Raw genomic sequence first — 72,089 nt, 5'->3', positions numbered from 1 at the left:
AGCAATAAGGCACGAGGGGGTGTGGTATATGGCCAATAGACCACGGCTAAGGGCTGTTCTTAAGCATGACTTGATGCAGAGTGCCTGGGTATAGCCCTTGGCCATGGTACATTGGCAAATGACCACAAACCCCAGAGGTGCCTTACTGCTATTATAAACTGGTTAGCAAAGTAATTAGAGTATTACAAATACATATTTTGCCGTACCTGTGGTATGCGGTCTGATTTACCACGGCTGTCAGCCAATCAGCATTCAGGGCTCAAGCCACCCAGTTTATGAATCCTGTTATATTTAATGCATCCTCTAAGCACAACTCGCATCAATGGCTATTTCCTAGGTCTGTCATTTCTAGTGCCTGATAGAAATATTTATCCATGTTTTTGTTGAGTATTCTGTTGTTTTGGAAAGAGGTTATTCTCAGTAGGACAAAGGAGTAATGTTTTTCCCCCACCCCCTGTTGCAGTCCCTCTAGTGACCCTACTTCCTCCTTCTCAATTCTCACCTACTTCTGTCATCGTATGTCACAACATTCACATGTGTTACACTTTACCTCAATATGATGTGATAGATGCACAGCCAAAACAAACAAAAAACCTGAAAAACCCCAAAACCTCACCCCCAAATGTCACTTTCACACAAAACTGATGGCCATTCTCTTGAAGAACAAACAAGAATCAAATGAGAACTCTGCTTCAAGCTTGTAATTCCATACCCCCAAGTTTCCTGCTGGCAGCACAATGATTACCTTAAGATGCTATGAAAATGGCAGGTTAATTCAAACTCCAAGTATTTTCTTCTCTTTTCTCCTCCTCTTCCTGTCCTACACCCTTCCTCCCCACACTAGGTGAGCTCTTCAAGTCCTCCACTCACCCCTGTTCTTTTTGTTGTTGTTTTACCCTTTTACAAACTCTGTCCATCCTCAATCCGTGTGTTTTCCATAAGGTTTGGAATAGCCTTACAGGAACTTCTCTGCCCCCAGAAGGAGCCTCCTCTCTGGGATTGTCATGCTGCTCTGAAGCTCCCCAGGAACACAGCATTGTGTGTTTGCTAAAAACCATGCATAAGTGTGCCATGTGTGTGTGTACAGGGCATTGGAAATTATTCAGACCCCTTGACCTTTTCTACGTTTTGTTATGTTACAGCATAATTCTAAAATTGATTAAATAGTTTTTTCCCCTCATCAGTCTAATGACGAAGCAAAAACTGCTTTTTTTTTTTTTAAATTTCCAAATTTATTAAAAAATAAATAAAATAAAAAAAATCACATTTACATTACATTTAAGTCATTTAGCAGACGCTCTTATCCAGAGCGGCTTACAGTAGTGAATGCATACATTTCATACAATTTCATACATTTAATTTCTGTGCTGGCCCCCCGTTAGTATTCAGACCCTTTACTCGGTACTTTGTTGAAGCACCTTTGGCAGTGATTACAGCCTAGAGTGTTCTTGGGTACGACGCTACAAGATTGGCACACCTGTATTTGGGGAGTTTCTCCAATTCTTCTCTGCAGATCTTCTCAAGCGCTGTCAGGTTGGATGGGGAGTGTCGCTTCACAGCTATTTTCAGATCTCTCCAGAGATGTTCGATCGGGTTCAAGTCCGGGCTCTGGGTGGCCAACTCAAGGACATTCAGACTTGTCCCAAAGCCACTCCTGCGTTGTTTTGGCTGTGTGCTTAGGGTTGTTGTCCTGTGGGAAGCTGAACCTTCACCCCAGTCTGAGGTCCTGAGCGCTCTGGAGCAGGTTTTCATCAAGGATATCTCTGTACTTTGCTCTGTTCATCTTTCGCTTGATACTGACTAGTATCCCAGTCCCTGCCACTGAAAAACATCCCTACAGCATGATACTGTGACCACCATGCTTCACCGTAAGGATGGTGCCAAGTTTCCTCCAGACATGACGTTTGGCATTCAGGCCAAAGAGTTTGATCTTGTTTTCATCAGACCAAAGGATCTGTGTGCTGTGTTTTCCTTTCTGTTTTCCAAATAATCTTGTTTCTCATGGTCTGAGTCTTTAGGTGCCTTTTGGCAAACTCCAAGCTGGCTGTCATGTGCCTTTTACTGAAGAGTGGTTTCCATCTGGCCACTCTTCCATAAAGGCCTGATTGGTGGACTGCTGCAGAGATGGTTGCCCTGCAAGGTTCTCCCATCTCCACACGGGAACTCTAGAGCTGTGTCAGAGTTACCATCGGTTTCTTAGTCACCTCCCTGACCAAGTCCCTTCTCCCCCGATTGCTCAGTTTGGCTGGGCGGCCAGCTCTAGTCTTGGTGGTTCCAAACTTCTTCCATTTAAGAATGATGGAGGCCACTGGATTCTTGACGATCTTCAATGCTGCAGACATATTGTACCCTTCCCCAAATCTGTGCCTCAACACATTCCTGTCTCGGAGCTCTACGGACAATTCCTTCGACCTCATGGCTTGGATTTTGCTCTGACATGCACTGTCAAATGTGGGACCTTATATGGACAGTTGTGTGCCTTTCCAAATCATGTTCAATAAATTGAATTTACACAGGTGGACTCCAAGTTGTAGAAACATCTCAAGGATGATCAATGGAAACAGGATGCACTTGAGCTCAATTTCGAGTTTCATAGCAAAGGCTCAATTTGAAGTCGCAAATGAGGATACCTGATCACGTGACCATGAATGACTTATATCCACTACACTTTCACATGTTCATTTTCACATTTGTCAAGTAGGGATGTCAAATGTTTCAAATGTAATCGTGTTTATTGCAGGATTTGCTATTTTATTTATTTATTTATTTATTTATTTATTTATTTATATAACCTTTATTTAGCTAGGCAAGCCAGTTAAGAACAAATTCGTATTTACAATGATGGCCTACCCCAGCCAAACGCGGACGACGCTGGAATAATTGTGCTCTGCCCTATGAGACTCCCAATCCGGCCGGATGTGATGCAGCCTGGATGCTCATGATTAATCGCAAATTCGAATTTAGCTGTAATTTAAGATTTGATTATATCCTAGGTAATTGTTAGCAAAATCAGGTAAACTGATACACAGTTTCTTTAACCTCAAAGTGAACTTACTTTGGGGGGGATATTTAAAACATTCAATATTCTTGCAGTGAATCCGCTCAACAACTATATCACATTAGTTATCTTATAGGCTCCTATCAAGAGCGACACACAGAAGCAATCAGGGTCAACGCCCTGCTCAATGGCATGTCGACAGATCTCCCACAAGGTCAAAACCAGGGACCAGAACCAGCGATCCATCAGCCACCGGCCCCCAACTGACATGCCACCAGCCTTCCAAGATCCACCCCACAGTTCCCCAAGAGCTGCCCCTCAACCATCTGAGACCCCCCCTCCGAGAAATAACAAATGAATAAAATAATTCCATTCCCCACCCCCAAGCCCCCCCCACCCCCCTCAACACACCAACAACCAACAAAATGAACAAAAGAGAGAGACAGGAAAACAGAAAACAACAATGCAAAAAACTAAAGACATCCAGGATAACAAAAATCATAACAGCAAGGCAAACTGAATATGTTTGAGTGCATGTATGGCACTATTTACGTGTGTGTGTGTGTGTGTGTGTGTGTGTGTGTGTGTGTGTGTGTGTGTGTGTGTGTGTGTGTGTGTGTGTGTGTGTGTGTGTGTGTCATTGAATGTGCACATGTGTGCATTTGAATGATAGTGTGTGTATATGCATACTGTATGTACAAACATCTTCACGGCATCAGCCTCAGGCAAACCGGCATTAACTGTAACAACACTATGTCATTGAAACTTACTTTTTGTTATGTTTTATTTTGACTATTTTATTTTGACTTTTATCTTTGACTGTCAATCTATCCCCCACCCAGCAACTTCACTCCCACTTGTCTCCAATTCCACATCCCAACCCTCAGCTTCTCTCAGCCCATCCCACGTATCTCTGCTGGCCACCCTCTTCGGATTTCTAAACACCATATATCTTTCAACTATGTTGTGATGTTTAACATACAATTTCAATCTATCTAATCAAACAGAATCCACAGATTGCAAGTTGAAGATAAATACTTTTACTACGAGTATTAGTAATTGACTGACCCGGTCTCTCCAGATCTCCAAACAGTACTATTTCTAGGGTCAATTTTAGATCATTGTAATGCTTTTTCAGCCAATCCTGAACCTGAGACCAGAAACAGGCTGCATGAGGGCAATACCAAAGAGCTTCGATGATTTTATGCCCCAAATATTCAACATTTTGTTGGTGGGAAGAATTCTATATAATAATTTTAGCTGAAAAGCACAAAGTCTTGAATCTTGTGTCATTTTATATATCAACTCATACACCCTATACCATGGAATCAGTACATCAAAAATCTCTTCCCAACTATTTTGCAATCTGTATGTTATAGCTGTCAACATCTTGGTCCTCAAATGAAACTATTTATACTGTTTTTAGTTTTGATCCTTTATATTGGGCAGTTCCAGATAAAGTCAAATCATTTTTGCTCATATAATTTGAAAAACGAAGTAGGCAGCGCCATAAGTAAGTGAGTAAACTGAGATGTCACTAAGGAGTTAATCAGGGCAATTTCTCCATAAATAGACAGGTATTTACCTCTCCATGGTTGCAGGATTGCAAGTGTTCTATTTAAATTCATTGTGGAGAGCTCATTTTATATATTTTGTGATATGAATACCAATTATGTCTACTTCACCATCAGCCCATTTTATAGGTAAACTTCATGGTAATGTAATAGTTGTATTTTTTAAAGATCCAATACGTATTATTGTACACTTTATTAGGTTTTAGTCCAGAGAAGTTATCTAGATCATCAATGAGACATTGCAGAGATGTAGCATGCGAACTTAATATAAAACTTGAGTCATCGGCATACATGGACACCCTTGTTTTTAAGCCTTTGATTAATCGCAAATTCAAATTTAGCTGTAATTTAAGATTTGATTACATCTGCAGTAATGGTTAGCAAAATCAGGTAAACTGATACACACTTTCTTTAAACTCAAAGTAAACTTGTTTTGATATTGCATTTTTGTTTTTAGCTGTATAGATTATGTATTTTGGATGTTTTCAGTGTATTTTCATCGTTTTCAGAAAATGCTATCAAAAAGTGCACTTAAATTACAAAAAGTTAACTTGAGTTAATAACTGATGAACTATGATAGCGCTAAGTTGAACATGTTAAAGAGATACAGATCACTAGCTTCTCTGTTCTTTTCAGTGAGCTTTATCCAAAGGTCACTGACCAATGTACAAAGAAGAGTGTCTCAGAAATAATACATTATTTTTAACACACTTTAATTATTATACTCAGATAGGCTAAGTTAACCTTTTAAAGAATGGTGTGATTGAAAATGTTATGTTGGTGTTTTTCTATTTATGATTTTCTATGTTTTTGCTTTTCTATAAACCAATTTCTGTGTTCTTGCACGTGACTGATTGAATAAATCCTCATCATCAGTGTCTGCAATTTGTCAGTACGCCCAGAACCTTGTTAAGAGAAAGGAATATCTCAGATTCAAGGTCTCAGCTTAGAGAAGAAGCCTCGTGAGATATGTCACATGTATGACCCAGTATTGGGTGGTCCCAAGCATGAAGCAAACGTTAATGATTAATTAATTATTAATAAGCTAACTCATGCAAATATTACTTCTCTGCAGTATATTAGAGAACTAAACAGGACTGCCCCATTAGAGCTCCTGACAGACGTTCACTATGGTGCATCAAGTTTGTTGGAACCTCTCCAGCATGCTGATAATATACAATGATTAATTTAAGATTGACTTTGAGAAATTATGTCACCTTCCCTCATATTTAATTAGCTACACTAACCCCATTGCCTCATTGTACAACACATGACCTCTTTCTTCGTGATGTATTTCATTTTTTTCTAGAGGCAGAGGACTGCAAAATGTATTTTAATTTAATAGGGCAAAACAATGCATGTGCTTAATGTTGCCAATATTAATATCAACATTAGCATTGGATGCAAGGAACCCATAGAGTCCACAATAGAGTCAGTAGAGACTGTGTGACGTGAGTAGTTAGTCGATAACACACATCTGCTTGGGACTGTCACTGACCTCCTGTGTGTCAAGTGTGTCTTTTTCTGGGATTTTGTTCTGAATGTGTGTGTGTGTGTGTGTGTGTGTGTGTGTGTGTGTGTGTGTCAAGGGTTGGAACCGATTCAGGGAACAGAACTGAAAACTAGAAAATAACTACATTATTTGAGGAACAGAACCCGAACTGAAAACGAAAGTGATCTATACTGTTCCAGAACAGAACCATTATTTTAAAATCATGGGAACTGGTTAATAATGTTATTTTATGTTGCAAGCATTTTTTTCCAGTCCCACAAAAATCTTTAAAAAATGCATATGCAAAGACCTCACTCTGTCTCTCAGAAATTTATGCAGCATTCACATGCTAGTCAGATGTTTTTTTTACTTGCTTACTGGTTGAATGCGGCATGTGTATAGCTACAACCAGTTAGCAAGTAGAGCATTTCAGAGTTCCGACTTGCACGTGAACGCGACATTATTCCAGCGTCTGCCTGCCAGCTGGAAATCTTTGCCAGTGGGTGATGTGTGTGTAGGCTTCCTGCCCCTCCCCTCTGAAGCATAGGTTGCTGTAGCCTACCAATGACATTACAAGCATAATGCAGAGATTAGTGTAAAATGTTTAATTAGGGAAGAATGGATTGACTTTGTCAATGCTAGCAATGGTATAGTTATCACGGTTGACATTGGATTTATTAACTACAAAAAGGCAAGACGTGTTTTTAATTCTAGCGCTGCTCTGCACACCCAAGCTCTGGTCCAATGTTAAACCATATCGGTAGTTCAAAGACATTCAAAGTTCCTCCATAGAAGCCACTCCTCCGTAGGAATATTTCTGTGGGCCTAATTCAGATAATGCATGTCAAAACAAGATGCCCAGCACTTCAAGGCAAGCTTCCGTCATTCTCTCTCACTCTCTCCTCGCCCTTAAAATTTCAGTTGCATCTTGCACCCTAGACTGTGACTGGCAGCACAGTGTGTGTGTTTGTCTTTCATTATGATTAAACCATGCTGTTACGGCAAAATACAATTTGTTCTTAACAACTTTCATATACAGATTAAATCGCTTATCCACTCCACAGCAAGCTGCTCTATCTGCACTGATTGGTGAAGTAATTTAATGTCGAGCTAAATGCAAAAAAATACAGATTTTAGAGGTTTAAAAAGGAACAGAAATTAACAATATAAACCAGTACTTATTGGGGGTTCGAAACTGGTTAAAAACGTTATTTTGCTGGTCGGAACAGTAGAAAGGAAGAAAAAAGAATGTCCCCCGCCCGTGTTTATATATGTGTGTGCGCATCCCTGTGTGTTATTCTGTGTTTTGTTTCTTTTATCTCCGTGTGTGTGTTTTTGAGCGCGCATCCCTGTCCCCACGTGTTTTCCTATGTTTTGTCTCTGTATCCACCTGTGTGTGTGTTTGTGTGCGCATCCCTGTCCCCTCATGTTTTTCTGTGTTTTGTCTCAGTATCTCCCTCTGTTATGGATGTGACAGCTCCCCTCCCATCCCTCCCTGTGTTGGGCCTGGCAGATGTAGAGGTGTCACCACATTTATTAATTGTTTACACTCACCTGTCTACCTGTCTGCCATGGTCCCTCTGAGCCATGGGGACCGGGTTGAGAACGGAGGACAGGAGAGAGATGAAGGGGGCAGAAGAGAGAGGTGAGGAGATGGCTGAGGATGGGGTAGAGGGATGATATGGAGAGCAGTGAGTGAGAATATGAGATGAGAGTGAGGGGGGAACAAGAAGAGGAGACAATATAGAAGTGAGGGAGGAAGGAGAGGGGTGAGGGGGACAGGATTGAGAGACATGAGATGAGAGGGGAGGTAGCAGGCTAGCAAGGATGCCACAGGATGGGCCGCGATATCTTCAGGTGTGTGTCTGAACAACAGTGTTGTCATGTTAAAGCACAGATCACATGTAGTGGGAGTCTGTCATGCCCTGCTGCTCCCAAAGTCGCTTTACTTTGTCTGACTGCGTGTGTGTGTGTGTGTATGTGTGTAGACAGCGGGGAAAAGAGGGAGAGAGAGAGACCCTCAGATTTAGAGTATTTTTTTGCAACTTCCTGGTCCTGCTGGGTAAATTAGCATCTTAATGAGCATGTTGTTTACCCAAAAATGAGAGGGGGATCATTTCTCCTAGTCATGCGATATTTAGATGTGTAATTACATTTTGAAAACAAAACAGCCGTCAGTCAAGGATTGCATTAATGTAGCTGCTTGTGAAAGAGTTTTTGACCCGGGTGTGGTGATATTGTAGTTGCCTAGGAACATAATCAGAATACCACATGGGTAGCCTAGTAGTTCAACGGTTGGTTAGAATTAGACTCTATCCATTTTAGAAGGAAGTGAATATATGGCAATGTTTATGACATGATGATATTTATCAATAACATTTATGAGATGTACAGTGCCCTCCGTAGTTATTGGGACAGTGAAGCATTTTTTACTTTTGGCTGTAAATGCCATAAGTTTGGATTTGAAATATGAATGAGGTTAAAGTGCAGACTGTCAGCTTTAACTTGAGGGTACCGTTTATAAACTACAACACTTTTTGTACATAGTCCAGCCAAAATCATTGGGACAAATTCACTTATGTGTGTTAAAACCTGTTGGGGCTAGGGGGCAGTATTTTCACGGCCGGATAAAAAACATACCCGATTTAAACTGGTTACTACTCTTGCCCAGAAACGAGAATATGCATATAATTAGTAGATTTGGATAGAAAACTGTTTGAATGGTGTCTGTGAGTATAACAGAACTCATATGGCAGGCGAAAACCTGAGAAGATTCCATACAGGAAGTGCCCTGTCTGACAATGTTGTCCTTCTGTTGCATCTCTATCGAAAAAACAGCATCTGTGCTGTAACGTGACACTTTCTAAGGCTTCCATTGGCTCTCTAAAGCTGCCAGAAAGTGGAATGGGGTGTCTGCTGTCTCTGGGCAAAGAACAGCAGCAGAGTTTGTAAGTGGACAGCCTGGGACAGTGAGACTGAGATGCGCATTCACAAGACTTATCCATTTTTTTCTTTCAGCCTTTGAATGAATACAACGTCGCCCGGTTGGAATATTATTGCTATTTTACGAGAAAAATAGCATAACAATTGATTTTAAACAGCGTTTGACATGCTTCTAAGTACAGTAAAGAAATATTTTGAATTTTTTTGTCACGAAATGCGCTCGCGCGTTACCCTTCGGATAGTGACCTGAACGCACGAACAAAACGGCGGTATTTGGATATAACTATGGATTATTTGGAACCAAAACAACATTTGTTGTTGAAGTAGAAGTCCTGGGAGTGCATTCTGACGAAGAACAGCAAAGGTAATCCAATTTTTCGAATAGTAATTCTGAGTTTAGTGAGCACCAAACTTGGTGGGTGTCAAATTAGCTAGCCTGTGATGGCCGAGCTATGTAGTCAGAATATTGCAAAATGTGCTTTCGCCGAAAAGCTATTTTAAAATCAGACATAGCAATTGCATAAAGAAGTTCTGTATCTATAATTCTTAAAATAATTGTTATGTATTTTGTCAACGTTTATCATGAGTAATTTAGTAAATTCACCGGATGTTTTTGGTGGGTATGCTAGTTCTGAACATCACATGCTAATGTGAAAAGTTGTTTTTTGATATAAATATGAACTTGATTGAACAAAACATGCATGTATCGTATAACATAATGTCCTAGGAGTGTCATCTGATGAAGATCATCAAAGGTTAGTGCTGCATTTAGCTGTGGTTTTGGTTTTTGTGACATATATGCTTGCTTTGAAAATGTCTGTGTGATTATTTTTGGCAGGGTACTCTCCTGACATAATCTAATGTTTTGCTTTCGCTGTAAAGCCTTTTTGAAATCAGACAATGTGGTTAGATTAACGAGAGTCTTGTCTTTAAAATGGTGTAAAATAGTTATATGTTTGAGAAATTGAAGTTATAGCATTTTTGAGGAATTTGTATTTCGCACCACGCGATTCCACTGGCTGACTATTGTGGGACGCAAACGTCCCACCTAGCCCATAGAAGTTAAAGTAGCAAAAACTTAAGTATATGCTCACAAATCAGATGCCAAATTGATCGTTCTTAGGAAACTATGCAGTATTTTGTTTTATTATGAATTATTTCTTGCACTGTTACCCCAGGACATCTTAAGTCTTGTCACATACAGCCGGGAGGAACTATTGGATATAAGAGCAACATCAACTTACCAACATTACGACCAGGAATACGACTTTCCCAATGCGGATCCTCTGTTTGGACCACCACCCAGGACAATGGATCGGATCCCAGTAGGTGACCCAAAACAACGGCGCCGCAGAAGGGGCAGACGGAGCAGTCTTCTGGTCAGGCTTCGTAGACAAGCACATCGCCCACTGCTCCCAAGTATACTACTAGCCAATGTCCAGTCTCTTGACAACAAAGTAGATGAAATCCGAGGAAGGGTTGCCTTCCAGAGAGACGTCAGAGATTGTAACATGATTTAGACTGACTAGCACAAATAGAAATGTACTGACACTGATTTAGACTGTCTATCTGTGCTAGTCAGTCTAAATCAGTGTCAGTACGTTTGTATCAGTGTTAGTCAGTCTAAATCAGTGTCAGCGTGTATAAATTTGCGTTATGTTAAGTCTAAAACAGAGTCAGAAAGTTTAAATCAGTGTCAATTGGTCTCTATTTATTTATTTATTTCACCTTTATTTAACCAGGTAGACCAGTTGAGAACAAGTTCTCATTTACAACTGCGACCTGGCCAAGATAAAGCAAAGCAGTGTGACAAAAACAACAACACAGAGTTACACATAAACAAACGTACAGTCAATAACACAATAGAAAAATCTATGTACAGTGTATGCAAATGTAGAAGAATGGGGAGGTAAGGCAATAAATAGGCCATAGACATGAAATAATTACAATTTAGCATTAACACTGGAGTGATAGATGTGCAGATGATGTGCAAGTAGAGATACTGGGGTGCAATAGAGCAAGAGGATAAATAACAATATGGGGATTAGGTAGTTGGGTGTGCTATTTACAGATTGGCTGTGTACAGGTACAGTGATCGGTAAGTTGCTCTGACAATTGATGCTTAAAGTTAGAGAGGGAGATATAAGACTCCAGCTTCAGTGATTTTTGCAATTCGTTCCAGTCATTGGCAGCAGAGAACTGGAAGGAAAGGTGGCCAAAGTAAGTGTTTGCGTTGGGGGTGACCAGTGACATATACCTGCTGAAGTGTGTGTGCTACGGGTGGGTATTGCTATGGTGACCAGTGAGCTGAGATAAGGTGGGGCTTTACCTAGCAAAGACTTATAGATGACCTGGAGCCAGTGGGTTTGGCGACGAATATGTAGTGAGGGCCAGCCAACGAGAGCATACAGGTTGCAGTGGTGGGTAGTATACGTGGCTTTGGTGACAAAATGGATGGCACTGTGATAGACTACATCCAGTTTGCCGAGTAGAGGGTTGGAGGCTATTTTGTAAATGATATCGCCGAAGTCAAGGATCGGTCGGATAGTCAGTTTTACGAGGGTATGTTTGGCAGCATGAGTGAAGGAGGCTTTGTTGCGAAATAGAAAGCCAATACTAGATTTAATTTTGGATTGGAGATGCTTAATGTGAGTCTGGAAGGAGAGTTTACAGTCTAACCAGACACCTAGGTATTTGTAGTTGTCCACATATTCTAAGTCAGAACCGTCCAGAGTGGTGATGCTAGTCGGGCGGGTTGGTGCGGGCAACAATCGGTTGAAGAGCATGCATTTAGTTTTACTAGCATTTAAAATCAGTTGGAGGCCACGGAAGGAGAGTTGTATAGCATTGAAGCTCGTTTGGAGGTTTGTTAACACAGTGTCCAAAGAATAGCAAGATGTATATAGAATGGTGTCGTCTGCGTAGAGGTGGATCAGAGAATCACCAGCAGCAACAGCGACATAATTGATGTATACAGAGAAAAGAGTCAGCCCGGGAATTGAACCCTGTGGCACCCCCATAGAGACTGCCAGAGGTCCGGACAACAGGCCCTCTAATTTGACACACTGAACTCTATCTGAGAAGTAGTTGGTGAACCAGGCGAGGCAATCATTTGAGAAACCAAGGCTATTGAGTCTGCTGATAAGAATGTGGTGACTGACAGAGTCAAAAGCCTTGGCCAGGTCGATGAAGACGGCTGCACAGTACTGTCTTTTATCGATGGCGGTTATGATATCATTTAGGACCTTGAGAGTGGACCCATGACCAGCTCGGAAACTAGATTGCGTAGTGGAGAAGGTACGGTGGGATTTGAAATGGACGGTGATCTGTTTGTTAACTTGGCTTTCGAAGATTTTAGAAAGGCAGGGAAGGATGGATATAGGTCTATAACAGTTTGGGTCTAGAGTGTCTCCCCCTTTGAAGAGGGGGATGACCGTGGCAGCTTTCCAATCTTTGGGGATCTTAGATGATAAAAAAGAGAGGTTGAAAAGGCTAGTAATAGGGGTTGCAACAAAGAGAGGAAAGAAAGAGAGGGTCCAGATTGTCTAGCCCAGCTGATTTGTAGGGATGCAGATTTTGCAGCTCTTTCTCTAAATCAGTATAAGGTAGTCTAAATCAGCATCATTGAGTCTATATCAGTGTCAAACAGAGAGAGAAACATGCTGTAAAGTGTGCAATGACATTACATTTTTTTGTAACAAAGCAGCGAAGCTGCAGAGAAGCTGCGGCCTCTTGTGACATAAGTCTGCGACTCGATTTCAAAGATGGAATGAGGCTTGTAACCACGTAATAATGGACCGTCGGACATTCGAGACTTCATCATATTTCACTATTTTACTCATTGAAAGAGAAACGGTCCACTGAATCATGAACAAGACTGTATCAAATTAAGTTTGAATGGCCTTTGATTTAGTCAATTTTATCCATTGCCTACTTATTCATCAGCAGCTAGGCTCTTTTTTTTCTCCCAGTCTTTCAAATCAATATTACGGAGTGTGGTTGTGGAGTGTGGGTTGGGTTTTTTCTTCAAAGTGGTGATTCTGGAGTGTTCAGCCATCTGCTCTCTCGCTCTCTCTCTCTCTCTCAGCAGTGCCCGTTCATTAAACACACCCTTAGTAACAAGCCGCAAAGTGCCAATCTGTGCCGGGATACGGCCAATCCCTGTCAACTGGGAAGGGAACATCATTTCAACTATTCTGTGTTGCCATGGAAATAGAGACCTCAATAAGTTCATCTTTGCATGTGTGTGTTTTTTTCAGGGCTTGGCAGTTGATTGGTTTGTTGGTGATTGTAGAACTGTGTGAGCTCTTGCCTCCCTGCACCAATAGTGTGTGTGTGTGCGCGTGTGTGTCTCTTTGCCGCCGTGTGTGCTTGCTTGGATGTGGGTGTGGGTGTTTTAGGGCCTGCCAGTTGGTTGGTTAGTTGGTGGTTATGTGAGCTGTTGCCTCCCTGCACCAGTGTGTGTCCAGTGAGTGTATTCTCTACAGGCTACTCATACATTTCACAAAATGCAATCTCTGGCAAGCAGAGAGAGGATGAGAAGAAAGAGGGATAACAAGAGGAGTGAGTGGATGAGTGGAGAGAGGGGATTAGAGAAGAGAGGGAATGAGTGGAGAGAGAGAATAAGAAGAGTACAAAGGGACGAGAAGGGATGAGCAGTGGGCTAGATGCAGAAAGACAATGACTGACTAGTGACTTCTAATCTGTTTTAGGCAATGAATGGCTGTGAAATGGGTCAGTGGACTACGTGTGATGCAATGTTTGAACCAAATTAGATCTGTTTGAAAATGTTGTAATACATTGCATACGAGTTCAGTAGGTTATGTGATGTCTTTCTTCCCTGTATTTGACATTGAGTGTTCAGTGTGTTAGCTGCCGTCACGGTCTCCTTTGATATTTTGGTAGTAGTAGTACGTAGTAGTGGTGGAAAAGGTCCCTTTGAAGAAAACCATTTTCCCCAGAAACACTGGGAGGATACCAATGTACAGGCGTGTGAGAGGGGACCTCAGGTGTGTGTGTGCGCTTATCTGCCTGGGTGTGTGGCTTGTTACAGTGGAGTGTGATGCAGCTTGATCAGATGGTTTCTAGGAACTTGTCCCTTTGATGATAATGTTATTAGTGAAAACTCTGCGAGGTAGTTGGCGCCCGCCCCCCCCACCACACCTTTCCTAGAGGAAACGTAAGCGATGTCTCAGTTATCTTAATGCTATGCCTCCCTAACTCGCAGAAACATCACCAAATATTCCCCCCCCTCCCTCCCCAATCCACCGTTACACTCCCGATGAAATTGATTGAAGGAGGAGTTGCAGATGCAGGGTGGGAGGAACCATCAAAAGCCATGTAATCACCCAGTAAAAATATGGAGAGGCGTGTGAGAGGGGACCTCAGGTGTGTGTGTGCGCTTATCTGCCTGGGTGTGTGGCTTGTTACAGTGGAGTGTGATGCAGCTTGATCAGATGGTTTCTAGGAACTTGTCCCTTTGATGATAATGTTATTAGTGAAAACTCTGCGAGGTAGTTGGCGCCCGCCCCCCCCCACCACACCTTTCCTAGAGGAAACGTAAGCGATGTCTCAGTTATCTTAATGCTATGCCTCCCTAACTCGCAGAAACATCACCAAATATTCCCCCCCCTCCCTCCCCAATCCACCGTTACACTCCCGATGAAATTGATTGAAGGAGGAGTTGCAGATGCAGGGTGGGAGGAACCATCAAAAGCCATGTAATCACCCAGTAAAAATATGGAGAAGAAAAACAGTGTTGTGATACGTTCAGATCTGTGGTTTAATAACGCTGGTGTATTTATTGCTTTCTAATTATGTGTATGGGAGTGTAAGTGTCAAATCAGTCAAATCCAATTTTACTTGTCACATGCTTCGTAAACAACAGGTGTAGACTAACAATGAAATGCTTGCTCACGGGACATTCCCAACAATACAGAGAGAAAATAGAAAAAGTAGATAAAGATAATGACTCGAGGAATAAATACACAATGAGTAATGATACCCAGTCTATATAGCCAAGTTATCAGTACCAAGTCGATGTGCAGGTGAACAAGGTCATTTATGTAGATATGTACATACAGTGCCTTCGGAAAGTATTCAGACCCCTTGACTTTTTCCACAATTTGTTCAGTGGGGAAATGACTGCCTAAATATGATCCCCAATCAGAGACAACGAAAAAACAGCTGCCTCTGATTGGGAACCATACCAGGCCAACATAGAAATAAACAACCTAGATTACCCACCCTAGTCACACCCTGACCTAACCAAAATAGAGAATAAAAAGGCTCTCTATGGTCAGGGTGTGACATACAGCCTTATTCTAAAATGTATCCTCATCAATCTACACACAATACCCCATAATGACGAAGCAAAAAATAAAAAACAAACTGAAATATTACATTTACATAAGTATTCAGACCCTCTACTCAGTACTTTGTTGAAGCACCTTTTGGCAGCGATAACAGCATCAATTCTTCTTGGGTATGAGGCTATAAGCTTTGCACAACTGTTTTTTTTGAGTTTCTCCCATTCTTCTCTGCAGATCCTCTCAGGCTCTCCAGAGATGTTTGATAGGGTTCAAGTCCGGGCTCTGGTTGGGCCACTTAAGGACATTCAGAGACTTGCCCGAAGCCACTCCTGCATTGTTTTGGCTGTGTGCTTAAGGTTGTTGTCCTGTTGGAAAGTGAACCTTCGTGCCAGTCTGAGCGCCCTGGAGCAGGTTTTCATCAAGGATCTCTCTGTACTCTGCTTTGTTTTTCTTTCCCTCGATCCTGACTAGTCTTCCAGTCCCTGCCGCTGAAAAACATCACCACGGCATGATGCTCCCACCACAATGCTTCACAATAGGGATGATGCCAGGTTTTCTCTAGACGTGACGCTCGGCATTCATGCCAAAGAGTTCAATATTGGTTTCATCAGACCAGAGAATCTTGTTTCTCATTCTCAAACTTCAAGAGGGCTGTCAAGTGCCTTTTGCTGAGGAATGTATTCCGTCTGGCCACTCTACCATAAAGGCCTGATTGGTGGGGTACTGAAGAGATGGTTGTCCTTCTGGAAGGTTCCCCCATATCCACAGAGGAACTCTAGAGCTCTGTCAGAAAGACCATTGGGTTCTTGGTCACCTCTCTGACCAAGGCCCTTCTCCCCCGATTGCTCAGTTTGGCTGGATGGCCAGCTCTAGGAAGAGTCTTAGTGTTTTCAAACTTCTTCCATTTAAGAATGATGGACGCCACTGTGTTCTTGGGGACCTTCAATGGTGCAAAATTTTTTTGGTACCCTTCCCTAGATCTGTGTCTCGACACAATCCTGTCTTGGAGCTCTACAGACAATTCCTTCAACCTCATGGCTTGGTTTTTGCTCTGGCATGCACTGTCAACGGTGGGACCTTATATAGACAGGTGTGTGCCTTTACAAATCATGTCCAATCAATTCAATTTACCACAGGTGGAGTCCAATCAAGTTGTAGAAACATGTCAAATATGATCAATGGAAACAGGATGCACCTGAGCAAAATGTCTAATCTCATAGCAAAGGATCTGAATACTTATGTTTTTTTATTTTGAAAACATTTGCAAACATTTCTAAAAAACTGTTTTTTCTTGGTCATTATTGGGTATTGTGTGTAGATTAATGAGGAAACATTTTTATTTAATCTCTTTTAGAATAAGGCTGTAACATAACAAAATGTGGAAAAGTGAATGGGTGTGACAAGCATGTGTTTAGAGGTAGGTGAAGGAGTCAAGCGCAGGAGAGCAGAGATGTTCGAGATGCGTTATTTAATAGGCAAGTCCACAAACGTACAGGTCAGGTACAATACCAAAATGAACGCCCTTGACAACAGAGAAACCAGTACTCACGGAAGGAGGGGAAAAAAACGACGCTCCTAAACTTATACACACTTGGTATAATACGTGAAAACAAATAAGGCACAACCTTAACGAGCAACATCACATGATTAATCCTGCACAAATCTAAGCAGGCAACAGGGGTAATTATACACACAGAAATTAAGGCAAATGAAACCAGGTGTGAAAGAACCACAGACAAAACAAACAGAAAAGGAAAAAAGGATCGGTGATGGCTAGTAGGCCGGCGACGCCAACCACCGAGCGCGGCCCGAACAGGGAGAGGAACCACCTTCGGTGGAAGTCGTGACAATGGGTCTGTCGACGTTAGCTAGCTAGGCTACATAACGTTACATACCATTCAGACACATCGCAAGGCAGGCGTGGTTGAACTTAGTTTTCTGAACTCATATCTTCTTCGTAGCTAGAAGTTAAGGCTCAAACATATTAGGTTGGATCTGTTGGAATTCTTTCTCAGGAATTTCTAAGGGAAGCAAATCTCCCTCGGGATGTAGTCAGACACAAAGCTGCTCTCGCTGTCAGAGACGTCTGTGTAGCCCATTGTTCCACCGGTGAAGTGTGTGTGTTGTTGACGGAACTAGTAGCGCATGTACACTCCCACTTTTGCAATGTAATGCTTGTCGTTTGACCTTACGCCTGCTCACATGTTAAAGTAAATCACATGATAAATGAGCTGAAAAGGAGGCTGGAAGCCGTCTTCAAGGTGCCGCCAGCCGCCTCTGGTGTGTGTGTGTGTGTGTGTGTGTGTGTGTGTGTGTGTGTGTGTGTGTGTGTGTGTGTGTGTGTGTGTGTGATTTAATGGTTCAAACACACTGTTGTGTGCAGGCCCTCTTTAATGGCTGCCATATGGTGTGTTTGTGTGTGCCTGTGCACATGTTTTGTGTGTAGGTGGGCAGGATGGCTTACCGCACTGTGTTGTGTTTGTGGTAGCAGAGTGAGCGTGTTTAATGTTTTTGTTGGCACTTATAAAAACATGTAAGGATTTAAATCCACAATCCAGACAATGTAATTACTTAATGCCATTAAGATTAAAATCTTATCTGGGATGGTACCAGAGATACAATTTGTTCCGTTCCATTTTATATTCAGATCATTTTCATTTCAAATATCAGGTCCAATTTAATTTAGTACATTCATGCGTATGGAATTTAAATAAAACTGACACCATCTATTCAGGTGAACCATAACCCCCAAGACCTCCTGGCCAAGTCTTTCCAGCCATAGTGCTCTGTTCCTGATGTCATTTCTATAGTGAGGGGGGTCAAGAGTGGGAGTCACTAGGGTTAAAGTAAGGGTTGTTGACCTGTGTGTGTTCTATCTTATCTGCATGTAATCAGGAGACCACTTACATTTCCAAAGCCATCAGGCGGGTCTGAAAGTGCATCTTTGTCATGCAGGAAAAAGGGAATTATAGAGGAGAGAAGGAAAGAAAATGAGTGTAAAGAGAGGGAGGAGAGCGAGGTGAATCTCCAATGGTTCGATTGCTTGACCTGCAGAAGCGAGGGAAAATGGAAAGTCTAAGAGAGAGAAAAAATAGAAAATAAGGCATGCACTCCTAAAAATAAGTGTGCTTTGCGATTCTATATAGAACCTTTTGAAGTCCAGAATGATAAAAGCCATTGAACCGTATTTAGGTCTATATATCACATTTCTTCTAGCAGTTTACAGAGAGAAAGAACAAGAGAGAGGGATGTAGAGAGAGAGAGAGAATTAATGAATAAACAAACAAATGATTGAAGAAATAAATGAATGAATGAACATATTTTGAATACATATAGGGTTGAGAGAGAGAGGAAGAGACATGGAATGAGGGAGAGCGAGAGAGAGCAAAGGAACAAGAGAGAAGGAATAAGAGATAGTGAATGCGAGTGAGAGGAGAAAAGTAGGGTGGCGTACCATGAATGTCGGATGGGTTAGCTAACCCCCCTTTCTGTCCTCCTCTGGAAATGGAAATGGCCCTACTAGAATGAGGAATCCCTGAATGCTGCTGTAGCCTGGCAGTGTAAGACAGAATGGAGCAGGAGATTTACAAGGATTAGTTCACCACAGGTTTCTCTTTATTATGGAAAAGAAGCCATCCTCATTGAAAAGGAGAGAGGAAAGGTGAGTTGAGGAGAAAGGATGGAAGACTGGGAAGGAGAGAGAGGAGAGGGGGAAGGGTATTTGTTCCTTAATATTCGTATAGGTAAGACACGCGTATGCGTGCACGCACACATGTACGCACGCAAACACACACGGCAGCTTTTGCAGCTCTTTGCAATTGGAAAATACAGCCTGGCCGTTGTGTTTATACTACTTTTGTCTTTTAGGATTGTTTTTATTTTTTGATGTACCTAAATTACATAGTTTGTTATATGGTACAGTTTATCATGTTTCCAATGATATGTGCAATTTGAAAACCAACAACCATAGAGCATACTGTATACAGTACTTTGCTAAAGTCAGTGTATTTCTCCCTTCGTTCATAAACTAATGAACATGCTAAAAACATGTTTTTTACTTTTTATTATCTACCCTGTTGACTAGTCACTTTATCCATAACTACAGTTGAAGTCGGAAGTTTACATACACCTTAGCCAAATACATTTAACCTCAGTTTTTCACAATTCCTGACATTTAATCCTAGTAAAAATCCCCTGTCTTAGGTCAGTTACGATCACCACTTTATTTTAAGAATGTGAAATGTCAGAATAATAGTAGAGAGAACGATTTATTTCAGCTTTTATTTCTCTCATCACATTCCCAGTGGGTCAGAAGTTTACATAAACACAATTAGTATTTGGTAGAATTGCCTTTAAATTGTTTAATTTGGGTCAAACATTTCAGGTAGCCTTCCATAAGCTTCCAACAATAAGTTGGGTGAATTCTGGCCCATTCCTCCTGACAGAGCTGGTGTAACTGAGTCAGGTTTGTAGGCCTCCTTGCACACGCTTTTTCAGTTCTGCCCACACATTTTCTATAGGATTTGAGGTCAGGGCTTTGTGATGGCCACTCCAATACATTGACTTTGTTGTCCTTAAGCCATTTTGACACAACTTTGGAAGTATGCTTGGGGTCATTGTCCATTTGGAAGACCCATTTGCGACCAAGCTTTAACTTCCTGACTGATGTCTTGAGATGTTGCTTCAATATATCCACATCATTTTCCTACCTCATGATACCATCTATTTTGTGAAGTGCACCAGTCCCTCCTGCAGCAAAGCACCTCCACAACGTGATGCTGCCACCCCCATGCTTCACGGTTGGTGTTCTTCGGCTTGCAAGCTTCCCCCTTTTTCCTTCAAACATAATGATGGTCATTATGGCCAAACAGTTCTATTTTTGTTTCATCAGACCAGAGGACATTTCTCCAAAAAGTACGATCTCTGTCCCCATGTGCAGTTGCAAACCGTAGTCTGGCTTTTTTATGGCGGTTTTGGAGCAGTGGCTTCTTCCTTGCTGAGCGGCCTTTCAGGTTACGTCGATATAGGACTCGTTTTACTGTTGATATAGATACTTTTGTACCTGTTTCCTCCAGCATCTTCACAAGGTCCTTTGCTGTTGTTCTGGGATTGAATTGCACTTTTCGCACCAAAGTATGTTCATCTCTAGGAGACAGAACGCGTCTCCTTCCTGATCAGTATGACGGCTGCGTGGTCCCATGGTGTTTATACTTGCGTACTATTTTTTGTACAGATGAAAATGGTACCTTCAGGCGTTTGGAAATTGCTCCCAAGGATGAACCAGACTTGTGGAGGTCTGCAATTTTTTGTCTGAGGTCTTGACTGATTTCTTTTGATTTTCCCATGATGTCAAGCAAAGAGGCACTTAGTTTGAAGGTAGTCCTTGAAATACATCCACAGATACACCTCCAATTGACTCAAATGATGTCAATTAGCCTATCAGAACCTTCTAAAGCCTTGGCATTATTTTCTTGAATTTTCCAAGCTGTTTAAAGGCACAGTCAACTTAGTGTATGTAAACGTCTGACCCACTGGAATTGTGATGCAGGGAATTATATGTGAAATAATCTGTCTGTAAACAATTGTTGGAAAAATATGTTGGTTGAAAAACAAGTTTTAATGAATCCAATCTAAGTTTATGTACACTTCCGACTTCAACTGTATATGTACATATCTACCTAATTTATCTCGTATCCCTGCATACAACGAGTCAGTTCTGGTACCCTGTGTACACAGTGCCTTCGGAAAGTAATCAGACCTCTTGACTTTTTGCACATTGTTACGTTATAGCCATATTCTAAAATGGATTAAATAAAAAAAAATCCTCAATAATTTACACACAATACCACATAATGACAAAGTGAAAACAGGTTTTTAGAAATTATTGCAGAAATATTCAGAAACACTTTATTTACATATGTATTCAGACGCTTTACTATGAGACTCGAAATTGAGCTCAGGTGCATCCTGTTTCCTTTGATCATCCTGTTTCTACAACTTAATTGGTGTCCACCTGTGGTAAATTCATTTGATTGGAAATTATTTGGAAAGGCACACATCTGTCTATATAAGTTCCTACAGATGAGGGTGCATGTCAGAGCAAAAACCAAGCCATGAGGTCGAAGGAATTGTCCGTAGACCTCCGAGACAGGATTGTGTCGAGACACAGATCAAGAGAAGGGTATCAACAAATTTCTGCAGCATTGAAGGTCCCCAAGAACACAGTGGCCTCCAAGAAGGATGCTGTAATCGCTGCCAAAGGGGCTTCAACAAAGTACTGAGTAAAGGGTCTGAATACTTATGTAAATGGGATATGTTATATATATATATATATATATATATATATATATATATATATATATATATATTTTAATATATAGAAATGTCTAAAAAATAGTTTTTGCTTTGTCATTTTGGGGTATTGTGTGTAGAGTGATGAGAAAAAAAATTATTTAATCCATTTTAGAGTAAGGCTGTAACGTAACAAAATGTGTAAAGTCAAAGGGTCTGAATACTTACCGAATGCACTGTATATGGACTGGAATTACGCACCTCGTTCAAACCAGGATAAATCAGAGAACATTTTGATTCTGGTGCAGCACAAGCGGTCTACAAAGTTACAAGCATAGGTTAGCAAATTTGATTTACATTTTGAAATATAATAGGGCCTATTTGTATAATTAGTAGACGGACTTCTATACTGTACCTTTCATAATATTTCAACTAATGTTATTAACCTACCTCCTCTTCCTGTCTCTATTGTTGCATCATTCCTTCCTCGCTTTCAACAGTTAAATTAAATACGTTTCATTGTCCTTATCTTTATCGTTCTAATGACATACTTGAATAATATAGGACTAGAATTAGATGTAGATGGCTTTCTCTTCTCTTCATGAAGATTGAATGGTTGTGGGTCTGAATAAATAGCCTACCACCATCGCGCGTTTGCTCTTCTTTCAAACTACCTATTGGCTACTGTATTTAACTTTCAGAAAATAAGTGCTTCCTTTGAATTCTATTGGTATAAGAAATGAAAAATTAAGTAAATGTTCAGCAAGCTGTTCTAGTCTAGATTTTCCTGCATTGGACTCAAAGAGCTAAAGAGCGTTTTTTAAAGAGAGAGGCCAGCAGAGCACAGTTGTGTGTGTATTGTGCAAGAGACAGAGGCTAGTTAGAAGCTTATTATGCATAAGACTGCTCATGCATGCTCTGATTTAAGCAACAATATTCAAGTGATGGCTGTTTCAAACCTCAGCAGCTGCAATAAAATGAAATAAAATCGTCACAACAAAAAATTAAGGTGACCCCCGAAAGCTAGATGGAAATGTATAAATTAGATACGCATTCATCCCTTATATATACACTGTAGCATAGGCTATGCTGCAGAAAATGTAGGCCTACCTGTCATAAGAAAAAAAGTTAACATGATGAAATGATAGGTCTACATGTATTGGGAGCTGCACTCCTTACTGAGATGGGCTGTCTGTCCACACCATGAGTGTTGATGACTGATCATGCAGAGAGAAGGCCGTAGAGAATTCATATTTAGACATTGCATTTCATTTATCAGTTCCATTTCATGTCATGTTGTTTACATAAATCATTTATAATCATTTACCAGTTTCTCGCAGTTATTTAAAAGGGAGTGGTTTTGGTGGTAAATCTCTGTAAATCTCAGTAACCGTGTTCCCGCCATTCAACCCTAATGTGTATGCGACAGCCACAGAGATGGTGAATGAGAGTACTTAAGGTGAAGTGGTGTATTAAACTCTCCTCTCACTACTCCACTCCTGCCTAAAAGGAGCATTAAAAAAGAGATCTGTTGAATGAAGTTTTCTCCTCTGTTAACTCTTTTATCAGTCATCCCTCCTTCACCATTTTGGGAAGAGAGGCCCCTAATGGTCTGCATTTGGCAGCTTAAACACTTCCTCCCCAAGTGGCCATTAAGTGAGTGTCCTCATATAACTGCTGCTTTATAGGGGCGAAGAGTCTCAATAGAGTGGACACACATACACTATCGTACACGCTACCCATGCATGCACGCACACACACACTATCGTAAGCGCCTGCACGTACAATGCATTCAGACACTTTGAATTTCTCCACATTTTGATATGTTACAGCCTTATTCTAAAACGGATTAAATAATTTTTTTCCATCATAAATCTACACACAATACCCCATAATGACAGAGCAAAAACTGTTTTTTTGAAACATTTACAAATGTATTAAAAATAAAAAACAGAGACCTTATTTAAAAAAGTATTCAGAGCCTTTGCTATGAGACTCAAATTTGAGCTCTGGTGCATCCAGTTTACATTGATCATCCTTGGGATGTTTCTACAACTTGATTGGAGTCCGCCTGTGGTAAACGCAATTGATGAGACATGATATGGAAAGGCACACACATGTCTATTTCAGGTCCCACAGTTGGCAGTGCACTTCAGAGGTCGAAGGAATTGTCCGTAGAGCTCCAAGACAGGATTGTGACGAGGCACAGATCTGGGGAGGGGTACCAAAAAATGTCTGCAGCATTGAACGTCCACAAGAACACAGTGGCCTCCATAATTCTTAAATGGAAGAAGTTTGAAACCACCAAGACTCTTCCAAGAGCTGGCCGCCCAGCCAAACTGAGTAATCGGGGGAGAAGGGCCTTGGTCAGGGAGATGACCAAGAACTCAATGGTCACTGAGAGAGCTCTAGAGTTCCTCTGTGGAGATGGGAGAACGTTCCAGAAGGACAACCATCTCTGCAGCACTCCACCAATCGAGCCTTTATGGTAGGAAGCCACTCCTCAGTAAAAGGAACATGACAGCCCACTTGGAGTTTGTCAAAAGGCACCTAAAGGACTCTCAGAACATGAGAATCAAGATTTTCTGGTCTGATGAAACCAAGACTGAACTCTTTGGCCTAAATGCCAAGCATCACATCTGGAGGAAACCTGGAAACATCCCTATGGGGAAGCATGGTGGTGGCAGCATCATGATGTGGGGTTGTTTTTCAGCAGCATGGACTGGGAGACTAGTCAGGATCGATTGAATGATGAACGGAGCAAAGTACAGACAGTTTGTAGCATCATACCCAAGAAGACTCGAGGTTATAATCTCTGCCAAAGGAGTTTCAACAAAGTACTGAGTAAAGGGTCTGAACACTTATGTAAATGTGATATTTCGCTTCTTGAAAAATTGATAAATTGGCAAAAAAATCTAAAAACCTGTTTTTGCTTTGCCATTATGGGGTATTATGTGTAGATTGATGAAAAAACAACCATTTCATCAATTGTAGAATAAGTCTGCAACGTAACTAAATGTGGAAAAAGTCAAGGGGTGTGAATACTTTCCAAATGGACTGTACGCATGCACTCACACACACACACACACACATCCCTAGAATGGTCTGTGAATTAACACCCCATTTAAAGAACAGGCGAGATGGTAGGCCATACATTTGGTGCAGTGTGTCAGAATTAGACGTTCATCCATGTTTCTCAAACATCAAATGTTGAAGTTATTACAAACATCACATTTCTAAGTGTTTTAGGTTAAGTTTAGGCATTATCTCCAAATTATTTAAGTTAGGGTTAAATTCAGGCATTAACCCCCGAAATCTTAAGGTTAGGCGTTAACTCTGAATGGTTAAGGTAAAGGTTAAGGTTTGGGATATGCTAAGAACAAAAACAAAAGTAACTTTCTATCACTGGATTTCAACTTGTAACCTTTGGAATCAGAGGCAGATGCTTACGCCCATCCACCATCCCCGTTACCAATGCCTTGGCAAAACCGAAACCTACTTCAAGGTAACAGCGCTCACTGTTGCCCCTAGCAGCCAGTTTCCATGTCATCTCCCGACGTCCTCAGACATGGATGAACGTTGAATACTGTCTTGTATCATGGGGGACCTGGCTGTAATTTTGATCAAAATCATGCAAAACATTACATGTGGTAAAAGCAAATTGCAACTGAAAACGTGGGTATAAGTGAATTCACCGCGGGGAGGTGTTTTATATGGAAGCCCATACCTGCCCACAAAATGTGTTAATAAAATGCCTCATGATTTGTCAATTAATCTGTGCTTGATCAACTGTAGTCTACTGATTAATAACCACAGCTGCAGGTAGCTTAGAGAAGACTATCTGATCCCATCCGGGCCTGCCCAGAGGAAACGTAATGTTCAGTTTTTACAGCCTAACATATGTATTTATAGCTTAAATAGGCCCGTTTATTTGTGTTCTGAGAAAATGTGAATGTGATCAAATTTGTGTTACTTTCAAACTTTGGGTGGCTAGGCTACCTAGGCCTTTTTAATCCTTTAAAAATGATTGACTGGAATGAATCAATCAACACAATACTGATGACATACTGTATGTTTATCTTTTTAATTACCGATGCAATGGCCTACACGATGTAGCCTTGTATACAGCGAGCTCAGCCCTGTTTTATTGTCCAATTGCAGTTGTTATCTCTTTTTCTGTGCAAAGGGTCTCAAATATTAGGAAAATTTCTATACGTTTCAGCTGTTTCAGAAACATTGGTCTGCTATTACCATTTACTATAGGAGTGCTGGCTCAACGAGACAAATCTGTTGACACTGCCCTGCTTCAAGCGGGGCAACTGTCGGGTGAGTGTTGTGCTCTACCTCCAGAGGTTAGGAATATGGGTTAGAATATGTGTAGCAGACAAGCTAATTAAGGGAAATTACCATCTCTGTAATTCAATGGTTTTCAGTAATGTAGCCTTCACAAAGTGAGTGTCTAAGTGAATATGTTATATTTGAAATTAAAGTCATTGTATCTTCATAACGAGTTTAATTTTAAAGATAACATCTTCACTTAGACACTCAATTTGTGAAAACTGAAAACCATTTTATCATAAGGCCTTTTTCTGAGGGCTTAGTTACACCCTAATACAGTGGTCTGAAACTCCTGGTTTACATGCCACATCAGGCCTGCAAGTCACATTATGCTGGCTTGCAAACTGATGTGTAATGCCTATTGGAATACAGCCAGAGTGAGGATATCTAACAATTGGAACTTTTAATCACCCATAACCTGCATTCAGAATGACTTCCAGGGTAGGGAAGATTGACTATTCAGACTACCTACATCATATAAACTGGAACAGCCCTCTCAGTAACGGGTGCAATAAGTCCAACTACTTACTAACAGATTGGATTAGTTTAGAAGAATGTATGTTATTTATTTTTGTGTAGCATGATTGATCAACCAATCAAAGAACATGCAACAACGTAGGTACTGGAACAAAAAATTCTGCAAGAGTTCATGCTGCAAAATATGATAATGATGGGTGTGGTTTTGAGTTGTTTTGAGCAAACATTAAGTTGTAATTTTACTCAACAAGCTTGTTCAAATTCAGCTGACTTCGAGCAGAGTTTGAGTAAACACCTTACCACATTAGCTCAAATTCTCATAGTTTGGAAGTCCACTCAACTCACAGAATAACTCTGATTAAGCAATTGGTTAAGTTGTCTTTTTTTAGTGTCTGTGTGTGTGCGCGTGTGTGACAGTGTGGGAGAGAAAGATGAACTTGTCAGTGGTCACAGTAAGGACCTGTAAAGCCTCTCAGGTTTTAGTGTAATGTTTTAGAGTCAGCCCCCTGGGGCTTCTGACACGTCTCAGCTGACATCTCACAAACATCTCAGACACACATTCAATCTCTTCTCTTTACACATGTTACAAAACGATCATCCATCATAGTCAGTTAGCTAAGAGGGTTACTATTTTGATTAGTTGATGATAAAACCACATGCTGATCCAACTTCAGGCCTGCTTACATTCTGAATTCTTAAACTAATGTAAACTATTGTATGTTACTTACACATTGTGTGTGTGTGTTTGTGTGCACTTGAGTTCTACCTGGTGTGTGTGTGTGTGTGTGTGTGTGTCCTACCTATGTTTGTGTGTCTGTGCTACCTACCTTTGTGTGTTGTTGCGTGTTTCTGCCCCCAGCAGCTCTGTGCCTCAGGCCTGTAGCCAGTCAGGTCAGAACAATAGAGGAGCTGCTCCCCCTGCTGCCACTCCCCTGAACTGTTCTCTCTCCTTCTGGTGTGTGTGTGTGCATGTAACTGCACATACATGTGTAACTGTATTCTGGACAGTACTCTTATGAAAGTGGTCTAAATGAGATGTTGCCCTGTGAAAAAACGCTTAGTAAATGAGAGACAGTAGAGTTGTCCTTGTCCACAATTGCCGCTCCTGTCACTACTCTGCTCTGTGCTGGTTGTTCCTTTTCTTTCAGGCATGAGGTGGGTGTGTTTGTGCGTGTGTCCGTGCATACATGCGTGTGTGTGTTACAGTGTTCACTATGCAGACAATTTCCATGACCTTCCTTTTAAAACATTAATGCAGATGGTTCATTTAACTTCTGTAGTAATAAAACATCCATTTATTGATTCACCATCATTTCAACAAGTAGGCTATCCATAAGACATTTTCTCTACAAGAACTACTGAAAAATCATTTTCAATCCTTGACATATGAAGAGAAATTAGAGATAAAATGCATCGGTGCTCATCGGCCATTGGACATAAACATTACACAACAAGTTGGAAATTGCATATACAACAATGAGTGCTAAGGCACCACTGCAGCCCCGGGTTCGATCCCAGGCTGTGTCACAGCCGGCTGTGACTGGGAGACCCATGAGGCGGCGCACAATTGGGGTTTGTCCGGGTTAGGGGAGGGATGTTCTTGTCTCATGGTGCTTTAGCGACTCCATCTGGCGGGTCGGGCCCATGCAAGGTGACTTCGGTCGTCAGTTCGACAGTGTTTCCTCTGACACATTGGTGCGGCTGGCTTCTGGGTTAAGCAAGAAGTGTGTCAAGAAGCAGTGCAGCTTGGCTCTCGAGCTTCGCCGATTCCTTTTGGAAACTTTAGAGTGTTTTCTATCCAATAAAACCATGCATATGCATATCCTAGCTTCTGGGCCTGAGTAACAGGCAGTTTACTTTGGGCACCTCAGTCATCCAAACTTCCGAATACTGCCCCCTACCCCTAAAAAGTTAAGAGAGTTGCGGTGATGAGACAAGATTTTAGCTATCAATTGGATATCACGAAAAAGGGGGTAACGCCATCGGCCAGAAAAGTTTGAATACATTGGCCATGCTGTCAATCCAGCATGACTTCTGCCGTGTTCAAAACAACTGGAAACTGGGAAATCTCAGACTTCAGTGAGTTCCAGACAACTGGGAACTCGGATAAAACTAGTTCAAACTGGGAAAATACGAAAAATAATTTTGAACGGTCATCCAACTCGGAATTCCATGTCGGAATTTCTGGCCTCTTTCTAGAGCCCACAAGAAGTTTAAGTGTTTAAGTGTTTAAGTGAGCACAGCACAACAAGGTGAGCCCAAAAATGGCTTGCATGATGCTGCATAAATTATTGAATACGTCAGGGAGATATGTATACGGTAGCCAAGAATGTAATACTAAGAGGATGTTGTGAAGTAAACAGTTAGTTGCCTATGTGCATGACCCTAATATTTTTGGTCCCTTTCCTCCCTCATAACTTAGCCTACTGTTCTCACTTGTGGCAGACTACAATAGCATCAAAAAGTCCCCGCGATATGCAACTGTTCAGGGAAGTCAGGAACCAATACACGCAGTCAGTCAGGAAAGCAAAGGCTAGCTTTATCAAGCAGAAATTTGCATCCTGTAGCTCTAACTCCAAAAAGTTTTGGGACACTGTAAAGTCCATGGAGAACAAGAGCACCTCATTCCAGCTGCCCACTGCACTGAGGCTAGGTAACACGGTCACCACCGATAAATCCATGATAACCGAAAATTTCAATAAGCATTTCTCAACGGCTGGCCATGCCTTCCTCCTGGCTACTCCAACCCTGGCCAACAGCTCCGCCGCCCCCGCAGCTACTCGCCCAAGCCTCCCCAGCTTCTCCTTCACCCAAATCCAAATAGCAGATGTTCTGAAAGAGCTACACAACCTGGACCCGTACAACCTGGACCCGTGTCTATAATTTGAATAGTAGGTTTATTTGAACAGTGAGAGACAGAATAACAACAAAAAAATCCAGAAAAACGCATGTCAAAAATGTTATAAAATGATTTGCATTTTAATGAGGGAAATAAGTATTTGACCCCTCTGCAAAACATGACTTAGTACTTGGTGGCAAAACCCCAGAGGTCAGACGTTTCTTGTAGTTGGCCACCAGGTTTGCGCACATCTCAGGAGGGATTTTTTCCCCCTCCTCTTTACAGATCTTCTCCACGTCATTAAGGTTTCGAGGCTGATGTTTGGAAACTCGAACCTTCAGCTCCTTCCACAGATTTTCAATGGGATTAAGGTCTGGAGACTGGCTAGGCCACTCCAGGACCTTAACCTGTTGGGGCTAGGGGGCAGTATTTGCATGGCCGGATATAAAACGTACCCGATTTAAACTGGTAACTGCTCTTGCCCAGAAACTAGAATATGCATATAATTAGTAGATTTGGATAGAAAACACTCTAACATTTCTGAAACTGTTTGAATGGTGTCTGTGAGTATAACAAAACTCATATGGCAGGCCAAAACCTGAGAAGATTCCATACAGGAACTGCCCTGTCTGACAATTTGTTCTCCTTCTGTGGCATCTCTACCAAAAATACAGCATCTCTGCTGTAACGTGACATTTTCTAAGGCTTCCATTGGCTCTCAGAAGGCGCCAGAAAGTGGAATGACATCTCTGCAGTCTCTGGGCGAAAAACAGCAGGTGTTTTTGTGAGTGGTCAGGCAGGGAACAATGACACTGGAGATGCGCATCCATGAGACGACTCCATGTTTTTCTTTCAGTCTTTGAATGAATACAACGTCGCCCGGTTGGAATATTATCGCTATTTTGCGAGAAAAATTGAATAAAAATTTATTTTAAACAGCGTTTGACATGCTTCGAAGTACAGTAATGGAATACACGTTCTGGCGCCTTCTGAGAGCCTATGGGAGCCTTAGAAAGTGTCACGTTACAGCAGAGATCCTCTGTTTTCAATAAAGAGGCTAAAGAAGGCCAAGAAATGGTCAGAAAGGGCACTTCCTGTTTGGAATCTTCTCAGGTTTTGACCTGCCATATGAGTTCTGTTATACTCACAGACACCATTCAAACAGTTTTAGAAACTTTAGAGTGTTTTCTATCCAAATCTACTAATTATATGCATATTCTAGTTTCAGGGCAGGAGTAGTAACCAGATTAAATCGGGTACATTTTTATCCGGCCGTGAAAATACTGCCCCCTATCCCAAACAGGTTTTAAGAGTGTGCTCCTAATCTCAGCTCGTTACCTGTATAAAAGACACCTGGGAGCCAGAAATCTTTCTGATTGAGAGGGGGTCAAATACTTATTTCCCTCATTAAAATGCAAATCAATTTATAACATTTCTGACATGCATTTTGTCTGGATATGTTTGTTGTTATTCTGTCTCTCACTGTTCAAATAAACCTAACATTAAAATTATAGACAGATCCTTTCTGTCAGTGGGCAAACGTACAAAATCAGCAGGGGATCAAATACTTTTTTCCCCCACTGTATAGCCTGTAACCTGTCTTTGAGAAATGTAATCATTGAATATTGTAAGAGCTTTCACTGTCTGCTTACAGTGGCTTGAGAATTTATTCAAACCCCTTGGCATTTTGCCTATTTTGTTGCTTTAAACCTGGAATTAAAATGTATTTTTTGGGAGGGTTTGTATCATTTGATTTACACAACATGCCTACCACTTTGAAAACGCAAAATATTTTCCATTGTGAAACAGACAAGAAATAAGACAAAAAACAGAAAACTTGAGCATGTATAGCTATTCACCCCTCAAAGTCAATACTTTGTAGAGCCACCTTTTGCAGCAATTACAGCTGCAAGTCTCTTGGGATATGTCTCTATAAGCTTGGCACATCTAGCCACTGGGATTTTTGCCCATTCTTCAAGGCAAAACTGCTCCAGCTTCTTGAAGATGGATGCCTACCGCTGGTGTACAGAAATCTTTGTCATACCACAGATTCTCAATTGGAATGAGGTCTGGGCTTTGACTCGGCCATTCCAAGACATTTAAATGATTTCCCTTAAACCACTCGAGTGTTGCTTTAGCAGTGTGCTTAGGGAGATTGTCCTGCTGGAAGGTGAACCTCCATCCCATCCCGGTCTCAAATCTCTGGAAGACTGAAACAGGTTTCCCTCAAGAATGTCGCTGTATTTAGTGCCATCTATCATTCCTTCAATACTGACCAGTTTCCCAGTCCCTGCCAATGAAAAACACCCCCACAGCATGATGCTGCCACTACCATGATTCACTGTGGGGATGGTGTTCTCGGGGTGATGAGAAGTGTTGGGCTTGCGCCAGACATAGCATTTTCCTTGATGACAAAAAGCTAAATTTTTGTCTCATCTGACCAGAGTACCTTCTTCCATGTGTTTGGGGATTCTCCCACATGCCTTTTGGCGAACACCAAATGTGTTTGCTTATTTTTTTCTTTAAGCAATGGCTTTTTTATGGCCACTCTTCGGTAAAGCCCAGCTCTGTGGAGTGTACGGCTTAAACTTGTCCTATGGACAGATACTCCAATCTCCGTTGTGGAGCTTTGCAGCACCTTCAGGGTTATCTTTGGTCTCTTTGTTGCCTCTGATTAATGCCCCCCTTGCCTGGTCCGAGAGTTTTGGTGGGCGGCCCTCTCTTGGCAGGTTTGTTGTGGTGCCATAGTCTTTCCATTCTTTAATAATGGATTTAATTGTGCTCAGTGGGATGTTCAAAGTTTCAGATATTTTTTTGTAACCAAACCCCGATCTGTACTTCTCCACAACTTTGTCCTTGGCCTGTTTGGAGAGCTCCTTGGTCTTCATGATGCCTCTTGCTTGGTGGTGCCCCTTTCTTTGTGGTGTTGCAGTGTCTGGGTGTAACGATCGTCGTGCATGAAGGAAGAAGTGGACCAAGGCGCAGCTGGGAGCGAACACATGTTATTTATTTCAGACTGAAATAACACGGTCAAAACAGAGAATAAACGTATCGCTACTGCTCAAACAAAAAGAGACAACAACCCACAAACATCGTGGGGGAAAAGGAACTTAAATGTGATTCCCAATCAGACTTCACAAGCGACAGCTGTCTGATTGGGAAATCACCCCCGAGCCCAACATAGAAATAAAACACAAAGAAAGGCTATAACCAAAACATAGAAAATAAACCATAGAAATGCCACACCCTGACCAAAATAGCAGAGTTCACCTGGTCAGGGCGTGACAGTACCCCCCCTCCAACGGTGCGTACTCCCGGCGCACCAACCTAAAGTCTATTAGGGGGGGGACCCGGGTGGGCACCTCACCCTCGGTGGAGGCTCTGGCCCCGGGCGTGTTCTTTCCCCCGCCTTCACCTTAACCCTGCCCCTCTGGCCCGGACTGGACCACTGTGTAGCGGCATGCTCAGGCTCCGGAGCGGAGCCGTCGACCGGAACAGGATTGGGCACCGGTGGACCGGACACGGGCCGTGCCGGACTGTGGACACGCACCGTGGGCTTGGTGCGGGGGACAGGGACGGGCCGGACAGGACTGTGGACACGCACCGTGGGCTTGGTGCGGGGAACAGGGATGGGCCGGACAGGACTGGGGACACGCACCACTAACCTGGTGCGGGGAGCAGGGACGGGCCGGACAGGACTGGGGACACGCACCACTAACCTGGTGCGGGGAGCAGGGACGGGCCGGACAGGACTGGGGACACGCACCACTAACCTGGTGCGGGGAGCAGGGACGGGCCGGACAGGACTGGGGACACGCACCACTAACCTGGTGCGGGGAGCAGGGACGGGCCGAACAGGACTGGGGACACGCACCACTAACCTGGTGCGGGGAGCAGGGACGGGCCGGACAGGACTGGGGACACGCACCACTAACCTGGTGCGGGGAGCAGGGACGGGCCGGACAGGACTGGGGACACGCACCACTAACCTGGTGCGGGGAGCAGGGACGGGCCGAACAGGACTGGGGACACGCACCACTAACCTGGTGCGGGGAGCAGGGACGGGCCGGACAGGACTGGGGACACGCACCACTAACCTGGTGCGGGGAGCAGGGACGGGCCGGACAGGACTGGGGACACGCACCACTAACCTGGTGCGGGGAGCAGGGACGGGCCAGACAGGACTGTGAACACGTACTGGTGACCTGAAGCGTGGAGCCGGTTTAGCCACTCGTCCTGGCTGGATGCCCATCCTAGCACGGCATGTGCTGGGCATGTCCACCGGACGCACTGGGCTGTGCGGGCGCACTGGCGACACAGCGCGCAACTCTGCATACCATGGCTTGGTGCGGGGAGCAGGGACGGGCCGGGCAGGACTGTGGACACGCACCGTGGGCTTGGTGCGGGGAACAGGAACGGGCCAGACAGGACTGTGAACACGCACTGGTGAACTGAAGCGTGGAGCCGGTTTAGCCACTCGTCCTGGCTGGATGCCCATCCTAGCACGGCATGTGCTGGGCATGTCCACCGGACGCACCGGGCTGTGCGGGCGCACTGGCGACACAGCGCACAACTCCGCATACCATGGCTCCTCCTCCAGATCTTCCCTCTGCAGGTCCTCAATCAACTGCCTCATCATCTTCGTCTCTTCCTCCGCCGTCATCCCCCATGAGAGCAGTGGTCTGGGCTCTTCCTCTGCCCTTCCGGACCACCCCATTAGCCCCCCCCCAAAATTTTATTGGGGGTGTTTTCCGGGCCTCCTCGACCGCCGCCTGCGACTCCGTCTACCGGCTGGCTTTACCTCCTCGACCTGGGAATCCTTCCGCCAGGGTCCTCTCCCCGACATGATCTCCTCCCAGGTCCAGAACTCCTTCCCCTCGCGAGCCCATCTCTCGCGCTCCTTTTCCTCCCGCTGCTTGGTCCTGGTTCGGTGGGTTGTTCTGTAACGATCGTCGTGCATGAAGGAAGAAGTGGACCAAGGCGCAGCTGGGAGCGAACACATGTTATTTATTTCAGACTGAAATAACACGGTCAAAACAGAGAATAAACATATCGCTACTGCTCAAACAAAAAGAGACAACAACCCACAAACATCGTGGGGGAAAAGGAACTTAAATGTGATTCCCAATCAGACTTCACAAGCGACAGCTGTCTGATTGGGAAATCACCCCCGAGCCCAACATAGAAATAAAACACAAAGAAAGGCTATAACCAAAACATAGAAAATAAACCATAGAAATGCCACACCCTGACCAAAATAGCAGAGTTCACCTGGTCAGGGTGTGACACAGAAGTGCTTCCCAAATAGTTTTGTTCACTACGTCCATCCTAGCTCGCTCATTAATGTCTTAATCGAAATTACGGATTGCCTCTTATTCACTCGTCGTTCCCTTATGCCATAGATTGTACATCTAAATTGTCAGTAAAAGCCACATTTGTTTAAGCAAGTCAGCCATATCAGCTATATTTTTTAAATAAGCTTGAATTAACTGTTTCGCTGCCGGACAAGTCTCCGCTGATAGCCAGGTATAGCGGTGGTAAAGATTCAGTCCATGTTGCTGAAAAGAAAGCTCTGCTGTTGGGACAGCTTTATGTAGACCCTAACAGTTTGTGGGCACTGTTTGTCATCGTTATAGTGCAAGGAATGTATTGTTTAGTGTTGTGTAGTGGCTTTGCTGGCATGCACAATTTTTATTTATTTTTATGTTTGCCCCTCCAAGATTTACATGCTAATATCACCACTCTGCACTACATAGGGAATAAGGTGTCATTTGGGATGCATCCATTGTCTCAGAGTCAACTGACAACAGGCACATGGGCCTGACAACTAGAACACACATCGGACAGAAATGTGAAATATGTCGAAAGGTGTTCTCAGAGTAATTAAACCAATCTACAGAAGCTTTTTCCTCTCCTTTTTCAGTGAGTTACGTGGGTCACACAAGCACACAGCTAAGCTTATCTAGAGAGTTTTAAGTTGCCATTGTCTGCTGTGTTACAGGGGACATATGGTCAGCTGTCGTGTTGAACTAATTGATCAAAGGCTGAACTTGGCCATAATTGTTCCACTTCAGCCCAGGCAGGTGCAGGTTGATGGGCTCATTGAGGTGAGGTGCTCATTGAGTTTATTTTAATTTGTTGGAGGGTCCCCATACCCCTGACCACCATCCCCCATTAAAGGAGAAGTTGAGAAGTGTGTGTGTGTGTGTGTTTGACAGAGTGTCTCTGTCATTGTCTCTGAGAGAGAGATGGGGTGGTCTGGGGAGATCAACAGGACACAGCAGGCCTAGTGTTTCTGTTTACTCTGTTTGTACAAGTTTGTGTGTGAGGGAGGTAGGGAAGGTGAGAGAGGTATATAAGGAAGGAGGGAGGGAGTTTGAAAGAGGAAGCGTTTTAATATAGCAGTGCAGCAGCTGACTGACAGCACCTTGTCTCTGTAAACTCACCTCCATTCATCCATCTATTCCATCACCCCTCCATCTCGCTCTCCTCCCTGCTGAATGACAGACGGAAGTCATTTTTCATCAGTAATGTGAGTGTGTTTGTGTGTGTGTTTGCTTGACAGACAGTCTTTTTGCAATCATTACCAATTTGGGATCAAAAATGACCCCCGCTGGCTATTTTAAGATGCATATGCAGTTGAAGTCGGAAGTTTATATACACCTTAGCCAAATACATTTAAACTCAGTTTTTCACAATTGCTGACATTTAATCCGAGGAAAAATTCCCTGTCTTAGGTCAGTTAGGATCACCACTTTTTTTAAGAATGTGAAATGTCAGAATAATAGTAGAGAGAATGATTTATTTCAGCTTTTATTTCTTGCATCACATTCCCAGTGGGTCAGAAGTTTACATACACTCAATTAGTATTTGGTAACATTGCCTTCAAATTGTTTAACTTGGGTCAAACGTTTCGGGTAGCCTTCCACAAGCTTCCCACAATAAATTGGGTGAATTCTGGCCCATTCATCCTGACAGAGCTGGTGTAAAAGAGTCAGGGTTGGAGGCCTCCTTGCTCGCACACACTTTTTCAGTTCTGCCCACAAATGTTCTATGGGATTGAGGTCAGGGCTTTGTGATGGGCAAACCAATACCTTGACTTTGTTGTCCTTAAAAACCTGTTTGGGCTAGGGGGCAGTATTGAGAATTTTGGAAAAAATATGTGCCCATTTTTAACTGCCTCCTACACCAACTCAGAAGCTAGAATATGCATATTATTGTTCAGGTTTGGATAGAAAACACTCTGAATTTTCTAAAACTGTTTGAATGGTGTCTGTGAGTATAACAGAACTCCTATGGCAGGCAAAAACCTGACAAGGTTTCATGCAGGAAGTACCCTGTCTGACAAGGAGTCGTGCGTCTTGCATCTGTTTATTGAAAAGTAAGGATCTTAGCTGTAACGTGACAATTCCCAGGGCTCCGATAGGCTCTCAGAACCCGGGAAATACCTGAAGGTTGACGAGGCAGCCTCAGGCTGAAACACATAATCGCCTTTGGTAAGTGGCAGATCAGAGGACCTTTGAATGAGGCGCGTGCACGATTCGCTCCTGAGGAGAAATTTAATTCGGCTGTTTAGGCTCATTGCATATTCCCGGTCGGAATATTATCGCTTTTCTACGAGATAAATGGCATAAAAATTGGTTTTAAACAGCGGTTGACATGCTTCGAAGTACGGTAATGGAATATTTAGAAATGTTTTGTCACGCCAATGCGCCATGCGCAAGACCGTGATGTAGCATTCTGATAGTGTCTAGAACTCACGAACAAAACGTCGCTGTTTGGATATAACGATGGATTATTTGGGACCAAACCAACATTTGTTATTGAAGTAGAAGTCCTGGCAGTGTATTCTGACGAAGAACAAGCAAGGTAAGAACATTTTTCTTATAGGAAATGTGATTTTGGTGGAGGCTGACCTGGGTGGGTGTCTAAATAGCTAGCCCTGTCATGCCGGGCTATGTACTTAGATTATTGCAAAATGTGCTTCATCCGAAAAGCTATTTTAAAATCGGACATATTGAGTGCATAGAGGAGTAATGTATCTATAATTCTTAAAATAATTGTTATGCTTTTTGTGAACGTTTATCGTGAGTAATTTAGCAAACTGTTAGTAAATTCCCCGGAAGTTTGCGGGGGTTATGCTTTTTCTGAACGTCACATGCTAATGTAAAAAGCTGTTTTTTGATATAAATATGAACTTGATTGAACAGACATGCATGTATTGTATAACACAATGTCCTAGGTGTGTCATCTGATGAAGATCATAAAAGGTTAGTGCTGCATTTAGCTGTGGTTTGGGTTTATGTGACATGATATGCTAGCTTGAAAAATGGGTGTCTGATTATTTCTGGCTGGGCACTCTGCTGACATAATCTAATGTTTTGCTTTCGTTGTAAAGCCTTTTTGAAATCAGACAGTGTGGTTAGATTAACGAGATTCTTGTCTTTAAATAGCTGTAAAATAGTCATATGTTTGAGAAATTGAAGTAATAGTATTTCTAACGATTCAAAAATCGCGCCACTGGATTTCAGTGGCTGTTACGTAGGTGGGATGAGTTCGGCCCACATGCGCCAGAGAGGTTAAGCCATTTTGCCACAACTTTGGAAGTATGCTTGGGGTCATTGTCCATTTGGAAGACCCATTTTCGACCAAGCTTTAACTTCCTGACTGATGTCTTGAGATGTTGTTTCCACATATTATATCCACATAATTTTCCTACCTCATGATACCATTTATTTTGTGAAGTGCACCAGTCCATCCTGCAGCAAAGCACCTGCACAACGTGATGCTGCCACCCCCTTGCTTCACGGTTGAAATGATGTTCTTCGGCTTGCAAGCCTCCCCCTTTTTCCTCCAAACAGTTATATTTTTGTTTTATCAGACCAGAGAACATTTCTCCAAAAAGTACGATGTTTGTCCCCATGTGCAGTTGCAAACCATAGTGGCTTCTTCCTTGCTGTGCGGCATTTCAGGTTATGTCGATATAGGACTCGTTTTACTGTGGATATAGATACTATGTACCTGTTTCCTCCAGCACCTTCACAAGGTCCTTTGCTGTTGTTCTGGTATTGATTTGCACTTTTCGCACCAAAGTATGTTCATCTCGAGGAGACCGAATGCGTCTCCTTCCTGAGCGGTATGACGGCTGCGTGGTCCCATGGCGTTTATACTTGCGTACTATTGTTTGTACAGATGAACGTGGTACCTTCAGGTTTTTGGAAATTGCTCCCAAGGATGAACCAGACTTGTGGTGGTCTACAATTTCTTTTCTGGGGTCTTGGCTGATTTCGTTTGATTTTCCCATGACGTCAAGCTAAGAGGCACTGAGTTTGAAGGTAGGCCTTGAAATAAATCCACAGGTAGACTTCCAATTGACTAAAATAATGTCAATTAGCCTATCAGAAGCTTCTAAAGCCATGACATAATTTTCTGGAATTTTCCAAGCTGTTTAACTTCTTTGGGATAGGGGGCGGTATTTTGACGTCTGGATGAAAAGCGTGCCCAAAGTAAACTGCCTTCTACTCAGGCCCAGAAGCTAGGATATGCATATAATTGGTAGATGTGGATAGAACACACTAAAGTTTCTAAAACTGTTAAAATAATATCTGTGAGTATAACAGAACTGAAATGGCAGGTGAAACCCCGAGGACAAACCATCGCCAAAAAAAAAGAATTCATCCTACAACTGATTTCAATGGCTGGCACTTTATAATAATAGGGCACTTTTTTATAATAGGGCAAAATCGTCCCAGATTGCAGTTCCTAGGGCTTCCACTAGATGTCAACAGTCTTTAGAAAGAGTTTCAGGCTGGTTTTTTGAAAAATTATCCAGAAATTGTACTTTTGCTTGGTGGCTCCCATTTTGGCTGTAGTGTTTCCAAACGCGTGAATGAGAGCGCGTTCTTTGATTTTTTTTTTCTCCAGTAAAGACAATAACGATTCTCCGTCTTAAATTTGATCGTTTATTTGCGTATTAGGGTACCTAAGGTTTGATTATAAATGTTGATTGACTTGTTTGGATAAGTTTATTGGTAACGTTTGGGATTCATTTTGTATGCATTTTGAAGGAGGGAAACCAAGTCGATTATATACTGAAGCGCGCCAGCTAAACTGAGTTTTTATGGATATAAAGAAGGACTTCATCGAACAAAAGGACCATTTGTAATGTAACTGGGACATTTTGGAGTGCCAACAGAAGAAGATCTTCAAAGGTAAGGCATATATTATATCGCTATTTCTGACTTTTGTGTCGCAACTCCCTGGTTGAAAATGATTTGTTATGTATTTGTGTGCTGGGCGCTGTCCTCAGATAATCACATGGTTTGCTTTCTCCGTAAAGCCTTTTTGAAATCTGACACAGCGGCTGGATTAACAACAAGTTAAACTTTATTTTGATGTATTGCACTTGTGATTTCATGAAAGTTTAATATTTATAGTAATTTAATTTGAATTTGGCGCTCTGCAATTTCCCCGGAAGTTTTCGAAATGGGACACTAACTGATCTGCAAGAAGTTTTAAAGGCACAGTCAACTTAGTGTATGTAAACTTCTGACCCACTGGAATTGTGATACAGTGAATTGTAAGTGAAATAATCTCTGTCAACAATTGTTGGAAAAATTACTTGTGTCATGCACAAAGTAGATGTCCTAACCGACTTGCCAAAACTATAGTTTGTTAACAAGAAATTTGTGGAGTGGTTGAAAAACGAGTTTTAATGACTCCAACCTAAGTGTATGTAAACTTCCGATTTCAACTGTATGTTGATGCTTTTAGGGTTAAAGATGTCCTAAACAGCTATGTATTGCTTCACATTACCATTGACACTATTAAGTGGTCTCTTTCTACCCACAATCAACTCACCAACAAGCCCACCCACAACCACACCAGCCTCACTACCCTACTCCTGTCTCTGCCTGTCTCTTTCGCTTTCTCTCCTCTCCCTCCAACTTTCTCTCCCTCTCTCTATTCTTGTCTCCTCTCATCTTTTCTTCTTCTTTTCTTTCTTCATACCTCTCATTCTCTCTCCCCATATATCATATTTTCTCCCTCCCTTTCTACTCTAGGAGCACCGTTGAATATTTTTTAGACCTGAAAGTGTGAAAACTGGTTTGCGAAATAGAAAGAAAAGAAGTTCAGTGACATTTAAAGTCGGCCCTCCTAGTTGTTATCTAATCCCATCTCTTTATCTCTGACAAGGTTTTTTAATTTACACATTCAGTGGGGCCTTAGGGAGGGAGAGAGGGAAAGAGAGAGAGAGAGAGAAGACTAGTCTTAATTAGGTTGGGTATTATCTGGGCTCTAGGAGGACAGGGTTCTCACACCGGGACTGTTTCAAATTACCCTAATTGGATTTTGAACAAAAACTCAACAAATACGTAGGGTTAAATAAATAGAGAGGGAGAAATTAGGGAGTTTGGCATGGGAGGAGGACAAGAAAGGGCCCTTTTGGTTGGGTCATGGTCAAGGTCCTCCTTTACAATTATTTTAAAACAAACAGTGGACAGACGTGACAAGCTTGCTCCAGGGTTAGCTGCATGGAGAGCTAGTGAGAAAAGGGACTGGGGCCCCAGTACTTGTTAGGACACGTGTCAAACTCATTCTATGGAGGGCCAAGTGTCTGCAGGTTTTCGCTCCTCCCTTGTCCTTTATAAATTAATTAAGGTCACTGATTAGTAAGGAACTACCCTCACCTGGTTGTCTAGGTCTTAATTAATAGGAAATAACAAAAACCAGAAGACGCTAGGCCCTACATGGAATCTATTTAACACCACTGGGTTAGGGGCTGGAGGCTGGCTCAGTACTGGGTAGTCTAGGAGCTTAGGGATCTCTGTACTGTCTATTCTGTACTGAATATCCAGTTCTAGCTAAAATAGGGTCTGCGGAACCAGTACTGTGCAAAGTCAGAGTAGGGGACCTCAGTACTGGCTAGGGGCTTCCAATACTGACTAGAGTAGGGGCTAGGGATGTACAGAAATGTTTGCTTTATCCAAAATTACAACCAACAGCAATACCACAGACATGGAGGAGGCAAGTGGAAGGGAGAGATGTTATGGAACTTGTTTGTCTGCCATTTATTAAATACCAAAATTGGTCCCCAAAAAATCTTAATGAATAGAAAAATACAGCCGTTTTATTTGAGGACCAACATATTGACAGCGGTCATACGGTTGTAAAATAGTTGGAATTTTCGATGTGCCTATTCCATGGCACATGGTTTATGAACTGATACACAAAACAACGCTTCATATAAAACTTATAACTATTATACAAAATTCTTACCACCAACATAATGTCATGTACTGTATATGTGTACAACCATCTCAGCTCTGGAAATTTTCCTGCGAAGAAACAGAATCATTAGATCACTTATTCTGGTATTGTCCCGATGTACACTGAACAAAAATATGAACACAACATGTAAAATGTTTGTCCTGTGTTTCATGAGCTGAAATGAAAGGTCCCAGAAATGTTCCATACGCACAAATAGCTTATTTCTAAAATGTTGTGCACAAATTTGTTTACATCCCTGTTAGTGAGCATTTCTCCTTTGCCAATATAATCCATCCACCTGACAGGTGTGGCATATCAAGAAGCTGATAAAACAGCATGATCAGTATACAGGTCCACCTTGTGCTAGGGGCAATAAAAGGCCTCTCTAAAATGTGCAGTTTTGTCACACAATAGAATGCCACAGATGTCTCAAGTTTTGAGGGATTGTGCAATTGGCATACTGACTGCAGGAGTGTCCACCATAGAATTTGGCAGTACGTACAACCGACATCAGAACTGCAGACCACGTGTATGGCATCATGTCGACGAGCGGTTTGTGGATGTCAATGTTGTGAAGGGAGTGCCCCGTGGTGGCAGTGGGGCTATTGTATGGGCTGGCATAAGCTACGGACAACAAACACAATTGTATTTTATCAATGGCAATTTGAATGCCCAGAGATACCGTGACGACATCCTGAAGCCCACTGTCGAGCCATTCATCCGCCGCCATTTTCTCATGTTTCAGCATGATAATACATTGCCCCATTTAGCAAGGATCTGTACACAATTCCTGGAAGCTGAAAATATCCCAGTTCTTCCATGGCCTCCATACTCACAAGACATGTCACCCATTGAGCATGTTTGGGATGCTCTGGATCAATCTGTACAACAGCGTACTCCAGTTCCATCCAATATCCAGCAACTTTGCACACCCATTGAAGAGGAGTGGGACAACATTCCACAGGCACAATCAACAGCCTAATCAACTCTATGTATCTGGTGGTCACACCAGATATTGACTGGTTTTCTGATCCACGCCCCTACCTTTTTTTAAGGTATCTGTGACCAACAGATGCATATCTGCATTCCCAGTCATGTGAACTCCATAGATTCCGGCCTAATGAATTTATTTCAATTGACTGATTTCCTTATATGAACTGTAACGCAGCAAAATCGTTGAAATTGTTGCATGTTGCATGTTTTTGTTCAGTATAGCTTGTTTCTAGTCACAGGTTCAGGAATGGCTGAAGAATCACAACATTTACCTAAAATTAATCCTACAAATAGCACTGTTGGGAGATTTGGTAAGCCATAGTCAATCAGTCAACAATATAATATTTTTTGTACAAATATTAAACTTATGTAGATACAATGCGATTAGAAAGGTTCTGAATTTATGCGAAACATCACAGCAGGGTTGAAAAATGTATTGCACATGGAAATCCTAAGAGGGTGGTTTATGGAGATAGTTAGGATTGACTGAGAGGAGTTAGGATTGACTGAGAGGAGCTGAGGATTTAAACACTCATGTTTAAAAGCTCATGTTCTATAATAGTTATGACTTAAAACACGGTATACACTCAGAGACCAGTTTGTTAGGTACACCACCCCGTTCACGAAAATGGTTCTCTCATACAGACAGTGAGTTATGCAGCCATCGCTTGCAATATAAAGCAGGCAAACAGTTATTGAGGCACTCAGTTTGATTTAATGTTAGAATGGGCAAAAAGAGTGACTTAAGCGTCTTTGAGCGTGGAATGATCGTCGGTGGCAGGCTTCGCCAGTTCCAGTAACTCAGGAACGACCAGCCTCCTGGGCTTTCACGCACTACAGTGTCTAGGTTTTACCGAAAATGGTGTGATAAACCAAATACATCAAGTCAGCGGCAGTCCTGTTGGCGAAAACAGCTCACTGATGAAACGTTGAAAGTGTAGGGTAAGAATCATGCCAGCGAGGGCCACAAACAGGTAAATCACAGCGCTGTACAACAGTGGTGTGCAGAACGGAATCTCAGAATGCACAACTCGTCGGTCCTTGTCATGGATGAGCTATTGCAGCAGACGACCACACCGGGTTCCACTCCTATCAGCTAAAAACATGAAGAAGCGGCTCCAGTGGGCACGCGATCACCAACACTGAACGACTTAAGGAGTGGAAAAATGTTGCCTGGTCAGACGAATCCCAGTTCCTGTTGAGTCATGTTGATGGCAGAGTCAGGATTTGGCATAAGCAGCATGAGTCCATGGCCCCATCCTGTCAACGGCGCAGGCTTATGGCGGTGGTGTAATGGTGTTGGGAATATTTTCCTGGCACACATAAGATCCCTTGATACCAATTGAGCAATGTTTCCATGCCCCAAATCATTCAGGCTATTCTTGAGACAAAGGGTGGTCCGACCCGGTACTAGATGTGTGTACCTAATAAACTAGTATGCATTTCTTATTGCCTCTATTTTCTTTGAAACCAGAGAATGTTTACTACCACCAGTCAGGATAACTTAATAGCGCAGTATAGCTCCATTATTCTTGAGTAATATCTACAGTGAATAAGGTAAGGAAAATGTATAATATCCATTATTTCCCCCTTCCTACACACATTTACAAATTAACACTTCCGGAAGGACTAAGGACTGCATTAACATTCCCAGTTCCAGAAGTGTGAAAGTATTCCGGAGGGGCAGAGAACATTCCATGTTCTGGAGAATAATGGTGTTCTCAAGGTTGATTGAATTTTGGAAAATAACTGGAAGACATGCATCTTCCCATATGGCCTATTCTTAATCACAGGTGCAATTCCAGATCAATTACACAGAGCAGCCCTTGGAAAGCTGAACCATAATTATGACAAGAATGAAAACGATATGACTGAAATAGAATGGAATGAAAACGTAAATGATTTCTCTGGATGAGAATGAAAACAAGATTGTGAAGATGTTTTTTTAAATTGTGTATGATTGCTTTAATGAACTTAGAAATAAATGTATCTGCCACTGAACCCCCATGTACCGTAATTTCCGGACTATTGAGCGCACCTGAATATAAGCCGCACCCACTGAATTAAAAAAATATATTATTTTGAACATAAATAAGCCGCACATGTCTATAAGCCGCAGGTGCCTACCGGTACATTGAAACAAATGAACTTTACACAGGCTTTAACGAAACACGGCTTGTAACAAAAATAAATAGGCTTTAACGAAACACGGCTTGTAACATAAATAAATAGGCTTTAACGAAACACGTCTTGTAACAAAAATAAATATGCTTTAACGAAACACGGCTTGTAATAAAAAAGTCATTGCTCCAGACCAAGCTCCCGTGCAGCAGCTCTATTTCCTATTCCAACAGCCAGATCAATCGCCTTCAACTTGAAAGCTGCATCATATGCATTTCTCCGTGTCTTTGCCATGATGAGGGTGACAAAATGACTACCGTAATCAGAATGATGGGAAGTTTGAGCGTGCTCGATTTAATCTAAACAGTAAACCAAAAAGTTGTTTGACCTTAACCCATTCGGCAATTTCATTGGTCTAATGAAAGCTTCATGCCGCCAAAAAACTGAGCAAGTCACAGAATGTGTTTTTAATTATTTATTTTTTATTTGAAAGCAGGAAAAATCCATATATTAGCAGCGTCATTGTTTAAGCCGCGAGGTTCAAAGCGTGGGAAAAAAGTAGCGGCTTATAGTCCGGAAATTACGGTAATCGAAATCACAGTTAGTATGAGAGAAATATGAATAATATGTAATAAAAATAAAAATATCAAAAAGTCATTTTTCTCTCATTTGACAGGAATTGAGTGAGTTTTGAGAGGAGCAAACTCATTTATAGATTATATTGTGTGTATGGCGTGATTTTAGGTGAATTAATTAAGCATATTGATCGCGCAGCAGCAATGCAGTGTGGATTTTTAATTAGCCCTTGCTTGAGTGTGTTAAAACTCCTCTGCTCTATCTGAGTGGAACCAAGTGGAACTGAGCACGTCAGCGGAAAACACTGCTCATCGTCGCGCACACTTGCCATGCTCTCGCTACACTTCCTTCCCCTGCATTCCAAACCCTGGATTAACTCACAGTCATGTACACATGCATTCACTTGTAGAATGCATAGATGAATGTACAGGTACATGCACACACAAACACTACCCCCCGAATTCCAAACCATGTATTAACTCCCCAAGTCCCATTTTCAGACTGGAAACTTGATTTTGAAGCATTAGGATTATGTTGCCCATAGATACTGATCTAATGTCAGATTTGACCTCTCCCTAATGTCGATGGTTCAATTTAGGGGATGGTACAATGATCCTAAATCTATTCCTATTAGACATTTTTACCCAAAGCTCCTTTTGAAATGGTGACGTAAAGCCTCACAATAACCCCATGGAGTGTCAAGATGCACACACACACACACAAGCACACAGCTAAGCATATCTAGAGTTTTTTAAGTGGCCATTGTCTGCTGTGTAACACGGGCCATATGGTCAGCTGTCGTGTTCACATGAACCAGATGAACAAACACACACACAAACCCACACTTCTCCCCACACAACACACACATACTCAACACACACATACTAAACATGCACACTCAACACAAACAAACTTTTCCCCACACAACACACCCTTCCCCACTCACACACTTGATTCTCTCTCCACTCTCTGTACTCTATTTTAACAAACTGCTGGTGGTAGCGCTATGGGTCGGGCGTGTCAGAAATATTCTTTCCATTTTCACAACCAGATATATGGGCAGGTTAGCTGGGGGTGGCACAAAAGGGATGGATTTTGATGTATAAGCAAGTTGTGCGTGTGTTGAGGCTTGACCCCTCACTGGCCAATCAGAATGTGCTCCATGACTAAATATGTGGTTGCTTCAAGTTGTGTATTTAGGGTATTTTATGTATTGCATTGTCATCAACACAAATTCAAATGTTAGTCCGTTATAGCCTAGTTCGTTAAATACATTGTTGAACATGTTTACAATCCACATTGTTCTAATTGTGAAAGGAGAAGAGGACACCTAGTCAGTTGCACAACTGAATGCATTCAAACGAAATGTGTCTTCTGCATTTAACCCAACCCCACTGAATCAGAGAGGTGCGGGAGGCTGCCTTAATCGACATCCGCATCATCAGTGCCTGGGGAGCATTGCTTTAATATGCAAATACATTGTTAAACATTGGCTATAACATTCACACTGATATAAGGGCTAGGCCTACTGTTAATTGCAGTCTGGACCTGGGCAATTCTAATCAAATTCTAAAAAACATAGGTTATGTCGAAATGTAGTTACAGGCACCATGATTGCTCGTGGGCATATAATACAGACAAGACAACTTAGACTATGGAGGGTTTTACGCACAACCAAACTTTTCACAGGAGCTGGATAAAGATCCGATGTGAAGAGAAAGAGGGAATGTCCACTCACTGTTATACTCCTTGCAAATGTATTGTTTTATAAACATAATGGAACCCTCTTACAGATCATATTGTCACTTCTCCAGAAATAGCAGACGAAATTGCATTGCATTCAAGCCATGTATGTTATTACCATAAACCCGTGGAAGGAGAATCTTAAACGAAAAACGATCAATCTGTTTTTTAAACCAGCAACAATATTTCTAAAAAGGATAGGGTCAGAAGCATATCATAAATCACTTCTCTTGTTCCATGGCATTGTGTGTACACGTAGGCTTAAATATCTTTACGAATAACATTCGCACAGAAAATTTGCCGTTGATATGGCATTATAGGAGGATTGAGGAGTTTGGACGAGGAGCACTCTTCGAAAATGGGGATGGATAGCCTACTTGAACAAGAAAATGTGAATTGTGAATAATGAAAAAGCATGAAGGCAAAAACCTCCAAAATATTTCAAAGCACTCTCAGAAGACCATTTAAACCACCTTTATTCATAAGCTACTTTTGGCTAACGGTCACGATAAAAAGATGTACCTATGCGATGCTGCTAAACCAGCCTTGATTAAGGGGATGGTAGGCTATTCTTGTTTTTTTAATCAAATTAAAAGAAATGGTTGGAAACCAGTTGTTTTTTTATGTTTCTAAATACAAGATTCACCGGCACAAAAGGCACCTCTCCTTCCATGGGCACTGTGCGTCACGCCTGGATAGGCTGCACTTCCGCTCTCAAAATCCATGCTATGATCAACTACGTTACCGTTAAGACCTGCTTTTTGTGAGTCTTAAAACTTCCCATTAGCGCTGCATGAAATTGTCACATTTGCACTTGTTTTTGAGGACACCTCCCACCTCAGGTCAAGTGAGTTGATTTTAGACAGGTAAATTGTCAAACCTGGCATTAGGGCTGAAAAAAGACAGTGCGGCAGTTTTTACATAACGCAATTGCAAAAGAAAATATAGCCTTCTGCCTAGAACCTGGGCAACCATTTCATGGCCGCAATTTCCTCCACTGCCTCTGCTATTTTCATGCTGAATGATGGCCGATGAACACTGACACACTCGCCCCACAGTAACCCAGTAAGCCCATTGTGTGCCCTCCCCTGGAGGGCTCCTCTGACCTCCCACATACAGCCATATACTCACTGCTCTTCTCATATAACCCCTCATCACTCATCAATATTTCACAGTGTAGTGATCAAAGCCGTGTTCGGAGTTCTCCTGTTTAGTTCATTGCATTGGCTGAGTCACACCAGTTTTTCACCAGGCCTGGCTAGGTCCTTCTAGACAAGAGTGGGTTATCTGCTCTGTTTAATGATGACATCTCCATAACACTACAGTAACATTACAGACACCGGTAGAGGATATTCTACCTCATTGGGAGAATCTCAATTGCATACTTCTCACATGCTCTCTCCTTGCCGAGAGAGGATGAGAGAAGGTCCATCCCCTCTGACCATCTCCACCGATGGGTTTTGAGAAGGAGGCGAGGAGATAGGTGAGAGGATGTGAGAAGTATGCATTTGAGATTCTCCCACTCACAACCAGTTGAGTTCATATGAGGTGAAGGGTTCAGGCGAAGAGTGCTCCAATATCCACACTATCATACCACTTAGATTGAGAGTGTACTAGGCAAGTAGCATGCCTGTGTGTGGCAATTTAGTGTGTTAAAACTCAGAGCACAACTCCACATAAAACTTTTCAGAATGTTGAAGGGATTTTTTTGTCATGTACAGTGAGGGAAAAAAGTATTTGATCCCCTGAAGATTTTGTATGTTTGCCCACTGACAAAGAAATGATCAGTCTATAATTGTAATGGTAGGTTTATTTGAACAGTGAGAGACAGAAAAACGCATGTCAAAAATGTTATAAATTGATTTGCATTTTAATGAGGGAAATAAGTATTTGACCCCCTCTCAATCAGAAAGATTTCTGGCTCCCAGGTGTCTTTTAAACAGGTAACGAGCTGAGATTTGGAGCACACTCTTAAAGGGAGTGCTCCTAATCTCAGTTTGTTACCTGTATAAAAGACACCTGTCCACAGAAGCAATCAATCAATCAGAATCCAAACTCTCCACCGTGGCCAAGACCAAAGAGCTCTCCAAGGATGTCAGGGACAAGATTGTAGACCTACACAAGGCTGGAATGGGCTACAAGACCATCGCCAAGCAGCTTGGTGAGAAGGTGACAACAGTTGGTGCAATTATTCGCAAATGGAAGAAACACAAAAGAACTGTCAATCTCCCTCTGCCTGGGGCTCCATGCAAGATCTCACCTCGTGGAGTTGCAATGATCATGAGAACGGTGAGAAATCAGGCCAGAACTACACGGGAGGATCGTGTCAATGATCTCAAGGCAGCTGGGACCATAGTCACCAAGAAAACAATTGGTAACACACTATTCCGTGACGGCTTGAAATCCTGCAGTGCCCGCAAGGTCCCCCTGCTCAAGAAAGCACATATACATGCCATCTGAAGTTTACCAATGAACATCTGAATGATTCAGAGGACAACTGGGTGAAAGTGTTGTGGTCATGTGAGACCAAAATGGAGCTCTTTGGCATCAACTCAACTCGCCGTGTTTGGAGGAGGAGGAATGCTGCCTATGACCCCAAGAACACCATCCCCATCGTCAAACATGGAGGTGGAAACATTATGCTTTGGGGGACAACTTCACCGCATCAAATGGATGATGGACGGGGCCATGTACCGTCAAATCTTGGGTGAGAACCTCCTTCCCTCAGCCAGGGCATTGAAAAGGGGTCGTAGATGGGTATTCCAGCATGACAATGACCCAAAATACATGGCCAAGGCAACAAAGGAGTGGCTCAAGAAGAAGCACATTAAGGTCCTGGAGTGGCCTTACCAGTCTCCAGACCTTAATCCCATAGAAAATATGTGGAGGGAGCTGAAGGTTCGAGTTGCCAAACGTCAGCCTCGAAACCATAATGACTTGCAGAAGATCTGCGGAGGAGTGGGACAAAATCCCTCCTGAGATGTGTGCAAACCTGGTGGCCAACTACAAGAAACGTCTGACCTCTGTGATTGCCAACAAGTGTTTTGCCACCAAGTACTAAGTCATGTTTTACAGAGGGGTCAAATACTTATTTCCCTCATTAAAATGCAAATCATTTTATAACATTTTTGACATGCGTTTTTCTGGATTTTTTGTTGTTGTTATTCTGTCTCTCACTGCTCAAATAAACCTACCATTAAAATTATAGACTGAATATTTCTTTGTCAGTGGGCAAACGTACAAAATCAGCAGGGGATCAAATACTTTTTTCCCTCACTGTAGGTATACTATGTTTAGAGAACATTAGGGAAATGGAGAGATAATATTTCAAAAATGTTCCAAGTGTATTTCTCTTGTTAGGTACTGTGCAGTGTTTAGAAAATGTTCAGGACATTTTGAGGGAAGGTTTGTAAAGGTTTCAGGTATTATTTGCATGGGTGTTCCTTTACAGTCCCATATGTTGTGCACCTGTCTCAATAGCCCCCATTTGTCCATCTGTCTAGATGCAGACAATACTGGTGTCAAACTGATGTTTAGTTTTCCTCTCAGGGTGAGACCCACCCCTTTCTGTCCTCACATGGTACAGCCTAACGTTCTAACGTGCTAACATTCGTTGTGAAAAGAAAAGATGACCTGGAACTGGTCAGACCTGATCTATGGTCCTCAGCACGTTAAGCATCTCATGCTAACATTCGCAATCGGTACTCTAAAAAAACATCCCCAAAAGCTTGCACATACTGCAGTTGAACCTTTTCTGCAAAATTATCACTCTGCTCTTTAAGTCCCAATCAGAAATAAATATTTTGGAACTGTTTCAAGTGATTTCAAGTCAATATTTTCTAGTCAAACCCCATTGGGCACACACTGGTTGAATCAACATTGTTTCCATGTAATTTCAATGATATGACGTTGAACCAACGTGGAATAGATGTTGAATTGATGTCTGATCCTAGTTGGACTGCTCTCTGTGCAGTTTTACCTCACACTTTGGCAGGTCCAACTTTAGATTTTTGTTGCATTTTGTCCTGTTTACAAAGATTATTTCCCTCTTGAACCCTGCCTCTGTGTGGTATTCCCTCTTTCCTCTCTACTCCCTCACTTCTGGTGACTCACAGATTCTTGCCCTCTCTCTCTGCTCTCCCATCGATTAGCCAGCCTGCCGAGTGTTGTAACAGCCGGACCACCTCTCCACTGCTTTGCAGGCTTTCATGTTCTCTAAGTCCTTGGCTCTGTTCACTAAACTCCCCAGCACTGTTTGTTTAGACTGTTTGTCAATCCAGGACCTCTCTATAGACTGTCTTTGTGCACTTGTTGATACATATTTTGTTAGGGCAAATCAAGTCTGATATTTCAAAGTGGAAATTATACACTTCAGAAGCCTTTTTAAAACTCAAATACGCTACAAGTTTGCATTTCCTGCTGTGCAGGACAGTTCTCAGCAAAAAAAGGACCACTCCAAACCTTCCCCTTGCCCTCCCACTGGATTTCTCCTCTTTCTCCTTTTCCCCTGATCCCTCCACCCTGTACCTCTCTCTTTGGTGGATCCCTGTTGATTAGGCCCGTTGTCAGTTTAGCCAACCTTATCGGTGCATATTTTAGCTATGCAGATGAGGGAGGGCCAGCGGAGGTTCACAACTCTGTAGGGCGAAGATGATGCTGTCTCCGCTTGGCACTGGGGAGGGGTGGCACACACACACACGTCGTTCTTCCTGACGCCTACGCACACATAGGAATAAATATAATTCTCTATCTTTCTCAGTCTCTCTTTTTCTTTCCCTCTCCCTCCACCTCAAACACACACCGTGAGATCAAACACAGGGCCTCGGGCGGTCTCTTTATTATGTATGAGTGGGTCTAGCCTACAGGTGCCTAGTCTCAAGATTGGGAGAGCCAGACAACCAGAGAGAGGCCCACGTTTCTTCAGCTGCTGACCCAGGGAAGATAGTGGGATTTGAGGCTGTGAGCGGCCTAGCGGTGGCCCGGTTGAGCCATCGTGCTGGAGCTCAGTGTGGCCTGGTCTCATAGACAAGACGTAACATAGTATATGTAAATCCGGGACCTTCAAATTATAGTAGTATGATAAGTTACGTTTGGTATGGTTACATAAAACAGAAGGTTACTTAAGGCAAAAACAAAAGTAAGGTGGTTGGTCGGTGTGGATGGGTGGGCGTATAACACAAACGTCTAGCAACCAAAAGGTTGTTTGTTCACATCTCACCATGGATAAGCCTAACCCAACTTTACTACTTTTTAGCGACTTTGCAACTAATTAGTATTTTAGCTATCCCTTCCCCTAACCCTAAACTTAAACATTTAACCAAATCCTAACCTTAACCCTAATCGTAACCCTTTAACCTAACACCTACCCACTTAGCTAACATTAGCATTAGAAACCTAGCCACCTAGCTAACGTTAGCAACAACAAATTGGAATTTGTAACATATCATATTATGAATTGTAATTTGTAATATATAGTGCCTTCAGAAAGTATTCATACCCTTTGACTTATTCCACATTTTGTTGTGTTACAGCCTGATTTCAAAATGGATGACATATTTTTTTTTTCTTAACAATCTATACACAATATCCCATCATGACAAAGTGAAAATATGTTTTTAGAAATGTATGCCGACTTATTGAAAATTAAAACAGAAATATCTAATTTACACAAGCATTCACACCCGAGTCAATATTTTACAGATTTCCACACCTGGATTGTGCAACATCTGCCCATTATTGTTTTCAAAATTCTTCAAGCTCTGTCAAATTGGTTGTTGATCATTGGTAGACAACCATTTTCAGGTCTTGTCATAGATTTTCAAGTAAATTTAAGTCAAACCTGTAACTCGGCCACTCAGAAACATTCACTGTCTTATTGGTAAGCAACTCTAGTGTAAATTTGGCCTTGTGGTTTAAGTTATTGTCCTGGTGCAAGGTAAATTAATCTCCCAGTGTCTGGTGGAAAGCAGATTGAACCAGGTTTTCCTCTATGATTTTTCATGTTCTTAGCTCCATTCAGTTTATTTTTTATTCTGAAAAACATAAGTATTCAGACCCTTTACTCGGTACTTTGTTGAAGCACCTTTGGCAGCGATTACAGGCTCGAGTCTTCTTGAGTATGACGCTACAAGCTTCGCAAACCTGCTCTGGAGCAGGATTTCATCAAGGATCTCTCTGTACTTTGCTCAGTTAATCTTTCCCTCGATTCTGACTAGTCTCCCAGTCCCTGCTACTGAAAAATATCCCCAAAGCATGATGCTGCCACCACCATGCATCACCGTAGGGATAGTGCCAGGTTTCCTCCAGACATGACACTTGGCATTCAGGCCAGAGAATCTTATTTCTCATGGTCTGAGAGTCCTTTAGGTGCCCTTTGGCAAACTCCAAGCAGGCTGTCACGTGCCGTTTACTGAGGAGTGGCTTCCATTTGTCCACTCTACCATAAAGGCCACTCTACGACAAGCATTTCGCTACAACTTCAATAACATCTGCTAAACACGCGTATGTGACAAATAACATTTGATTTTATTTGATTGGTGGAGTGTTGAAGAGACGGTTGTCTTCTGGAATGTTCTCCCATCTCCACAGAGGAACTATAGAGCTCTGTCAGAGCGACCATTGGGTTTTTTATTTTATTTCACCTCCCTGACCAAGGCCCTTCTCACCGATTGCTCAGTTTGGCCGGATGGCCAGCTCTAGGAAGAGTCTTGGTGGTTCCAAACATCTTCCATTTAAGACTGATGGAGGCCACTGTATTCTTGGGGACCTTCAATGCCGCAGACATTTTTTGGTACCCTTCCCCTAGATCTGTGCCTCGACACAATCACTGTCAGCTGTGGGACCTTTAATGGACAGGTGTGTGACTTTCCAAATCATGTCCAATCAATTAAACTGACCACAGGTGAACTGCAATCAAGTTGAAGAAACATCTCAAGGATGATCAATGGAAACAGGATGCAACTGAGCTCAATTTAGAGTCTCATAGCAAGGGGTCTGAATAGGGAAAGGGGGATACCTAGTCAGTTCTACAACCGAATGCCTTCAATTGAAATGTGTCTTCTGCATTCATCTCTGAATCAAAGAGGTGCGGAGGCCTGCCTTAATCGACATCCACGTCTTCGATGCCCGGGGAACAGTGGGTTAACTGCCTTGCTCAGGGGCAGAACAACAGATTTTTACCATGTGAGCCCGGGATTCAATCCTGCAACCTTTCGGTTACTGGCCCAATGCTCCTACCCGCCAAAACTTACAGTATGTAAATAAGGTATTTCTGTTTTTTATTGTTAATAAATTTGCAAACATTTCTAAACCTGTTTTCGCTTTATCATTATGGGGTATTGTGTGTAGATTGATAAACAAATATATTTAATCTATTTTAGAATAAGGCTGTAACCTGACAAAATGTGGAAAAGGGGAAGGGGTCTGAATACATTTCAAAAGTGCTGCAGCACTTTGCATTCAGGGCAAAAAGTGAATTGCTTTGCCACTTTTTTTGCAGTATTACTTTCGTGCATTGTTGCAAACAAGATGCATGTTTTTCTGTACAGGGTTCCTTCTTTTCACTCTGTCAATTAGGTTAGTATTGTTGAGGAACTATAATGTTGTTGATCCATCTTATGCTTCTCCTATCACAGCCAATAAACTCTGTAACTGTTTTTAGTCTCCATTGGCATCATGGTTAAATCACTGAACTGGTTCCTTCCTCTCCGGCAAGTGAGCTAGGAAGGACACCTGTATCTTTGTAGTGACTGGGTGTATTGATACACCATTCAGTGTAATAAATAACTTCACCATGCTCAAAGGGATATTCAATGTCTTTTGCGAGGCATTAAAAAAACCTACATTTTCTTTGTGATTTTCTTTTTATTTAAATAGGCAAATCAGTTAACAACAAATTCTCGGCCTACACTGGCCAACCCCTAACCCAGACCATGCTGGGCCAATTGTGCACCGCCCTATGGGACTCCCAATCACAGCCAGTTGTGATTGGGAGTCTGGAATTTAACCAGGGTCTGTAGGTATGCCTCTAGCACTAAGATGCAGTGCCTTAGACCGCCGTGACTTTAGAGAAAATTGTATGTGTGGGGTACAGAGATGAGGTACCCATTCAAAAGTCATGTTATTGCACACAGAGTCCATGCAACTTATTATGTGACTTGTTAAGCGCATTTTCACTCCTGAACTTATTTAGGCTTGCCATAACAAAGGGGTTGAATAATTATTCACTCTAGACATTTCAGCTTTTCATTTTTAATTAATTTGTAAACATTTCTAAAAACATAATTCCACTTTGACATAATAGGGTATTATGTGTTGCCAATGACCAAAACATCTCAATTGAATCCATTTAAAATTCAATTTGTAACACAACAAAATGGGGAAAAATTCAAAGGGTTGTGTCACGTCTACTCCCGCTCCCCCTCTCTGGTGCTCATTGTAGCCAGTTTACTTATTACGAACACTTGCCACCATCGTTACGCACACCTGCGCCTAACCTGGACTCCATCACTTCTATGATTACCTCTCCTATATCTGTCACTCCTTTTGGTTCTTTCCCCAGGCAGTATTAGTTATGTTTCTCAAGTCCAGACGCTACTCTTGTTTTGTATTGGTCCATGGTTTTTCTATTATTAAATTCACCCCCTGTACTTGCTTCCTGACTCCCAGCGTCTGCGTTACAGAATACTGCCTCAACAAATGGAAGCAACAGGGATTTTTTTTTAAATTCTTTCTTTTTTTGCTGGTGATGTTGGGTCCAAGGGCCACTGTCGAAGCAACCAGGGATGCCTCAGCTGGCTTGTTAGGCTTCCATGCCTCAGCTGGCTCGTCAGGTTCTCAAGCCTCGGTTGGCTCGTCAGGCTTCCATTGTCGAAGCTACCGGGGATGCCTCAGCCAGCCCGTCAGGCTTCCAAGCCTCGGTTGGCTAGTCATGCTCCCACGCCTCAGCTGGCTCCTCAGGTTCCCACACCTCATTAGAGGTGACCGGCCTGCTCCTGGTCCTCGGACCGTTCCTTTGGTCGTCGTCCTGCAGCTGGAGCCGCACGTCAGCGAGGGGGTACTGTCATGTCTACACCCCCTCTCTGATGCTCATTGCCGCCAGTTTACTTATTATTGCGCACACCTGCCACCATCGTTACGTGCACCTGCACCTCATGAGTCTCACCTGGACTCCATTACTTCTATGATTACCTCCCCAATATCTGTCACTGCCTTTGGTTATTTTCCCAGGCAGTATTAGTTATGTTTCTCTTGCTTTGTATTGGTCCATGTTTTTTGCATTATTAAATTCACCCCCTGTTCTTGCTTCCTGACTCCCAGCGTCTGCGTTACAGGGTGTGAATACTTTCTGAAGGCACTCTATCATACGAAATGGATGATTGACATCCACAAATTAATATATATCATACCAAATGGAGTGTCTCCAATTTACTTAAAGAATAATACGAAATGTTTTGAGACCAGGTTACTCAGTAGGGTCCAGGGATAGTAGCACTCTTCTGACAGGGCTCCTGTGGAGGGATGCTGTGCTTGGAGGGAAATGGTGCAGGGCGGGGACACCGGCGGGTCAAAGCGCCTGGCTAAGTTTGAAGCTAGGTTTATTCATCTCTCTTTCTCTGTCTCGCTCTCTCTCTGTCCACCTCTCCTTGTCCGCAACATCATTGATTGTGGCTTACACAGCAGTATCAGTCGACGACGTCCACAGAACCCATCATATTTCGTACTGATTGTCTCTTCTCATAGTTGTGATTGCCACACTTCACATGTGTACAGGAAACATTGTGCTAGCGCGGATATAGCAGTCCTTAATGAAACACCCCTGTTCATGAGGCATCTAGGTGGAGCGTAAGCCTGAGCTAGCCAGCCCTGCTCCACTCCCTGCTGTGTGTATTGATAAGTAGCTCCTCTACCCTGTGGTCAGTGTTTAATTGCATTATTTTGAGTCCTCCAGTCAGTCAACCTCCTGCTTCTGAATGGAGGGGTGGATGGAGAAAGGGATGGATGGAGGTATGGATTGAAAGGGAAAGAAAAAAGGAAAGGCTGCATAACGGAATGCATTCAACCGAAATGTGTCTCCCGCATTTAACCCAACCCCTCTGAATCAGATGGATGGAATTTAAGACTGCTTCGATACTTAGGAGAACAAGACATTAATGATGTCACGTTTCAATGCAAAAAATATTAGATTAATTGGAGAGATTGAGGGTCGGTCTTCAGAATGTTAATACGTACAGTTTCATCAATTAAATATATCAACAAAGCTAAAAAAAGGTATAGACCCTGCAAATCTGGTCCTCACGATAAGCCATGCACTGCCTTGTGGTCAGTGGGCCGAGACTATTCTACAAACAGAGCCCATAAGTAGGGCCAGTTGTTTTGGTTGGTTTTTGTGATGTTTTTTTACGAGTATTTCCAGCATTATGCACAAGGTTCTTTGCAGGTAGTAAATCCTAGGAAAAGTTATTTAATTGACACAAGCTGCCTCCAATCAATCAATAAATCAATGTCTAGTTGAGCCTGAGTGTTTGATGGGGGAAGCCAGGGGAGGCGGAACTCTATGAATGGTAATTGCACAAAGCCTATTATTTGTCAGAGAATACTATTTGTAGATCAGTGATTCTACACCTCACTTTGCTCAAGCTGATCCTCTCCAACGGACTTGGAAGTTGTAACAAATAACTTGTCAATTAGGAGCAGTTTATGGGGAAAGTCAATGAAACCAACCATGGAAGAATGTTGTAGCGAATGAGAGAGGCAGCCCTGGCCGGGACTAAAACCCTGGTCCAGTGACTTTCAAGCCAACATATTAACCATTACGCCAAGAGGTTAAGGTGTTGGTTGAGAAAATACAATGCAGAATGAGCTCTATTTTGGTGCCATCTGGTACATTCTAATACCTTGATTCCATACGACATATACATCAAAATTATTGAAAACTTTAATTTAACCGTTGAGTGACCCCTTTTAAGAATTGTGTGGTTGCATTGGATTCGTCTGTGTGATTAACGGGGGCTGAGCTAGATAGAAGTTTGTGAGACAAGGGCACATCTAGAATTGTTTTTCTAAGAAAAAGGTCTGTAAAGTCAGAACAGTTTGAGTTACAAACTATTATCTTGCGAACACGCATATGTGTGCACACAAGAGTCATTAGAAGGTAAGGGGTTCTTCTACTTAGAAGATCATAGGAAATCCCAGGACATAGTGTCTACAATACTGTAATAAGCTCACACAGTTCAAATCACAAACTCCAAAAAGCACCAGTTGTCACTGACTAGTAGGATAGTCATGTCCTACTGAGCAAATCATTTCTATACTTACAGCGTTCACATACTGTACATTTAATTATTTTATCAGGTTTTTGCTTGGCATAAGATACTTTTTTTACATAAAATTTGTATTTTCATGAGTTTTAAGTCAAATTTACAGTTTTGCTGCAAGATATGAATTATCACAATGATATTTGGTCTTCAATTTATGCATTTTATTGGCTCTGCTGCTGTGGACACTTAGGGTAAGGAAACCAGTGTGTAATTTTGTAATTTTGAGAACTATCCCTTTAACAGTTTGGCCTGTCAATCAATCACTGTGGGTGGGACTGTCGTTGGAGGGAGCAGGATGTTTGTGAGTCACACAGTTGGTAGGGATTCAGACCTGTCAATCAATCACTGTAGGTGGGACTTTGAGGGAGTGCGGTAGATTAGTAATCTGGTCAGAAAAACTAGTCTACTCTTTCAATTTGATTTATTGTGGCAAAAACTAAATCTAGTCTACTCTTTAATTTTAGTTTACTGTGGCAAAAACCTAAGAAAAAAGGTTGTGCTCTGTCAAGTAAATACGAATTCCCTGTTGAGAAACAATACAGAATTGCAGGAAAATTGTAAAAAAAAAAATGTTAAAGAAATCATGGGGAGGACCCACAGACCCCCATCAGATTGTGCAGCCTCACTTTTATTCAAAGTCAGGAACCCATGAATAGACTTACAGGTATGATTGAAGAATGAAGCAGGTGTTCAACATGGGCTTTGTTACACAGAAAGCAGCAGTTGACTACTACATTGTCGAGACTTTAATCAACTCAGTAGGCCTATATCAATATTTTAAATAATTTTTAAGACTCATGACATTAGCTTTTATAACCCTCTGTTTTCTTTTGTCATATTTTGGACCAGAATGAGGCTCTCGTCTCCACTACCTGATGTTCCTGCAGTGAGGATTCAACATCTTCAGAGAATGTTTTCATGAATTATCTGCAGATAATTGCCAAGAAGCAGTATGTAAGTTAAGGAGCCAAATGAACAACTCTCTCACCGATGCAATTTGGTTCCATTCACCTCAACTCATTACTAGGCTATACTACTGATGAGGCACTTTAGCGGTCACTGGTAAGTCTCCGATTCCTAGGAATATGCTAACAAGATCTTTGGTTTACTTGCCCCGATGCGATACAACGTAGTTATCCATGGTATGATTTATGAATAGCAATGGGATATAGGAGATTGACTTTATTCAGTCAGTTCGACACCTTTTATAAACTAGTCACACATTTGTTGATCGGTCGTCAGTCAAAGCATAGTAAATAGTCTACGCGCCCCGACTCAATGGCTAGCTATAGTTGTCATAAGCGTCGTAGTGAGTGGACCAAAACGCAGCAGGTATATGTTTGCACATCTTCTTTTATTGAAAAAAACCAAAACACTGACAATACATGGAAACAACTACCCACAAAACCCATGGAAAGACACACTAGAACAAATATAGAAATATACTGACATAAACCAAAAACCCCGAAACACATAAAACAAACACACCCTGCCACGCCCTGACCAAACTACTATAAGAAATAACCTCCTTACTGGTCAGGACGTGACAGTACCCCCCCCCCCAAAAGGTGCAGACCCCGTATGCACCTCAAACAAAACACAAAATGAACCCCAAATAAAGGGAGGGAAGGGAGGGTGGCCACCGTCACCAACGGTTCCTGTGCTACACCCCCCCTTCCCAAACCTTCTGCAATGGAGGCGGCTCTGGCTCTGAGCTTAATCCCCACTCTAACCTGTCCACCCCTGCTGAAGGCTCAGGGCTGTAGCCCACCACTGAAGGCTCCGGGCTGAGGTGCGACTCCGGCAGCGCCGGACTGGTGGGCGACATCGGCTGTGCCGGACCATCGCCGGTAGCTCTAGACGGGGCACTGTCGCCGGAAGCTCTAGACGGGGACTGTGCACTGAAGGCCTGATGTGTGGGACTGGCTTTGGAGGCGCCAGACTAGTGACACACACCACAGGGCTAGTGCGAGGAACAGGACGTACTGGACTGGGCAGGCACACTAAAGGCCTGGTGCGTGGGGCTGGCTTTGGAGGCGCCAGAACCGTAACACGCACCACATGGCTAGTGCGAGGAGCAGCAACAGGACGTACTGGACTGGGCAGGCGCACTAAAGGCCTGGTGCGTGGGGCTGGCTTAGGAGGCGCCAGCCTAGTAACACGCACCTCAGGGCTAGTGCGAGGAGCAGGAACAGGACGTACTGGACTGTGGAGGTTTACCGGAGAGAGAGTGCGAGAAGCAGGCACATGCTCGAGGGCTTACCCCTGGCCCAGCCAAACTACCAGTGTGCCCCCCCCCAAACTACCCAGCTGCCTCTCGTTCTTCCCTGGTAGGCTCCGATAATGTTCAATAACTTGCTTCTTCTCTCCATCCACTCCAATACCGACCAGGTGTCCATCTCTGCCCGGGCACGCCGCTTGATCCAATCATGGTGGGTAGTTCTGTCATAAGCGTCATAGTGAATTGACCAAAACGCAGCAGGTATATGTATGCTAATCTTCTTTTATTGAAGAAAACAAAAACAACAACACTTATACTAAACAAACGACAAAAAACAGTCCTGTAAGGTACACTGACAATACATGGAAACAACTACCCACAAAACCCATGGAAAAACACCCCTACTTAATAGGACCTTCAATTAGAGGCAACGAGGAACAGCTGCCTCCAATTGAAGGTCAACCCAAGAAACTTAAACATAGAAATAGACACACTAGAACAAACATAGAAATATACTAACATAGAACATAAACCAAAAACCCCGAAACACATAAAACAAACACCCCTTGCCACGCCCTGACCAAACTACAATAACAAATAACCTCCTTAATGGTCTGGACGTGACAATAGTAGGCCTATGAAATGCTCTACAAAACAATAATTAAGTGGATTTCAACTCATCGTTACCGCTTACGTAAGTGGTACGTGTAAATTCACTCACAGAAGACGATGAAGAAGCATCATGGTCTCCCTTCGCCCTCTTCTGTGAAAATAAATTAGACTGCAGCCAACCAGAGCACACAAAACTAACACAGGTACTGAGAGGCGGGACAGACAATAGACTGACAAACCAGCTGTGTTTCCTGTCATCGCTTGCTTTGTGACTGACAGGCGCCTGTCCTATCAATAGATCACTAGAAGATGCAAATCATTCATTCCAGCAGGAGAAGGCTGTACAGACTATTCTGAGTAGCGAATTGAAAGTTTTAAATGAAAAGAAGCCTAGTTGATTAATGAAGTGAGGCTATTATCGTCTATTTAGCTGACGGACGGCATTTATGGAAAACACTGACCCCACCGCCCTCACCTTTGCCCCTCTCTCTTCACAATGTAGGAGAAGAACCATAGTGTTGTCGTAGTACTGTTTGAAAGTAGCTTTGTCTATGCTGCAAGCACGCACGCACTGCTACCACACATACAGACACGGCTGCACACACCGGCTGCACACACACAAACACACATGCACGCACGCACACACTCTCTTTCTCTCCCTCATTTCCTTTGAAAAACCTATGCCAGGATTTGAAATGAATTGGTTATGAATACACAGGTCACAGAGAAGAGACAGTCCTATTCAGTTAACCCCAGCTGCAGAGGCTTTCACCTGGCTCCTATGAATGGCCCTTGGTCGTGGGTCCTGGGCCCTTAAGAGCACTGGCCGGGTGTGCCCACTCATCTGAGCGATAGACCACAACAACACATACACACAGAGAGACACCCCTGATCTCAGTCTGTGCTCGCTCATCTAAGTCAACACACACCACAGCAATTTAGAGACTTCAGAGGCTCCAGTGGGGGCCGGCTGCACCTGCTCAGAGTGGACTCTTGTGCAAGCTCTTGGAAGAGGTCCTCATTATGGCGGCCATTGTGTGCCGGTCGCCTTTTGGAGGAAGTGGAGTGGAAAGACCAGCCGGTGTGCTTTGGAATGGAGGACCACCTCCTCTCTTTCTCCTCTCTCTCTCTCTCTCTCTCTCTCTCTCTCTCTCTCTTTCTCCTCTCTCACATACACATACACATACACACACACCATGAAGAAAAGGGGACTGATTGGTGCAACAACCCCAACCCTACACACGGCCATTTAAATGATTTATCAATCCAAAGGTGCACTTTAGTGAGCCTCTTTTAAATGGGACTCTCTGGACCTTGGCCTTGCTATCAAAAGCCTCACAGTACAGACACACAAGATGTGTGTGTGTGTCTGTCTACTTGTGGGCCTATGTGTGTTTATGTGTCTTTAGACCTATGTATGACCGGTTTTCTGCCTACTTGTATGCCTAAGTCCTAATGTCTATGTGTCTGTGTGCCTCTCTGTACGTCTCCGAGTGTGTGTGTGTGTGTGTGTGTGTGTGTTCTAAAAGGGAGGTCAGCCAGGAGTTCAGTGTGTCAGAGGTCTGTGTGAGCTCCAGCCCTTTGATTGCTCTCACTGGCAGCTGAGAGAATTTCCTCTCCAGTTTCCCAGTGAGAAGCTCACGCTGGGCTGGAGGAGCCACATTAGGGAAATGTATGTTGATGTCAGCAAGGAAAACACCACCAGCCCCAGCCTCTCCATAGTCCACATGTGCGCCCCAACTGGCACCCTAGTCCCTTTATAGTGCACTACTTTCGACAAGGGCCCACAGGGCAACTATAGGGAGGTCCATGGCTCTCTCACAATGTTTGTTAAACAGAGGTCTGTTCATTCTTGAAAAGAAAGAAAGCTCTCGATCACTCTCCTGTTTCGTATTGATATATTTTGCTGGAATGGCCGATCAGAGCTGGTGAGGGTTTCACACTCCGAGGGGGTTGTGTTTTCCCACGTTTTGGTCCGTGTGGAGGTGGGCGTTGGGATAGGTGTGTGTGTGTGTGTTCTTTTGCTTTGGGGCTGGACTGGTAAGGGTTAGGACAAAGGCACAAACTGTAAGGACTGGATTAAATCTATATCGCAGAGTTATCGCGGAAGATCCATGTCAAAATGTAAAGTTCATTTCTGCGAATAATGGAACATTGCCTTTCAATTTCCATCGAGCTATAATGCCGAACTTCCGAACTTGCGGATTGAATGCAGCCTTAAGTTCTCTGGCCCATGTGGCATCTCGGCTTGCATACATAAACAATAAAATAAATACCAATGACTAAATTAAAATGACTTTAAGTTGTATAATTTGGGTTAAGCAATCTTTGTTATTCTATGGCTTTATGCATCGACTAGGTCAACACTTAAAACGAATCAATTAAACTAATCATCCTAAATAATTTACAATCCTCATGGCTGGTTGGAATCAGATAAAGAGACGTTTTTGTGGGGGGTCAGCCATCACATCACACAAAGATTAAGGTTAAAATACAAATAAATACATAATACAAAATGTATGATACCAATAATTAATTTGTTTGTATTTTAACCTTCATAGTTTTTTACTAAACCAGAGCCTCTACAGAGGACATTGGAGGACATTTTCCATAATTGCTTTTCCCATTTTCAGAGTGTGTTTTGAGCTGCTGTGTGTGTGTGTGTGTGTGTGTGTGTGTGTGTGTGTGTGTTTGAAGCTCTGTGACCTCACACACGCAGAGACAGATTTGGCACACTCCTGAATGTTTTCTGAACTGCTCCTTTCTCCCTGGCATTGTGTTTCATTTGATGTGGAAGAAAGCAAATCTTGTTATCAGTCCTGAACCGTCAATTTAAGCAAAATGGAGATGGTCAAAGGTGTGGTGCTTGGCTTTAAGCTGAGCGTTTGGACAGCCAGCATGTGACTTGGAAAGTGCAACTCACGTGCGCACACACACACACACACACACACACACACACACACCATTGCCTGAGGGCCAGTGATAACATCCAGGGCTCCTTCTGATTGGATAAGAGATCCACAGCCTGGGCTTCCACACAGTAGAGACAGGTTAACAGGTTAGACCTGGAGTCGACCAGGGGTTTAAAGTAGTGTGTGTGTGTGTGTGTGTCAGTGTGTGTTTGTCAGTGTGTGTCTGCGCGCACATACATGTGTGGTAGAGAAGCAGGGTTTATAGTATTAACAGTAAAGCTGGTTGGGATGCATCTATGGGCTGTGCTGGTTGACCTAACTGCAATGGAGCTGTCAAATCAGTCAGCAGCTGCTCTTGATCATTGTCACGAAGCCACACACAATCCACTCTCGTTAGAAGTTCAGAATGAAAAAGTGTTGCCTATATAGAAATAATGACACTAATTGAAAATCATTGAATTAAATAATGAGGATTTTATCAACCTAATCGAGGCGTAGATTACATCTCAAAAGGCTGGATGGGATTTCTCTTAACCTTTCACTGCAGTGGGCAAAATTAGGGTCACACAGAGTTGTTTCTTCGTAGTCTTAAACAAATCTACTTTAAAACAAATCTACTATACAAGTCAAACACATGGTTATGGGCTTAAAAAAAAGAAGACACCTGTACCATGTCAGATCGAATCAAATCAAATATTGACTTGAAATTAATGACATTTTGAGTTTGCATCATAGAAGACTTAAATATAACTAAACAATTTGACATAGAAATACAGGATTTTCGGTGGGTTTCTTCAAATAATGTTAATTAATTATGAAAAATATTAATATCATTCCACCCATGGGGTCACTAGGTAATTTGACTGCAGGAAAGGGCTACTGCGACTCCGTGCAGCCAATGGCAATGTCCTCTTTAGGTATAATGCCAGGGAGCTGGTTGTGGATTTGACAGCTCTAATGCAGTTCCACCTCTGACACTGCCAAAACAACCACTATGCGGATGTCGACTAAAGAGGATCTGATTGAATCGAGCCCATAGTTTAAGTGTTATGGACAGAAAGCATGCGTGGGAGCCTAGGAACCATTTTGGTTGTATTGTTAATTTTTTTGTTGAGGTGGTCACTTCTTGCAACTAAGGGGCAGTAATACATAAGGTGATGGTTCAGGTCACAGGTTAGGTTAGCTCTTGTCATGATTCCAATGCTACGTGGTGATTATTGATATGTAGACAGAGTGTTGGTACAATTGTACACGTTGGCCCCGCTGTGGTCAATTGTTCAAATAGGCACCCTATGGCTGCATGGCCTTGGGTTCTCGAGAGGTAAGGTTAGGTTAGGTTCAAATTATAAAGTCAATCTCAATGTAACCCCATCCCCAGGCTATTGCACACAGCGCATATAAGCATGGTATATCAACAATTGAAAGTTGGCCTTAGTAGAAGGGACCATAGAATTCTATGGGAGTGACCTTATTGAGTAAAGTATTTGTCATCATTTAATTTTAGCAAATCACACGATTATGAGGAGTGGCTCTGTGCTTGTGGTATACTAGCGTACAGTGTGTGTGTGTGTGTACTAGCGTACAGGGGAGGGTTAGGGGGAAGGTGTTGTGGGAGGTGATTGGTTGGTAGATTAACCTGAATCAAATCGAACTTTACTTGTCACATGCGCCGAATACAACAAATGTAGACATTACCGTGAAATGCTTACTTACAAGCCCTTAACCAACAGTGCAGTTTTAAGAAGAGTTCTGAAAATATTCACCAAATAAACTAAAGTAAAAAATCATAAAAAGTAACACAAAATAACAATAACGAGGCTATATACAAGGGGTACCGAGTCAGTGTGCGAGGGTACAGGTTAGTTGAGGTAATGTGTATATGTAGGTAGGGGTGAAGTGACTATGCATAGATAATAAACAGCGAGTAGCCGCAGTGTACAAAACAAATGGAATGGTTGTCAATGTGAATAGTCCGGTGGCCATTTGATTAATTGTTCAGCAGTCTTATGGCTTGGGGGTAGAAGCTGTTAAGGAGCCTTTTGGTCCTAGACTTGGTGCTCCAGTACCGCTTGCCATGCGGTAGCAGAGAAAACGGTCTATGACTTGGGTGACTGGAGTCTCTGACAATTTTATGGGCTTTCCTCTAACACCGCCTATTATATAGGTCTGGATGGCAGGTAGCTTGGCCCCAGTGATGTGGGCCATACGCATGACCCTCTGTAGCGCCTTACGGTCAGATGCTGAGCAGTTGCCATGCCAGGCGGTGATGCAACCGGTCAGGATACTCTCGATGGTGCAGCTGTAGAACTTTTTGAAAATATAAGTTACAAACAACGCAAAAAAATAACAAAATAGCACATTTTGTTAGGAGCAAGTAAAACATCAGCCATCCTCTTCGGTGCAATCTTATACTTATGTGCCGGGAGTTCCTCCCAGTCTTTCTGCATTGGCTAACGAAGGCCAAGTTTGATGCTTGGTCCACCAAACTATTTGCACATTTTGGCGAAAGTGTCTGACAACGAGATCAATGTGACTTGGATTTAAAAAAAATAGAGCCGAGACTCATGCCAAAAAATAGTGGAAGGAAACCTTCTCTCGCCCATGTTTACACCAATCCAATGCTTTTTAACTTTAGTAGTACATGTAAGAAGAATCAAGTTAGCTAGTGATAGCTAGTGATAGTGAAAGCTGAACATAATTCATGATGGTTTTTATTTTAGTTTTGGAGTCAAAAACAATAATTTCAGTACAGTTTAATTTCCCAAATTATTTAATTTTAGTTTTAAATTTTTTTATGATTAATTTTCGATTTAGTTAAAATTTCAGTTTATTATAATAACCGTGGTGTGTCTGTTTGTGTGTGTGTGTGTGTGTGTGTGTGTGTGTGTGTGAGAAAGAGTGAGAGATGTTTATGAGTAGTGTCAGTTTGAAATTGTGTTTTTTTTACATTGGATAAAAGCAGAGACAGAGCTAGAAAATGGTATGTCATACACTGCATTTGAGGAGCAAATGGTATATCGGAGTAGATAGCCAGAGCGAAATTACCTGCTACGTCTATCAATAGTTGTCGCAGTGACATTCTATTGAAATGGATAGTGCACTCTTTGGTTATGTAGGTAGCTAGCTAAACAATGAACCATAATCATGATGTTACTACCCTGCATGAATCTGTATGTAAGTAACCACTCAGGTTCAATGTTAGCTAGCTAACATTAGGCTATAACTAGCAAAGCAAATGGCTCTGAAATATGAATAATAAGATCATACACGTAACGTTAGCTAGTGAGCCAGCCAGCCAACGTTTGCTAGCTAGCTAACAGTAAAACTTAACTTGAAATCAAATTTACTTTCTGTCAAAATTAGAATGTGTAATATCTGAAAATGTAGCTAGCTAGACTCTCATACCCGTATACATGGATGGACACTTCTCCCTCTCTGTCACGGATGCCATGGTTGCCCTTAGTTTGAAGATGTAATGTGTAGACAGGTGTGTTCTCCATCTCCTTCACTATCATACTCTAATTCCACTGATTTCAAAACTCGGTCCTCCAGAAAGTGGAGAGCAACACTTATGCAGTTCTACTACGCTATAATTTTTTTTTAAAGTTGCGTAAGACATAATTACCTACACATACTGACCAGCTCAAATATGCTACATGGCAGACCAACTCATCTCTCGGCATCATCAGCCAATCATGGCTAGTGGGAAGCTTGCCCACTTTTTCTGTGGCTAAACCAACTAGGCTCGTAACTTAACAATTGTATTCATATTTACAGATGGCATACACATTTGTTATTAAGGCACATGAAAGGTAACATGTTCCAGAAGGGATTTCTGCCATAAAAATAGGCATTTTGATAAAAAAACAAAGTTTACATTCTAATGGCTCTCCTGTGGAGTTGATACCTGTGACATAAACCTAGTTTCCTGAAACGAGTCACGTGTGTATTGTGTGTTTCTATCTGTAGGTATGTCTGTGGTAATGTGTCTATAATACACACACACATACACACACACACACACACACACTGCCTCCCTGTCCCCTAGCACTCAGACTGGGTGAGATTTGGACCGGGGCCATGTCTCCAGGCTGCTCCAACACCCCTCATCCACTCAGCCTAGGCCTCCCTCTACTGGGGAGGAGTGCAGAGGCTCACCCCTGGTCTGGAGGAGATTATTTAGATTTTCAGTCTAGAGAGAAATAATACAGCCTGTGTTTGTTTGGTGTTTATTGAAATGTGAGAACATCAGAAGCATTGACAGCATACTTACAATGGGGGAAAAAAGTATTTGATCCGCTGCTGATTTTGTACGTTTGCCCACTTGCAAAGAAATTATCAGTCTATAATTTTAATAGTAGGTTTATTTGAACAGTGAGAGACAGAATAACAACAAAAAAATGCAGAAAAACGCATGTCAAAAATGTTATAAAATGATTTGCATTTTAATGAGGGAAATAAGTATTTGACCCCTCTGCAAAACATGACTTAGTACTTGGTGGCAAAACCCCTGTTGGCAATCACAGAGGTCAGACGTTTCTTGTAGTTGGCCACCAGGTTTGCACACATCTCAGGAGGGATTTTGTCCCACTCCTCTTTGCAGATCTTCTCCAAGTCATTAAGGTTTCGAGGCTGACGTTTGGCAACTCGAACCTTCAGCTCCCTCCACAGATTTTCTATGGGATTAAAGTCTGGAGACTGGCTAGGCCACTCCAGGACCTTAATGTGCTTCTTCTTGAGCCACTCCTTTGTTGCCTTGGCCGTGTGTTTTGGATCATTGTCATGCTGGAATACCCATCCACGACCCATTTTGACTGCCCTGTCCGAGGGGAGGTTCTCACCCAAGATTTGACGGTACATGGCCCCGTCCATCGTCCCTTTGATGCGGTGAAGTTGTCCTGTCCCCTTAGCAGAAAAACACCCCCAAAGCATAATGTTTCCACCTCCATGTTTGACGGTGGAGATGGTGTTCTTGGGGTCATAGGCAGCATTCCTCCTCCTCCAAACACGGCGAGTTGAGTTGATGTCAAAGAGCTCCATTTTGGTCTCATCTGACCACAACACTTTCACCAGTTGTCCTCTGAGTCATTCAGATGTTCATTGGCAAACTTCAGACGGGCATGTATATGTATTCTTGAGCAGGGGGACCTTGCGGGCGCTGCAGGATTTCAGTCCTTCACGGCATAGTGTGTTACCAATTGTTTTCTTGGTGACTATGGTCCCAGCTGCCTTGAGATCATTGACAAGATCCTACCATGTAGTTCTGGGCTCATTCCTCACCGTTCTCATGATCATTGCAACTCCACGAGGTGAGATCTTGCATGGAGCCCCAGGCCGAGGGACATTGACAGTTATTTTGTGTTTCTTCCATTTGCAAATAATCACACCAAATGTTGTCACCTTCTCACCAAGCTGCTTGGTGATGGTCTTGTAGCCCATTCCAACTTTGTGTAGGTCTACAATCTTGTCCCTGACATCCTTGGAGAGCTCTTATGTCTTGGCCATGGTGGAGAGTTTGGAATCTGATTGATTGATTGCTTCTGTGGACAGGTGTCTTTTTTACAGGTAACAAGCTGCGGTTAGGAGCACTCCCTTTAAGAGTGTGCTCCTAATCTCAGCTCATTACCTGTATAAAAGACACCAGGGAGCCAGAAATCTTTCTGATTGAGAGGGGGTCAAATACTTATTCCCCTCATTAAAATGGAAATCAATTTATAATATTTCTGACATGCGTTTTTCTGGATATTTTTGTTGTTATTCTGTCTCTCACTGTTCAAATAAACCTACCATTACAATTATAGACTGATCCTTTCTTTGTCAGTGGGCAAACGTACAAAATCAGCAGGGGATCAAATACTTTTTTCGTCCACTGTAAATCACAGGTAACATACAAAACATAAATGTACACACACACACACACCTGGGATAATCCTTTTGTGGACAGGGGTGGCAGATGGGTGTAATCCCGTGACTCTGGATCAGAAGGTTGTGTGTTTGACCCCAGTTGTGGACTCTCTTTATTTAAATGTTGCTATCCCAAACCTTAACCCTTAAGGTGTTTGGAGCAATTTATAAATATGACATTTGGAGAAAATAAATGATACTGAACAGGAATAGTCAAGCCAGGGTGTCAAAAACACTTAGAAATTTGTTATTTGGAGCAACTTAGACATTTTATGTTCGGAGTAATGTGGATAAACGTCTAATTTTGCAGTGAGACTGTGAGAGCTTGATGAGAAAAACTGCCTTACTCAGAGCTATTCTACATTTTTACATAATAAAACTTTAAATCTCCTTCTTTGCATATGTCTTATCAATTATTCATGCTATGTTCAATCTGTAGGAATATGCATGTCATATGCATGTCATCTTATTTGTTGGCATGCCTCTTTCCTTCCATCATCACCATGGCAATGTGGGTGTCCTCCTGATAATCATCGCCATGGCAATGGGAGTGTACCCACAGCAACCATCGCCATGGGGCATTTTTTAAGCCAGAGATACTTCGAAAGATCAGATAGGAATTCCACCGGCCAATGAACGGAGAAACGTATAATGCCCCACCCAGCAGACTGTCGACCAATCACTTTGTCATCCTGCGTCACGCCGTTGCCAAGCTAATCGTCACACAATCCTTTCTAAAAAATGTATTAATTAATTTTTTATTTAACCTTTATTTAAGTAGACAAGTCAGTTAAGAACAAATTCTTATTTTACAATGACGGCCTACCTCGGCCAAACCCTCCCCTAACCCGGACAAAGCTGGGCCAATTGTGCGCCGCCCTATGGGACTCCCAATCACGGCCAGTTGTGATACAGACCAGGATCAAACCAGGGTCTGTAGTGACGCCTCTAGCACTGAGATGCAGTGCCTTAGACAGCTGCACCACTCGGGAGCCAAAAGTAAGGGTGTGAGTCAAGAAACCTAACTATTTTCCTAAAAAATACGTAATGTCAAGATTTCAAAGCAATTCTGTCACACCTTGATCTGTTTCACCTGTCTTGTGCTTGTCTTCACCCCCCACCAGGTGTCTTCTATTTTTCTCTATTATCCCCAGTGTATTTATACCTGTTTCTGTTTGTCTGTTGCCAGTTCGTCTTGTTATGTCAGGTCTTACCAGGGTGTTTCCCATTTCGCTTGTTCTCAAGTTTTGTTTTCTAGTCTTCCCAGTTTTAACCTTTCTGCCTGTCCTGACCCTGAGCCCTCCTACCGTTCTGTCCCTGATTGACTCTGCCTTGGATGACGAACCTCTGCCTGCCCATTTGTTATGATGAATATTCTGAGAATTTAACTATCCGCCTGCTGTGTCTGCATCTGGGTCATATCCAGAGTCGTGATATATACGATATTACAGAGAACAAGTTAATTATCCCACATCTCTGAAAATATTTGCAATGTTGTACTTCTTGTTCATGTAATTCCTGCTAATGTTGGATTTTTGCACTCCTTGTCCCAGATTCACCCAAAATGCATGCCCATTGACGACATGTGGACAACGTACACAATGGCCGTTAATACGATTCCAATGGAGTTTCCCATCTCCTCAAAATTATTTCTGTGTAAGCATCTTAGCCAGGATCGCTATGGCAATGTGTGTCTGTCTATCCTTCCTAGAGAATAAAGGAAAGCCGCACACTCTAAGAGCTCAGATGCAAAAATTTTAATAACCAACGTTTCGACAGCTAAGCTGTCTTCATCAGGGTATCATCACAAACACTGTCTATCCTTCCTAACCACATTACAAACAGTTTTCAGAGCCATTTAGTTCATTGTTGGATCCTGCAGGTGTCTAGTTAGCATCATAGTAGTTTCCGAAAAACAATAGTTAAAACAATGGCTATTAATGTTGCATTTCAGTAGGAATGCATCTGTCGTAGAAATAACCATTAAATTGTAGGATAACATCACCCTAGTGAGTAAGTGAGTGCGTGAGTGAGTGGGTGAGTGTGTGTGTGTGTTGGTGTGTGTGTGTGTAGTTGACTAATGTTCACTAGCTGGCTAACATTAGCTAGGCTAGGGGTTAGGGATTACGGTTAAGGTTGGTGTTAAATTTAGGAGT

Source organism: Salmo trutta, chromosome 20 (assembly GCF_901001165.1).
Source record: "Salmo trutta chromosome 20, fSalTru1.1, whole genome shotgun sequence".
Lineage (NCBI taxonomy): Eukaryota > Metazoa > Chordata > Actinopteri > Salmoniformes > Salmonidae > Salmo > Salmo trutta.
This window is presented reverse-complemented; position numbering follows the sequence as displayed.